General features: G+C 39.1%; 3 protein-coding genes and 2 pseudogenes across 4 annotated transcripts; 3 read left to right on the forward strand and 2 right to left on the reverse strand.

Annotated features, from left to right (window-relative positions):
• Positions 1–20,241: 20,241 nt before the first annotated feature.
• LOC148926279 (uncharacterized) lies at positions 20,242–20,974 on the forward strand (annotated as a pseudogene).
• Positions 20,975–24,654: 3,680 nt separating this feature from the next.
• On the forward strand, positions 24,655–28,011 carry LOC148926280 (uncharacterized; annotated as a pseudogene). Its single transcript, XR_016130760.1, has 8 exons — positions 24,655–24,933; positions 25,022–25,090; positions 25,193–25,296; positions 25,527–25,610; positions 25,714–25,801; positions 26,957–27,080; positions 27,286–27,461; positions 27,590–28,011. The product of XR_016130760.1 is annotated as an uncharacterized LOC148926280 (transcript).
• Positions 28,012–35,615: 7,604 nt separating this feature from the next.
• On the reverse strand, positions 35,616–36,345 carry LOC125187026 (kirola-like). The gene is made up of 2 exons (XM_048083533.2): positions 36,126–36,345; positions 35,616–36,050 (listed from the first exon to the last, which is right to left on the reverse strand). The coding sequence occupies exons 1-2, from the start codon at positions 36,310–36,312 to the stop codon at positions 35,797–35,799; spliced, it is 441 nt and encodes a 146-aa protein (XP_047939490.1). The 5' UTR covers positions 36,313–36,345; the 3' UTR covers positions 35,616–35,796.
• A 1,674-nt stretch (positions 36,346–38,019) lies between these two features.
• On the reverse strand, positions 38,020–38,751 carry LOC125187027 (kirola-like). The gene is made up of 2 exons (XM_048083535.2): positions 38,528–38,751; positions 38,020–38,464 (listed from the first exon to the last, which is right to left on the reverse strand). The coding sequence occupies exons 1-2, from the start codon at positions 38,712–38,714 to the stop codon at positions 38,211–38,213; spliced, it is 441 nt and encodes a 146-aa protein (XP_047939492.1). The 5' UTR covers positions 38,715–38,751; the 3' UTR covers positions 38,020–38,210.
• Positions 38,752–46,357: 7,606 nt separating this feature from the next.
• LOC148926281 (uncharacterized) lies at positions 46,358–48,471 on the forward strand. Its single transcript, XM_089059061.1, has 3 exons — positions 46,358–46,391; positions 47,138–48,013; positions 48,296–48,471. Exons 1-3 carry the CDS (start codon positions 46,358–46,360, stop codon positions 48,469–48,471), a joined length of 1,086 nt encoding a protein of 361 aa, XP_088915187.1.
• The last annotated feature ends 23,618 nt before the right edge of the window (positions 48,472–72,089 follow it).

Here is a 72,089-nt window from a genome sequence, read left to right on the forward strand (position 1 = left end):
TACAAAATGATGCATGTTTTGGGTCAGGGATATCACAATTCTTCCCCCCTCTAAGTAAAGATACTCAAAGAAATTGCTAACCCGTAAATAGATGTGGATAGTTCTTTCTCATCTTTCCTTCGCAATTGTTTCATTTGGCGGTCCACTATATTGACCGGTTCTTTTATATAACTCAAATTTTCATAAATCCGTATATCAAAATCTTGGTTAATACATGGAGGAAGTGGATTGGGCTTCAATGTGAACCAGGATTACAAAATAGATTGTGACGACGATTAGTGGAGTCAGAATTTCAAGGTTTGACCTTTCGTATGTTTTTTATTATTTATTATTATTTTTTTCTTTCTGAGTTTCATTCATATATGTGATTGAATGATTTGCTAAATATGTTTTTCCATTTTCAAGAATGTTAATTAACTTTGTAGTTTTCTTTTGTGGCTGTCCAGCGCAAACCAAACGCCAGCAGTATGCGATTCAGGTCATGGCCTTTTTTGGACGATTGAAGTTGGTTTTTGGGAGTGTCACTAAAGACACGCACGATGCTCATGATGGTTTTGCTAGGCAAACTCAATCTCAACTACATGATGAGGGACTCGAATTACCGTTTGGAGCTGAAGAGTTATCGTCTGCCAATCCATAACTTGAACAAGAGCCAGCAGCTACCCCGGATGAGAGCACCGTACAAAGTTTACAAGGATCAATGCAAATCAATGCAAGTAGGAAAAAAAGAAAGGCAGCCACGGACAACATATGTTTGATTCAAATACTTGGACAGATGCAAGATGACACCAATGAGAGGCTTGGCAAGTTGACCAAACGCATTGGCTTCGAGTTTGACGCCAGCAAAGCACGTAAGGAAGTTTTTGACGTATTATGTGCCATGCCAGAGCTTACTCTTGTGCATCGAATTGGCGTCACCGTGATCATCTTTAACAAGGTTGAGCGGGTTGAACCTTTCATGTATCTCCCAGAAGGGTCTCGCCTTACCTATGTGTCGCGTGCACCGGAAAAGTACGTACACATTTGATAGGCTACAAATATAATTGTTTTGAATTTTAACATGTTCTCTTCCTTGCTTACTCTCTCCCATATTTTTTGACTTTTTGAAACAGAGATTAACACTTTATTTGCGATTTTATTGCATTAGTATTTTGAGCTTTTGGTATTGTTATTTATGACCCTTTGTCTGATTTTGGTGGTGAAACATTTTTACGTGTTTTGTCAGCTATACCAATCTAAATTGAATTACAGTTCTTGTTATCAATTAGGAGGAACTTTTGATATTGATACTGTAAGTTCTTGTTATCAATTAGGATGAACTTTTGATATTGATACTTACAGATTTGTTAGTTTTGATTTCTTCATAATGTCATCTAAGGAGATCTGTTGCTCATTCACATGACATAACACACATTTCTTATTAATAACCATAAACAATAAGCCACAATCTACTAGATTATGCAAACTTGATACATATCATTCTCATCATGAACCACACACCACATATTTATATGAAAGCTCACCTTACACGTCGCACAACTAAGCAACAAGGGTTAGGTGGATGTCAATAACCCTCCGGATGGTGTCTTCGTACTTGGAGAGTTTTGATTTGGCTCTTTGATACGCTCGGATTTTGCAATATTTTAAGGCCATTATTTGGTCCGTTTTTTATGTCAAAATCACATTACATGTCCATTACTTGCATATTTTTATCTATTTTGGTATTTTGACGTGTATTGTGAGAAATGTGCATAATTGAGCCGATTAAGGGAGCCATAACGCAAAGTCTGGAAATTTGGAGTCAGACGGCGACCGATGACCGCCGCGAAGTTGTACGGTGACCGCCGGCGCCTGGCAGTCAGAACAGTGCAGCGGTCCGTCTCGGAAAATTACACTTGGAAGAGAGTCTCAACCGGCGACCGCCGGAAGTCGTGCGGCGGTCCGCCGCCGAAGGAACAGAGACTCTGGACTCCAACGCGGCGACCGCCGGCCAAGGTGCGGCGGCCCGCCGGAGAAAGGCGTCGAATCCGAATTGCCCTAGATCTGCCCCAAGATCTACCATACTTTGAAGATCTTTTCCCTCTACAATGAGGATTGGCTTTCCCCTATAAATAAGACCTCAAACTTCATCAAATTAGAGAGCTTCTACTTGCAAAATAATTCATAGAGATCAGAAGCTAGAGTACTTCAATTATTGGAGAAGGATTTAAAGAACATCAAGAACAACAAGGATTCAACCTACGGGTTTTATTTGCTTTAGTTTTATGTTCAAATTGGTTTCCCTTCAATCTATGTGTTTAGCTTATTCCATTATGTGTAACTAAACTCATAGGATTCTAGGGATGTGTTAGTAACGACTTTGGTTATACAATTCTTTTTTCTATTTAATATCCGTTTTGTTTTTACTTTGTTTCTTCCCTAAGTTAATCTTGATGCTTCATGATTGAGTGACACAATCGTGCATGATTTAATATAACTTGCTTCATAACTGTGAGAGAGTTCTAGCGAGTTAGGTCCACTTAGTAGACGCTACAATTAGCTTCCCTTAAAACGACATTGTTAATTGAGAGTGAGGACTTTTCAAGGGTCTTAGGAGCTTTTTGAAGTTACGTGTTAGGATTGACAACCCTAATCTTGTAATCAACGTTTGTATCGCATGAGCATAAGCTAGGCGACTCATCCTATCAAAGTAGTAATTGTACTAGGGTATTGTAGTTTGTAATTTGTATAACCATAACTGTGAACGCACATCCCTGATGTGGTTGCCGCTGTTATGGATTTCTTTGCGGGTTTCCCAATCCCAAGAGGTATTGCAACAACTTTGATTGTCCTGGTTCCAAAAAAGGAAAATCTGTCAAAGTGGTCTGAGTTTAGACCAATTATCTTGTGCAATGTGATGAACAAGATTATCTCCAAGCTGCTTACCGCAAGGCTGGCTCCCATCCTTCCCTTGATCGTTGCTCCTAAACAGAGTGGATTCATTCAAGGGCGGTTGTTAAGTGATAATGTACTTCTGGCCAAAGAATTGTTCCATGAAATCTGGAAAGGAGTAGTGTCCCCAAACATGGTTTTAAAGCTTGACATGGAGAAGGCGTATGATAGAGTTCAATGGCCATTTTTGCTTAAAATCGTAAAAATGATGGGCTTTTCGGACCGATGGGTAAGATTTATTGAAAACTGCATTTCTCCTTGCTGGTTTTCGGTTCTTATTAACGGGAGTGTGGCTGGATTTTTCAAATCCACACGAGGCCTTAGGCAAGGGGACCCCATTTCTCCTTCACTTTTTGTCTTGGCAGCTGATTATTTGTCGAGGCTGCTTGACCGCCTCATTTTGGGGCGTAAGGAGATATTGTATCGCACGACAAGGTATACTATGGGGATTTCTCACTTGGCATATGCAGATGATATTATTATTTTCTCGCAGGCACAAAGCTCAACTATTTTGGAGATAAAAGATTGTTTACTCCACTACATGGAGGTCTCGGGGCAGAAAGTAAATGTGGGAAAAAGCTGATTTTATCTTGATAAGAAACACCTTGCCTGGGCAAGTGAAGTAAAAGAGGTGAGTGGTTTTCAACAGGGGTGTCTCCCGTTTCTTTATCTTGGAGTCCCAATCTTTCGGGGACCGAAAAAGACAAGTTTGTTTATGTTTATTCGGGATAAAATTTCAGCTAGAATTCATAGTTGGAGCCATAGGCACTTGTCGTTTGAGGGTCGTCTCACTCTGATAAGGAGTGTCCTTGGGGCTCTCCCAATACATATTTTTCAGGTGCTGGACCCTACAAAGGGGGCGGTGAAGCAGATAGAGCAAGTGATGGCTCGCTTCTTGTGGGGGTCTTGCTATTCTATGAAGAAGACTTATTGGATTAAATGGCAGAGAGTGTGTCTTCCTACTGATGAGGGAGGATCGGGGATTAGAAGCTTGGCTGACTCGATAGAGGCTTTTAGCCTCAAGTTGTGGTGGCGGTTTAGAGAGCAGAATTCCTTGTGGGCTCAGTATTTGTTCCAGAAGTATTGCTCATTCTCTTTTCCCTTGGTGATATATAGATCAAACAGGTTCAGTCCTATGTGGAGAAGGCTATTCAAAGTTGGAGACATTTGTCGCGAACAGGTTCGGTGGGTTTTAGGGAATGGCAACATCAGTTTCTGGTACGATTCCTAGGTCCTAAATCTGCCCCTTGTAAGATTGTGCAGTTCAACCCCTTCCAGTCCCTCTTTGAAAGTAAATGAGTTATGGGTAGGAGATCAGTGGGATGAGATAAGGGTAAGGCTCCTATTTGAGGAAGAGGGTCTTACGGAGGAGATTGCTGATAGGATCCTGCAAACACCCTTTGATAGAGGATCTAGAGATAGGGGCCGATGGAAGCTCTCTAGTAATGGTGATTTCTTTACATCTTCGGCCTGGAATTTGGTACGGAAAAGAGCAGGAAAGCGGCTGATTTATGAGATGATTTGGGGTAAAAGCATGGGCCTTTCTATATCGATGTTCATGTGGCGCCTCTTGGCAAATCGCATCCCGGTGGATACAAAGATGCAGTGGAGAGGAATCTCACTAGCATCAATGTGCAGATGCTGTGTAAAGCCACAAGTGGAGTCAAGATTACATCTTTTCGTTAACGGAGACGTGGCTAGGAGAGTGTGGAAACATTTTGCTAGGTGGTTCCCTCAGATCCCGCCGTTTGAAGGCATGGGGGAGAACATTGAGGTAAGATTTAGGTTTATGCCTTGTTTGATTTTTTGGTTTATCTGGTTGGAGAGAAATGAAAATGTTTATAGGGAAAAAATCTTTGATGTTGAGAATGTAATTAGGAGAGTTAATTCCCAGTTGAGAAATCTGGTTTTGGCTAAGGTGTTAGGTCAGGATCAGTGGGAGGGTTGCTTCCCATAGCTGGATGTGATGATTGGAGAGGTTAGTAGGGGCTGTAGAAGGGCAGTGGTGAGGATCCTTTGGCGCCCTCCGGATGAGGAGTGGTTGAAGCTCAATGTGGATGGGGCTTTTTCGCACTCATTACATAGGGCTGGGGGTGGGAGTGTTCTGCGTGACTGGGAGGGAGTCATTCTTGCTGCTTTTTCTGCAGGTGTGGAAGGGAATTCGGGCTTGGAGGCTGAGGTTGCGGCGCTTCTGCTTGGTGTGTCTTTGGCTGCACAGCTAGGGAGGAAATTATGGATCGAGGCTGATGCGGAAAGGGTGGTGCATTGGCTGGCTTCTGACCAGCTCGGTCCAGCAGAAGTCTGTATTAACATGTTAAGGATTAGGAATAATTTGTGTGGTGTAGAGTGGAAAGTTTCTCATATATACAAGGAAGGCAACAAGGCAGCGGATTTTCTTGCTGGGGTCGGGATGCAGTCTGGAGAACAGGTCTTTTATTTGGGATCCTCGGTGCTAGCGCGGGTCAAGGCATTGTGTAGATTGGAGCAGCTGGGCATGCCGAACTTCCGATTTTGATTGAGGCTTTTTTTGCTTTTCCTATAAGTTTGATAGTTTTTGTTTTACGTTCCTGATTTAGTTATGGTTTTAGTTGATGCTTCTTTTCGACAATCCACTTTTCGGATAGTCTTAGTGTATGACTTTTCGGTTTGATGATATATAGGGGATGAGGGTCCTACTCAACCCTCCACCGTGAAAGTGTTTGAGTAAAAAAGAAAAAAAAAAAAAAAAACTGTGAACGCACATCCCTGGAATTCCCTTATCTCTATCGTTTATCTCCGTGTTTTAATTGCATCTAGTTGTTATTTTCTTTCTATTGTTTTTAGTTTTCAAAAAGTTTTCAAAATCTTTCGTTCTTCCAGATAGTAATTGAGTCTTAGTAGAAGATAGATACTTTGTGTTTGCCTTACCCATGTTCGATATCCGGTACTGACATTTGGCTATACTATTTCTATTCTGTATACTTGCAGGTATTAATAGTACTAAAAAATAGTGCATCAAGTTTTTGGCGCCGTTGCCGGGGAAGACAATTCACTTTGTAGTGATATCTTCAAACGGACAATTTTTCTACTTTGGATTTTACTGCTTCAATTTTTATTTTTATTTTTAGTTTTATTTTCGTTTTTATTTTTATTTTTAATTTTATTTTTAATTTTATTTTTATTTTTATTTTTATTTTTCTTTTTTTTTAGTTTCTGCAGGTTGTGCAAATTTGCGTATCTTGTGGAGAAAATAAGATGGCGGAGCCTACCAACCACGATCTTATCGTCGCTCTCCGAAAGGAGGTGGAAGAGATGCGAGAAGAGAGAGCTCGGGCAAAAGCTGAAAAAGAAAAATAAGCAAGGGAGGTAGTTCCTGTCGTGAATATGTTTAGTCATGGTAACATTGTGGACATTCCTGCAGGTCCGCAGATAGAGACGAACAACTTCAAGTTGGGAATACCCTTAATCAATAGGGTTGAACAAAATGCCTTCCCAGGAAGAGACACCGAGAACGCAAATCGACATCTCACTAAGTTCGTGGAAATAGCTAATACAATCAAAATCAATGGTGTTGATGATGATATTGTGAGGGTAAGACTTTTTCCCTTTTCCTTAACAGATGCTGCTAAGAATGGTATGATTGTCTGCCTGTAGATAAAACCACAAATTGGAAGGATCTAGTGGTCCTCTTCCTCGACAAGTACTACCCGCCTGGCACCATCCTAAAGCGTAAGTGTGAGATCATTTAATTCGTGAAAGGATCCGATGAGCCTCTATATGAAGCTTTCGCACGTTTCAAAGCTCTTCTCCGCAAATGCCCGAACCATGGTTTTGGAATAGACCATCAGGTAGGAATCCTTTATAATGGGTTTAATGAAAAATTCCCTAGTTTGTTGGATTCAGGGGCGAATGGGGGATTCTTGAGGAAATGAGGAGTTGCTGCTATGGAGGTGATAGAGGAATTAGCTACCAACAGTCGGGGTTTGTCACGCCCGCATTTTTTAAGGATAGAAAACACGGAGAATCACGACCAGGGGAGGGTTAAAGAAGCGGGGAAGAAAAGGGGAAACACCAAAACTCGGCCAAAGCTCGATATAATAGAAAAAACTCGAATAAAAATCAGAGTATCTCAATAATCAACAACTCAAAAGAATATTATATCCACAATACAAGAACTCAAAAGAAACAACATTCAGCGGAAGCATTCGAGAGTAGAATGATGTCATGTATGAAGACACAACATATTCCGCAAACATCTTCTTCACTTTTATGCTCAACACCCACTGCGCTCGTCATAGCTCAACCTGCACATTTTTTTAAAAAATAAATGCAGGGCGGAGTACTTGATGCACTCAGTGGACTCATGCCGAAAACATTTTTATAAAAATTATTTATCATGCCATTAACGAGTGACCTCGGGGTTTTAACTTTGAAAGGGCCCGAGTCACTAAAACATTTCACCAACATCATCATCACCATCAACCTCAACATCATCAACATCACCATATCATATTTGAACTACATGACAAGGAATGTGGCCACATTCCAAGTCACTAGACCGGCCAACTCAAAGAGATAGCGCACGATCTACTAGGTGTACACCAGCCTGAGTAGGAACTCACTACCTAGTCAGACCCGAATTCGATTAACCGTACATGGCAAAAGCCACTTCAGATAGGTCCCACAGCATCACAAAAAAAATATGGCATGACAAACATATCTCCCATCATTTAAAATATAACATGCTTAGGACATAGTCCTTATTTAAAAAGAAAGCCCACCTCGTTCGCTTAAATCCTCAAACGTCTTTCGATTCCGTTCTCAAATAGCATGCAAAATCATCCCCCTTATGAAAGAACATAATATGCTAAAAATTAGACTTTAAGATAAATAAATTTAATTTAAACAAAGCATGCATGTATAAATCTTACCCTTCAATCTCTCTTAGGAATTTATAAAATTTTCTGTGACTCTAACGCATCGTATTCATCCTTCTCTTTCATTTATTTTGAGGTCACCAGAGATGTCGCAGCGACGTTGGCCAGCCATTCGAGCTCCCAAAATTTTACTCCTCTGGCCTCTTTTGTTTTTCTCATCATTGTATCTTTTCCAAGAAATCAAGTAGTATAACCCAACTTTAAATGTTCTATTCCCATCTAATTTTTCTCATGAGGCCAACGTCCTTAACTTTCTCACTTAATAAGCCAACTGACAACTTCCAGCTACCTAAACAGAACCATAAGCCCACCATCGCATTGCTCTCGTTTTCTCCCTCTTCTCTCTCTATTCTAAATTTTCATTTCTCATCCTATCTGTCATCTATCTACTTCCTCAAAAATGAAAGATCCCCAAAACAGAGCACAATCTCATATCTCTGTCACTGGCTACTGTCTCCAATCCGAACTCCGTCGGCGAGCTCGACGGCTCACCTCCACCTCCGCTGATCTTCTTCCTTTATTATTCTCGACCAACAGGCTTGTTGCCATCGTCATCGCCGTGAAACTCCAGCACCGCCATTGCATGTTCCTCCACAACTCGCCGGTGTGCAAGCCGTCGCCGCACTATCATCTCCAGTCCGGTCTCACATCGCTCCACCAGATTTCGCCTACAAATCGAAAATCCTAATTTGTCTCTCACTGTTCCTCTGCATCAAAATCCACCGATGTTAATCGTTCTGCGCACCGTTGTTGCCGATGTATCGGTCGGTCAGCCGCTGCTGATCAAAACGCCACCACCGCAGACTGCCGAAATCTTCTTCTCTTTCGTAGATCTACTGTTCTCTGCCTTCCCCCTCGCGATTTATGTGTTGTCGATCGTGATGCCAGACTGAAGCCGCCGCCGTCGTCGCGGTCAGCCCCTGCTTCTCGTCAATGTCTCCCTTGCCGCCACTGCCGACGCGGCTGCTGGCAACTGTCATCGGTTATCTTCAAAATTTGGGATTGAAAAAGATGTTAAAATTTGTGGAAAAGTTGAGAAATTGAGGGTGGCTTGTGATTTTGAATGACAGCTGCCGAATGTGGGATCATGTATATGTAGGAAAATTCTCGGATTGTTGTTGAGAATACTTGGAACGATTTTCCTCTTTTTCAGTTGTGGAGAGCTGCAGTTCATCCCCATATTTAGTGCAACAGAAATTTGGGCTTGGTTAATAAATTCTCATGGAATAATTAGGCTTCAAAATAAAGAATAAAAATATGTTTTGGGCTCTTAATAAATGGCTTCAAATAATCTAGTAAAAGAATAATAGTTAAAGTCCAAATTTGTAAAATCCTTCTCTCGACAAAAGAAACAAAGGCTAAAAATTTCTAGGTACACAAATGTCGTCCTTTCAAGAACAACTAAAAAAGGTAGAAAAAGTTGGAGTGTTACAATCTACCTATCTAAACAAAAATTTCGTCCTTTCAAGAACAACTAAAAATTTGGGCTTGGTTAATAAATTCTCATGGAATAATTAGGCTTCAAAATAAAGAATAAAAATATGTTTTAGGTACTTCTCCTTCATCCTTTCCTGAAATTTTCATGTTGATTTCCAAGTCTGGTTCTAACAAGAAACTATTTCTCTCCTTTTCCATGTATAGGATCATGTTTTGTAACTAGACCAAGTAGTCTAACTCTCGGGAACAATTTTTTATAAAGATCAACTCCAAAACCTCAATTAAAATCCAAATAAGTAATGCCACAAGAAATGAGTCCAATTCTTTTTTTTTTTTTAAGTCAACAGCAGCAACTTCTTCTCTACTCCCCCATTCGTAATTCTCTCCTTCTTCAAAATTTGTTCTTACAACAACTTCTAACTCTCCATTCTCTTCTCCATCTCCCCTCCGTTCTCTACTCTCTCAAAAAAAAAGATCCCCAAAATTAATTTTCTTTCGTCTTCTTCTCAACTGGAACAAAAATCTGTCACAGCGTCGTCGCTCATCTCTCACTTTCGAGTTGTGGCCGGCCATGTCGTCGCTGGTGCCGACATCGGCCGACATTCGCGCTCCAGTCCTCCTCTTCAACTTCCTCTACCTAATTTTAATTTCATAGAAGTTCAACTCCCTCTCTTCTCTACCGCGCAGCCACCTGCCGCCGTCCATCCCAGTCTCTCCGTCGCCGCTGCCTCCAAGCTCGAGTCACGGCTTGACTGGATTTATCCACCGCCGTCCAAAACTGAATCGCGACGAGTGTCAGTTTCTGGCTGAGCCGGGACCAGTCCACCATCGACCTCTCGTTCGAGTCACCACCAGCCGCTGATGGAGTCACCCTACCATCACGATCAGCCGCCCCCCCCCCCCCCTGCTGCCCGTTGCTGCTGCTCTTTCTCTTTTCATTTGTATCATAGCCTCGGCTTTTATTCATAATTCCAAAATATGGGTGCGGGCTCCGTTGCTCTTGGTCGTAGAGCTCCTTTTCCATTTTTCTTGCGCTGGTTCTTATAAATATATTTATAATTTTTATGCTTCAGTCATGGGAGTGGTGGTGCATGCACGCCATCCTTTTCTCGATCGTCTCTCACACTTGTTACTTCTATTTCGCACTCGAGTAGTTCTCCCTCAGTTTAGTTTCTATTCCAAAATCAGAGAATCCCAACCGTGTCTCCCTTTCCTAGCTCTCTCTCATCCTCTCCCATTTCGACCTTTCTCGTAGCATAAAAATGTTGTTGGGTATATTTAAAATTCCTTCACATTTCTTCTTTTTTGAGACTCATTGATACGTGCATATTCCTAATATCCCCATATCTTTATTAATTAGTATAGTGATTTTCCATATCTTTCTTACTACCTCCGTCCCAGAGAAGTTGGCACACTTTCCTTTTTAGTTTGTCCCACAAAAGATGTCACATTTTCCTTTTTGGAAAAAGTTCTCTCTCATATGAATATAAAAATTATATTTTCTCTCTTCATTTAACACACAAAATAAAACCTCCTAAAATCCCGTGCCATTTTCAAAGTGTGCCAACTTCTCTGGGATGGAGGGAGTATATAATTAGAATATTTATTTCTTGATCATTAAGTTTAGGTTATTCCTAGTATAAATAGGAGCCTCTGTTATCTTTTGAATTATTCATTGAAGAAATATAATTTATCTTTTATCGTCTTTTACTTTCCTCTGTAATTTACATAATCAAAATCCTTAGTTGAACGATAGTTGGCTGCTCGACGGGAATCTTCCCGCGAACGAACCAATATCTTCTCTGCGATCTCTCGCAGTTATCCCTCGGTACGAGTCCCCTCGTATCAACTGGTGCTTTCATCCAGTCCTCAACCTCTCTGTCTCTATTTACCACCGTCAATCATCTTCATCCTTCATCCATGAATTCCTACAACTACGCCGACTATCACCATCGCCAATTTGACAGACAGTTCCCCTTGCCGCTTCCCATGCCGAGCCCCACATCGTGTTGGTACCCCCAGAGACAAGACGTGCAATTTGGGTACTCCTATCCAGATATGGCGGCTGTCTCAAATCTAGAGACTCGGCTTGACAACACAGATCGGTTCGTTGAAGTACTTCGACCTCCAGCACAGCCGCAACCGGATCCAGACCCCGCATATAATCACTCGCACTATTCTGGTGCAACGATGACAACTACTCCACACTACCCATGGACGCAGCCCTACCAGTACAACCTACCGACCATCGACTACTACCAACCATTGTCGTTATATCGGCAACCTCTCGATCCCCCAGTTTGGCAAGATCATTCAACGATCAATGATATCGGCCATACGGAGCCTCTCGGCATGCCACGTGATCCGGTGACGCAGGAGTTGGAACCGAACCTATCGTTGGCTGCCTTGGTTTCACAGCTTGAGCGCTTGAGCGCAGATGTCGAGCAATTGGTGTCACGGATGGATGCAAATGAACGTCTCTTAGGCGATCCATACGGACAGTCGCCGGGCGATCCACACGCTGCGAGGAGCCCGCACAGCCGCCCCGCTTCCCACTGCAGTTGCTGTCCTGCCCTTAAATCTGCCCCCACCAGCTCCTCCGTGCAGCTCCGACATCAATGGAGATGAGGGCGAATTGTTAGACGATGACCCGCCCCCACTAGCCGTGATCTCCCAGCCCGGTGACCCCAGTACCAGTCCAACATTGGTCCCTCATGTTGTACTTGTTGTTGTCCCCAGTTTAATAAACATGGAGATTTCAGAGAGTGTGAAATGCGACTGCTCTAGTTCTTCTTCCGGCAAGAGAATAGCTATGGAGGAATTTCACAATTCGGATGATATAAGTTTTAATGATGGAGTAAATCCAAATCATGGTGAGGATGCGTCTTTCAATTCATTTTGTTATTCAGCGCTCGACGCCGATGCTAGGTTAATCCCTCCTCGCACCAATCAGTTTGGTATGCCTGGAATGGAGGACATAGAGCGCGATCCAATAATACTTGCGCGCGAGGATGCGCAGTCGATGAACCTTACTGAAGCGAAAGTCAATCTGATAGCGACCATTGCTAAATTTGAGACACCTTTAGATGCCGCGGATCGCCACGTCGACAATCTCCAACCTGATCCTGATCCACCGTACGACCTTCATGAGTATGACTTGACGGAATTGGCCTTGTTTTCGAGGGAGGATCTATTAACTGATGATGTTAAAGACTTCAGCCTTGATATTTCGTTGGAAATCTCAGGAGTTACTGATGTTGAAGATTCCAAGATCAACAAGGAGGAGCATGGTGACCTTCGGGAGGATGCTGCTGATGACCTACCTGGGGTGGATATCCAAAATTGAATTGGGTAACTTCATTGGCTCAGACGAGCAGATAGACGTTGATGTTTTTGATACAGCAAGTGACTATGTCAAATTGAGGAAGTCTATTTTAGATTTCCAGACTTTCAGGAAGCTATTTTCATATTTGAAATTAACTTTCTGCTGTTATGCACTTCATGGTGTTGCTGGAGCTTATGCTAAACGTATATTTGTGGAAGAGCTGGGTGCAAAGGAAATCTCCTTGCTTAATTGTGCTCCCAAAGAAGATTTTGGCAAAAGACATCTGATATATGTAAGGGAACTAGTGGCTCGTGTGGGGTTGAGCAAGTCAGACAACAATCCGGACCTGCCAGAGTTTGGGGCGGCAGCAGATGGAGATGTTGACCACAATATGGATTTCGGAAAAGGGTTCTTTGTCTCCCCATCTGATTTTGTTGCTATTATAGTTGCATATGTTGTTCATGCTATATCCTATTTTCTCGGTGGACTTAAAGGAGTTGCACAGAGCATGCCCACATCAGCGGCTCTTGATGTCGTAGCTAAGAACACGAATCTGATATTTTTTGAGATGCCAACTGGATGGAAATTCTTTGGCATGACTACATACTGGGAGCCGGAACTTGCTCTTGCTCTTAGAATATCAATGGATGAGGAGATAGCTTTAGAGGCTTCAATTAAGCAAAACCATCAAGAGTCTGCTCTTAAGTTATTAGATCTGCTCTTATGTGATGATATGGTGTCCGAGGATGATGACTCTGATGAATCTAATGAGTGCAACAAAGGGACTCCTAAGAAGGCAAAGGGAAATGGTAATGAGGAGATTTTGTTGCATATATCAGGCAAAGAATCAATTATGAAGAATAAGAAAAAGAATCAGGATAAAGATGGGGTAGCTGGAAGGAAAGTTGCAGATGCACAAGAGAAGGTGATAGAAGGTAGTGGCATCGTGGTGAATGGGAGGACTAGAACCATTTCTTCTCTTATATACACATTTTTGAAGATGATGTGCAGGACTATGACAGTTTCTCCAACAAATGTGGCCATTTTGGGAGTGTTTAAGGGGTTGATGAGTTGCCTAAGTGAGAAATTCGAGCACACGAAATATGGATTTGGAGATGTAATTTTACTGGGTCATGGTCAGAGAATGAAGATTGATGAGTGTAAGGAGATTTATGATGTGTTTCTTGATAGCCGAATTTCGGAGCCGAGATGCCTCATTGCTCATTGGTTTCCACCTTGAGGACAAGGTGAATTTTAACCGTGGGGGAGTTTATACGAGCATATTCCTAATATCCCCATATCTTTATTAATTAGTATAGTGATTTTCCATATTTTTTTTATATAATTAGAATATCTATTTCTTGATCATTAAGTTTATTTCTTGATCATTAAGTTTAGGTTATTCCTAGTATAAATAGGAGCCTCTGTTATCTTTTGAATTATTCATTGAAGAAATATAATTTATCTTTTATCGTCTTTTACTTTTCTCTGCAATTTACATAATCAAAATCCTTAGTTGAACGATAGTTGGCTGCTCGACGGGAATCTTCCCGCGAACGAACCAATATCTTCTCTGCGATCTCTCGCAGTTATCCCTCGATACGAGTCCCCTCGTATCACTCATTATATATGTATATCGCATAATGTTCGATCCCTTAGCAGCTCGCTACAGACAGTACGTAGAAGCAAAAATAAATATTGTCTCGTCTATTGGTTATGTTGATGCTTCAGATTGGTGTGTAATTTCGGCGCGTGTCTGTTTAAAGAAACTTATTCCTCGTGTGTATCCTAAAAGCTCAACTTCATCCTTTCACTAGAATCTAGTACCAAGAACTCAAAAATTGATCAAACAGTCTTACTTGGATAGAAATTGATTTCAACTTGAAAAATCACTATTGAAAATGTCTTTAATCTGAAACACTCCAAAATTAATCAAGGAAAACAAGAACAACATTTCTAGCTCGACTCTTCTTAATCTCATCACCAACTTGCGAAAATTGGTTTGTAAACAAAGTGAGGACTAAATCCATTGAACTTGACACATCCATTCTGAGAATTAAATGGTTTAAAAGCTATCAAATAAAATTCATGGAACTTGAGAATTTACTTCCGATGAGAGCTCGAAAGGTCATGAGATATAGACCATGAAAACAGGATGAATCTTAAGTCTCAAATTCCATAGTAGGTTGCCAAATAAGATAGTTCAATTGTCAAATCAAATTTGCAAAATTCCGGCATGAATGAATGATGGCTCAAACATGTCATGACATGAGATGGTCAATCGTGGGAGGGTTTAGAAGCATAGACAAATGTCATGAAGTAGCACTGATCATGGTTTGACGAAATCATGCTATTGAATAATGAAATCACATCAATGGATTCACAGGTTTGCAACCAACGTAAGTGAACTTTTTTAGGAAAATCAGCTAGATCAAAGAGATGGTCAATCGTGGGAGGGTTTAGAAGCATAGACAAATGTCATGAAGTAGCACTGATCATGGTTCGACGAAATCATGCTATTGAATAATGAAATCACATCAATGGATTCACAGGTTTGCAACCAACGTGAAGTGAACTTTTTTAGGAAAATCAGCTAGATCAAAGACGTTAAGGAAAAAGAGAACATGATAGTCTTAACGTGGTGTTGTAGAAAGAAAAATCATTGAGCGTTAAACAATATATGTAGTGGAATTGGGTTAAAAAGAATTTCACTTCTGCAAGAGAGAACTTGCCACATGCATAGTTGCAATAAAAAGGTGTGCAAAAGTTCCAAGAAGAATATTTCCATCATTTGAAGAAACATATATGGGAGATCTGATCATACTGAAGGCCATAACTGCCAACAACTTTAGGAATGAAGTTCAATAACAGAAGCTCATACAGTCAAAATATTGTTCAACGAAGGATACGACCAATCAAAGTTTTCAAACTTATAAGGGCAAACTCCAATTTCCTAGAACTGAAAATGAGTCATGACTTGACATAGGAAAAAGAAATAATGGGTATTACTTACAAGGTGTGAGTCAAATAAGGTCTTAAATAGACAAGGGCTCACTGTTAATTGAAAAGCTTCAAAAAGAATTTCTTAGAATCCAAGTAAGTACTGTTGATTAAAATCATTCATTCATTCTAGCTACGAAGGTCACACTCCCTCGTTCATCTTTCTGAGGCCGAACATTGTAACATCGTTCTAAGAGACCGAGATTCCAATTTGATATTCACCACGTCATTATAACAAAATAATTGTAGTCAGTCGAAAGCCATATCTTCATAATATTCTTGGCATGTTGTAAACGTCTTTCTCGTAAAACATTTTAATAATCTTCGTGCTTCTTTGAATGCTATAAAGGTTGTCTCCATCGTGTCGCCACTTTTAGCAAAGTTACGCGAGATTAGACTATAGTAATTTAAATTGCGAGCACGATCTCTCGTCGTTGCATGGATACATCACTTAGCATCATCTCTTCTTGTCTCACACCCTCTTTCGCGTTTTAAAACTTCACTTCTTCGTCTTTGATATCTTTCTCTTCTTGAGATCTTCCTCGTATTCTTTTGTTCTTACCATTCAAGGAAAACGATAAGAAGTAGTAAAATGGTTCACATCAAACTTGCTCCAACGATTCGCGTCATTCCAAGAAATAGAAAAAGCTTCATGGTCCACCGACCTCCATGCTCACTCTCGATCTCCTTTCCTCATGCCTTCTCAAATTAGGGGTTCGCCAAAAACTTTCAGATTCTCATTCGTTTTTCTTCACTCGGGAAAGTGATAGATTATTTGAACTTAGAACTACGATTCGTGCGTATTCAATCTAGCCTACACCATAAGCACTCTATGTTCGCAACATAATTCATCATCTCATAGATCAACAACTATCACATTTAACGTCATTCATATCTCAAGATAAACAAGTATGACACACAACATTTTCACATCCCTAAGCAAAACACTTTCACACTTCACATTTACGTTCAAAACTTTTCAAACAAATTTTTTTTTTTTTTTCTTCAAACTCTCAAACTTTCCTCAAAATTTCCAATTCTCACTTTCAACTTTAAAGTAAAACTTTTGACTCACAACTCGAAACATACTTTAACATCAATTTCATCTTTCATATAAAAACAAACAATCCATCGTTCCTCTTCAAAACTTCCTCATCTTTCTTTCTCAAACACTTTCTCATCTTTCTTTTTCGAAACTTTCTAATAAAAATTTCTCATAAAAATATAAATTACCTCATTCTTGGTTGAGCGTGGCGAAGCGGGATGTTAGGCCTTCAACACACACTTTTTTATTCTAGCGAATTGAATCTAGACTAAGACTGAAAAAGACTCTCGGGTCCAGAGCGGAAAGAAAAATTGCTCTGATACCAATTTATCACGCCCGCATTTTCTAAGGATAGAAAACAAGGTGAATCGCGACCAGGGGAGGGTTAAAGAAGCGGGGAAGAAAAGGGGAAACAACAAAACTCGGCCAAAGCTCGATATAATAGAAAAAACTCGAATAAAAATCAGAGTATCTCAATAATCAATAACTCAAAAGAATATTGTATCCACAACACAAGAAGTCAAAAGAAACAACATTCAGCGGAAGCATTCGAGAGTAGAATGATGTCATGTATGAAGACACAACATATTCCGAATATTTGACAAACATCTTCTTCACTTTTATGCTCAACACCCTCCACGCTCGTCACAATTCAACCTGCACATTTTTAAAAAAAATAAATGCAGGGCTGAGTACTTGATGCACTCAGTGGACTCATGCCGAAAACATTTTTATAAAAATTATTTATCATGCCATTAACGAGTGACCTCGGGGTTTTAACTTTGAAAGGGCCCGAGTCACTAAAACATTTCACCAACATCATCATCACCATCAACCTCAACATCATCAACATCACCATACCATATCTGAACTACATAACAAGGAATGTGGCCACATTCCAAGTCACTAGACCGGCCAACTCAAGGAGATAGCGCACGATCTACTGGGTGTACACCAGCCTGAGTAGGAACTCACTCCCTAGTCAGACCCGAATTCGATTAACCGTACATGGCAAAAGCCACTTCAGATAGGTCCCACAGCATCACAAAAAAAATATGGCATGACAAACATATCTCCCATCATTTAAAAAATAACATGCTTAGGACATAGTCCTTATTTAAAAAGAAAGCCCACCTCATTCGGTTAAATCCACAACTCGTCTTTCGATTCCGTTCTCAAATAACATGCAAAATCATCCCCTTTTTGAAAGAACATAATATGCTAAAAATTAGACTTTAAGATAAATAAATTTAATTTAAACAAAGCATGCATGTATAAATCTTACCCTTCAATCTCTCTTAGGAAATTATAAAATTTTATGTGACTCTAACACATCGTATTCATCCTTCTCTTTCATTTATTTTGAGGTCACCAGAGATGTCGCAGCAACGTTGGCCAGCTATTTGAGCTCCCAAAATGTTACTCCTATGGTCTCTTTTGTTTTTCTCATCATTGTATCTTTTCCAAGAAATCAATTAGCATAACCCAACTTTAATTATTCTATTCCCATCTAATTTTTCTCATTAGGCCAATGTCCTTAACTTTCTCACTTAATAATCCAACTGACAACTTCCAGCTACCTAAACAAAACCATAAACCCACCATCGCATTGCTCTCGTTTTCTCCCTCTTCTCCCTCTATTCTAAATTTCCATTTCTCATCCTATATGTCATCTATCTACTTCCTCAAAAATGAAAGATCCCCAAAACAGAGCACAATCTCATCTCTCTGTCACCGGCTACTGTCTCCAATTCGAACTCCGTCGGCGAGCTGGACTTCTCACCTCCAGCTCCGTTGATCTTCTTCCTTTCTTATTCTCGACCAAGAGTCTTGTTGCCATCGTCATCGCCGTGAAACTCCAGCCCCGCCATTGCATGTTCCTCCACACCTCGTCGGTGTGCAAGCCGCCGCCGCACTATCATATCCAGTCCGTCTCACATCGCTCCACCAGATTTCGCCTACAAATCGAAAATCCTAATTTGTCTCTCACTGTTCCTCTGCATCAATAGCCACCGCCGTTAATCGCTCTGCGCACCGTTGTTGCCGATGTATCGGTCGGTCAGCCGCTGCTGATCAAAACGTCACCACCGCAGACTGCCGAAATCTTCTTCTCTTTCGTAGATCTACAGTTCTCCACATTCCCCCTGGCGATTTATGTGTTGTCGATCGTGATGCCAGACTGAAGTCGCCGTCGTCGTCGCGGTCAGCCCCTGCTTCTCGTCAATGTCTCCCTCGCCGCCACTGCCGACGCGGCTGCTGTCAACTGTCATCAGTTATCTTCAAAATTTGGGATTGAAAAAGGTGAGAAAATTTGTGGAAAAGTTGAGAAATTGAGGGTGGCTTGTGATTTTGAATGAAAGCTGCCGAACGTGGGATCATGTATATGTAGGAAAATTCTCGGATTGTTATTGAGATTACTTGGAACGATTTTCCTCTTTTTCAGTTGTGAAGAACTGCAGTTCATCCCCATATTTTGTGCAACAGAAATTTAGGCTTGGATAATAAATTCTCATGGAATAATTAGGCTTCAAAATAAAGAATAAAAATATGTCTTGGGCTCTTAATAAATGGCTTCAAATAAGTTAGTAAAAGAGTATTAGTTAAAGTACAAATTTGTAAAATCCTTCTCTCGACAAAAGAAACAAAGGCGAAAAATTTCTAGGTACACAAATGTCGTCCTTTCAAGAACAACTAAAAAAGGTAGAAAAAGTTGGGGTGTTACAGGGTTGGTCCAAAAAGAAGCACAAAGCTGAAGGGCTAGATGTAGTGAAGAGACCATGCGGGAATGAGACATCTCAAGAATTGGCATCCATCAGAGCAAGACTTTAAAAATTAGAAGCTCCGGGCAAAGAGGGGAATGCCATCAAAGATGTCAAAATGTCCAAAATCGGGGTGATCCCAACCGGCTTTATAATAATAATTATCGCCCTAATCAGGGAGGTGGTAATTTTAATTATTATAATGGAAATCACCCACATCCACATGTATCTCATGCTAATAATCATAATTTTGTCTAATCTCATACAGGGTTCAATCTAGGGAAAGAGAAAGGAGTGGAGCCACCTACCAAGGAAGACAAATATGAGGCTGGCATCCAAAAGATCTTGGAGCTAATGCTAGAGGATAGAAAGAACAACGAGACCAAGATGGGAGTTGTAGAGGAAAGACTGACCAAACTTGAATCTGGGTTAAACACTGTTATCTCCACTGTGTCCATCACTAAGTTACAAATGGATCAATTCCAAAAGAAGGCAATGGAGGATAAAGGCAAGGCTGTTTCCAAGGTTGTCGGTATCAACAAGGATGAAGCCAGCACCTCCGGAACGAGTTTTGGGGACTGCCCGACACCTAGCGGACTGCCGCACACTATGCAACGGGCCGCCACTGAAGAGGCAGAGGCGCCCGCCAAGAAGGAACTCGTGCGGCACAACGGGATTGTACTCCTCTTCCAGCCGAGGAAGCCGTTCAAGCTTGAAGAGCAATTCCGACAGTTCTTAAATATGTTTTGTAAATTTCATACTACCCTCCCTCTTGTTGATGCATTGCAAGAAATACCTAGATATGCCAAGCTCTTGAGAGAGGCGGTGATGAAAAAGCAAAAGCTCCAGAAATCTGATCTAAAGCTACCTCTTCATTGTATTGATATCATCCAAAAGCAAAGGACTGTCAAGCAGAGGGACCCTAGCCAATTCATCATTCGTTGTTCCATAGGGAATGGTAATGTAGACAAGGCTCTTTGTGATCTTGGAGCTAGCGTCAACATAATGCCATTGGAGTACTACGAGAAGCTCAACATCGGGCCGCTCAAATCCACAGATGTCTGCCTAAGGATGGCCGATAACACTGTGGTAAATGCGGTAGGGGTAATTGAGGATGTATTGGTGAAAGTTGATGATTTCATATTCCCTGCCGATTTCTTTGTTTTAGACATGAAAGTTGATAAACAAGTTCCTCTGATTTTTAGGCAGAAATTTTCTAGCCACATGCAAAACTCTTATTGATGTAGGTAGAGGAGAAACAACAATAAGTGACCATGGAGGAAAGTCGACCTACAACATCGAAAGCGCGATGCTTAAGTATGAAGAGGCGAAACAAGCTAAGATGGAGCATGATTGCAGGGAGGTCATGGTGATCGATTTGTCTAAGCCTTATTAACCATTTGGAGGGGAAGATCTTTCTAACCCTACTATTTTCATTGTTAACACTTTACCTCAAGCTCTTAAAAAGGGCGAGCCTAATCCTACTAAGCTTACCTTGCAGGAAAAGCCCAAGAGAAAGAAGAGGAAGAAGACTCCACCTCGAGATGACCCCGAAATCTAAGTGATCAAAACCTCGAATGGAAAATTCAAATGGTGGAAGAAAGTTCTCAACAAGTTGGTTGCATGACTAAAAACAAGATGTACACAAGATAACATTCCAGCGATAACATATTACTAGACCTGATGAACAATTTTTCCTAAAATGTCTAGACAGAGGGAAAGACAGATCGTGGGGACCATTTCCCAAATTAGCAAGGTACGAATGAAAAGCTGCAAAATAACGAACTAAAGGTTCAACAAACAACTAGCTTCATCTTCTCTAACGATCCTTGATCACAAAATGCAGAGAAAAATAGAGTAAACTACCAAACGAAACAGAGCAAGCTAAATTAAATCATTTAACTACGATTAACTACTGAAATTAAGCAAATCTACTATCGCTAGACGAGGTAACTGAGAGAACAGAAATTAAACATCAAAACCATTAAAAAATGAACAGATCCAAACAGTGGAGGCTTCATCCGCTCCGGATCCAAGCCATCCACAACAAACCAGAACAATTTATATCTCCGATCACACAGATTCAACCAGATTCAACCGATCAACCACGATCTCCACACAATTCAACTCAGCAACTCAGATCAACCGCTAAAAGCATCCAAAGTAAACAGGAAAACAGAAATAACATGAAACGAAACTATTGCAAGAACTTCTATAGCTAAACAAGTGCAAATTCAACAGAAATTTAACAAAATAATTCCGAGCTTCGAACAATGAAGTCTCGGGAAATTCAGATACGGGAACTTAAAACAGAAACTAAATTGTATCTTCGCCTCGCGTAGAGACGGTGTTACACAAACTGATTCTTCCACATGAACCCTAAACCCCCACCCCCCCAAGTGTGTGTGTAGAGTGTGAGAAAACTGAGCTAAGAGCTAAAAGGATGGTGATCATTTTTCATGTATGTCGCGTGCTCTTATTTATAAGGAGTTGAGCTTCTAGAACCTTCCTTGTATTTCCCATTCTGCCCTTTATCTAGGATGCTCCTCCGTCTGATAAACTCTCTTCTTTTCTGCTCACTTTCTCTGTCAGCCTCCTTCTCCAGGCAATTTTCTCCTTTCTTCCTGGATCTGGCATTTTCTCTACACACCTGGCTTACAAAACCTTGTTAGACCCGAGAAATTACAGAATTTAACCCCATAACCATTGCATGAAATTAGCCTTATCAAAAATCTATGTCTCACAACATGGGCTAGATAAATCAATATTCCAACCAATCTCTAACACTAGCTGATACCCAAATGTTCATCATCCTATGTTTCTCCACGCTTCCTATTTGTATCGATGATTCAATGTGAGTCTATGTGTGCTTCAACCAACCATTCTGGTTTCTTGAAGAGATCAATAATATATTTATGACTATTTACAAATCCCATTTTTCGACCTTGATCAATTATCAAATTCCGTGGCTATAGCTAGTAATGAAATCTCCCCCTAAACATGGACACTAATTCTATGTTACCAAAAGTAGCGCACGAGGTTCAGTCAGAATCACCCCGAGGTGGTTGGGGTGAGTGACATACAGGAGGCTGGTGAGGCGGTTGGGGAAAGTTTCTGCTCCTGCTGTTTGTAATTCAATAAAAAGGCTTATGGTATTTAATTTCATATGTTGTCATTGAAAACAATAAATTACACTTTGTATCTTTCGTGAATTCTAAGCAATGTGATAATCTCGTATGGCGGTTCGCCTGAAAACCACTCCAGGGATATGGCAGATATGTCAGTTAATAATTAAATAAATAAAATAATACTTATTTATATATAATTCAAAAATTAGAAAAAAAAAATATAACATCTAAAACTCATAAAACAATTAATTAATAAAGCATAAAATACAACACTAACCTCCATGTATTTTGCATAATGCCTCATTCCTAAATGCAGTACACATGCAATGTTGTCAAGTGGTGGATATGGCGGTGCTATGGCGTTTCAACCACCGAACACCATGCTATAGCGCCATGGCACCGCCATATCCGCTATTTGATAACATTGGTTTTCTAAGTAATGTTTGTGTTTGTAAATTACACCCAATTAATACATTTGCAATTATTTACACTAGGATGTGATCAAATGCAAATTCTAAATATTGTACAAACTCCAAACTATGATCCGGACCGTAAGAAAATGTCAACAGATGACTAAATAACAGCAACAGAAAATGTCAAAAGTGTCAATGGTTGATGCTGTGTTGATATTGCGTTGAAACTGTGTAGAAATTTTCTATTGCTATTTTGTTGACATTTTCTGACAGTCCAGATTATATTTTGGAGTTTGTACAATATTTAGAGTTTGCATGAGTTTGCATTTTATCACTATGCTATTTACACCTCTAATTAATCTAATTAGTGTGTCTTCTTAGAAGAAAGTATAATTAAGACTCTATACTATCCAATTCTAGAAAATTTTACACTTGTCATGTCCAATTGTAAATGACTAATTCTGAACACGCATTAGTGCACCCCCCAACGCCCCCATGCCTCGGATATTTACCGAATCACCTCGGAGCACCTAAATATTTGTCCAAAATGTGGACGTGCCACCATATAGACCTTCTTCACAAGATTATGTCCAAGTGTTATAGAGGCTAATCATAATTGGCAGTGGGATCCACTTTCCACTAACTCATTCCCATTTTATTGGTAGTGAGGTCCATTCTCCACTAACTCATTCTCATTTTATTATAAAATTAATATATAAAAGTAGGACCCACCTTCACTCACTTCTTTGACTCGCTTTCTATTACATTTCTTAAAATTCGTGCCTGAGCAAAGCATGACAAATTTTGTGGGATGGAGGGGGGAGTATTTGATTTTCCCAATGGAACTAAAGTTGCTCAACACTCAACAGTCAGCACCTATTAGTTTAAGAGTGAAATACAAAACTAGTACCCAGAAAATGGTGTTTGCGCATTTTTAGGACCCAACATTTACCAAATCGCATTTTCAAAAGGTTTCATAAATCCCAAATTCAGTCCCGATTTTTACTATTCTGCTCTTTAGCCTTTGAGGGGTATATTTGTCCATTTAGTTTGATTTGAGGACCAAACTTGTGATTTTTTATTGTTTATGTACTTCTTTTGTAATTTGTTAAGGACTAAAAATATCTGTGGTATTATTAAATTTTTGTAGTATTGTTTAAATTATTACATTTACAATGGGAAATTAACATGTATTTGTAGTATCAACCAACACGATGATCAATATGGACATAGACGGTGTAATATTCACAAAAGAAAGAATGAAGAGATAGGAGGGTTTGGATTGATGCAGAAATTGCAACTCCATACTCCGAGCAATGAATGATGGTTTGTAGACATTTAAATTGATTGTCCAATGGCAGGATATACTCGAGGCAAGTGCAACTTGGTCAATTTCAAGATGTTCCATTATCCTCTCAATCGCACGAATACGCTCGCTGGATTACATGTGCCAGCCCATACGTTTTGGTTCAATAGACACTGCACAATCAACGCATGACATGAGAGAGCTCTTCGCTCTTTTCGGATGGGTGATACCGTGGATATGAATCCGGCTCCGACGAATTCCCACGCTATCTTGGGACAATTCACGTTCATCGCCCTTTTTGGATGGGTGATGCCCAATTCAGGCTGTGCCACTAGATTTTTTTAAATTGATTTGGGTATAAAACACATAAAATACACAGGTTACCCAATGCTAATATCTTCTGATAGCCAAGGAATATGAAAAGCTAATCTCTACTAACCAAAGTGTATGCTGTACACGATTAGCTTGCACAATTCTTTTCTATTTGTTAGGGATTTTCTTCAGCATCTTTTGTTTGGTAGCAAAACTCATTTTTACTCATTTTCAGCTTACTAGGGATGTCTTAATCCAAAGGTTTCTTAGTTCAAACTTGAGTGCTCAAAAGTTGGATAGTCTGATGGTGCTCACATTTGAATACCTTAAATCTTTTCATGAGGGTGGTCGTCTGGTTCAGGTAAAGTCTTCGTTCTGGGTTTTTGGTTTGGTTTGGTTTGAGATGTTGCTGAGTTTGTTGATTTGTTTACATTCTAATGATGCTGTAGGTGTTTGAGACTCTCCTCCAATCATTTCAGAAAACAACTTTAACAGCTTACAAATCAAAATTTGCTCAGGTATTGTAACCATGACCATTTGTCTCTTCTTGCTGACACATTTTCCTTGTAATGGCTCTAGCCCATACTAATTGGAATGTAATGTCCCCATGTTTTCTGTAGTTCATCATGTTCTATGCTTGCTCACTGGATCCTGACAACTGTGGAAAGATGTTTGCTAATGCTCTTATAGATATGTATGTTAGTGGCCTCAATCCTGTATGGAGGTAAAGAAACATATAAGGATTCTGTAAAATTTTATTCTCTAGCTTTTCATGCACTGTTGACTAGTATTCTTTTATGGAATCTAATTTCTCAGCGATTGTACATTGGTTTTATTATGAGTTCTCTTGCCTCTATTTTTTTATTTTGTTTTCTTATTGTCTTTTTCATTCAGCGTCTCAGTCTAATTTACTTTATCAAAGATCTATAGCCTATGGACTTATCTGTATTGCAGAATGAGTGCTGGTGCATACCTTGCAAGTTATCTGGCTCGTGCCAAATTTATCCCCATCGCATTTGTTGACGCAATGCTGGAGAGGTCACTATGCATCTCATTTTCTTGATATCCGGTGCTCTCCTTGAGAGCTACAAACCGATAAGAATGTATTAACTTAATTCAGGTTTTGTTTGCATGATTTCAGAATGGTTAGCTGCTGTTTCCTTTATTGTGAAAATCAGGATGGTGACATTAATCCAAAAGCTCATAAACTATTTTATGCTGGTTGTCAGGTGCGTTATATATAGCTTTGCTCTCAAATATCTCTAGGTTTTTGCCTGAGCATATAAAACCACAAGAATATAATTCCTCACCTCAACCTTGTCTTGAGAATTGAGATACATTGAATCGTTGATGAATCTGGTGCGGAATAGGGGCCTCCGATGATAGGAACAGAGACCGGTATTGCACCGATACGTACTGAGCTACTAGAAGGAGAAGAGAGGGAAGAGGGAGAAACAACTTGCATCAATTCATTCACATAATATCTGAATTACAATCATGATCGGTATATATATAACCTCTCATGTCCACGTAAGCAACAATTAACCAACTATAACAACTTCTAACTGACTAACTAACTCGAATCCTTGCCACGTGTGCGTATGGTGATCTAGATCGTCTGGTTTACGTGCTGTATGCACTCCCGTGCACCTCCGCAACAGCTTATTCTTGTTCTCATCTCGCACTTATTTATCTTCTTTCTCTTTCGTGTATCAGAATCCTAGATTCCGAGTTAGACCTCTCTAATTAAAGCAGTTGTGAATTCTGTTTTGAGTCATCAAAATGTGCCTGTTTCTAAATTCTAATCTACAACTGCAAAATCACCTAAATATAGTATCAAAGAAAAATCTCTCTCTTATATCTTTAAATATTATACTAACTACTCAAGTCGGGGAAAAAATTTGTATATATGCACTAAAATTTTACACCCTTCTTCCAAAAAACTTAATCTAGTTAGGGTAAACGAAATAACAGAACTCTTAGCGCTGTCTGGTAATGTGACCCCACTGAAAAGAAAACTGTACTAACATTAAAAGAATAACAAGCCCCTTTGTATCTTCTCTGGCATGGACGTGACTAATACCATGAAAATTAGTTGGGCTTTTTTTTGGAAGAATATAAGAAATTGGTCTTGGGCTTCATTACATATAATAGGCAAGAAATTGGGGATCTTACTCTGATTGTGATTTCACTTATAAATTGTGAAGTTTGATAAGAAAAAGATGAAAAGGCATGTTTTTGATTGACTAAAAGATCATAAATAGTTCCAACACCACTCACTGGTAGTTTTTCTTACCATGAATTTGCAGTTGTAGATTCTTCTGTTTTGAGTTTTCAAAGTGTGTCAGTTAGACCTTTCTTGTTAATCACCTACTTTTCTGCAGGCTATAATGTATGTGCTTAATTTGTTTTCGCTTGAAACAATTGCTTGTTATTCCTCAGCTGAAGTCCCAACTGCTGCTCATGCGCATCGATGACATCCTTAAGCATCATTTGAGCCCATTGCAGGTGAAATATTTGTTTGAACCTTTTCAGTCATTCAGTAGAATATTCTGACAATAGGTATTTTATGCTACTCGATATCTTTAATGCAATTGGGTATTTGGCTGGTGCATTATGAGTAGAAGACTTTTTTGTGACCAACTCACTGTTATATCTATTAGTCGTCTTAGCAAACTGAGTCTGTTTTTTCTTACTTACATTTCCTGCTTAGGTATGCCTGCCATCTATAGTAGAAGAGTTTCTACGGCTGGTCAAAGAAAATCGCATATTTTCTCTGCCTGAAACACATGGTTTCCTGGAATCAGAGCGTTCCAAGATATTTGGGGGGATAGAAAGATTAGACATGTTCTTCCCGTTTCATCCCTGCCTATTGAGGAAATGTGACAGGTATCTTCTTGTTTCCCTTACATGTCTATATCATCTTCTACTTATTTGGTTATATATCTTGGAGAAGAAACTGTTTAAGACTCTGCCTAGGAGTTTACCGTTGTATTATCTCTGTTCTTTTTCTGCAGCTACATCCGGCCAAATTATATGTACTGGTCAATGGTGAGAAGCACTTATTATGAAGACGAGGAAGCAGAAGGCACAAGTGATGAAGATGTTGCTGAGTGTGGAAACGGGATGAATATTCCAGATGGCAGGAGTCACGGTGAGGGAGATTCTGATGGGGATGAGATAGACTCTTCTTTGGATAAAATGTCGATTACACCAAGGGACTCAAGTCACAAATTCGGGGCCAGAATGCAGAGATTTACGCAGATGCCTTCCAAGATCAGACCTTCAACAAGTCCGGAGTCATTTTGAGACACTTTTTGGGATAGAGATTAGATAGCTCTTCTAAACCCGTGTTTGTTTGCCATGGTAGAGTTTTATAGTGAGCAAACAACATTTTTGATTCATCATCACCACCAAACATATGATAAGGAGTATAAAATGCCGGAAATAACCTTACTGAATTTTGAATTTTACATGTAAGTCCTACTTGAAATAGCTGAATTAGAGTTGGGGAAACACAAAATGGTCCACGATTGTTTAGTAGAATTGGGGTGAGGGTTTGTTACCAGAAAATTACTTGGTCATTAAAAGTATCCCGAGTTTGAATAAACAATCAAACAGTTGGAAGAGTATGGATAGCCCCCTCTATCCATCTCTAACAAGACAACAAACCCACCCTAAATCTACACATTCCCTTCCTGCTTGCTTTCATTATCATTTTCTTATCTTTGAGACTTGACATTTCCCCATTAAAATTAGGAAAAATAGCCTTAAAACCATAAACTTTCCCCGAAATATGATATTTCTACACAAACTTTAAAAGTAGTGGGAAATACCATGAACGATGTGTCACTTTCCCATGAACTTAATTTTCCATCCAATTTTAATTGACGCGGCTTGCCCAACCTATACATGTAAACCCCATAGGGTGAACAAAATGCATCGCTTTCAAAATAAGAAAACGCCGTCACTTCGAACCCTAATCCTTTAAAAAAAGGAAGAAGATGCCTTAATAAACGACAATTTAAAAAACAACGGTAAATGTAAATCAGGGTTCAAAACGATGACATTTTCTTATTTAAAAAATGGTGCATTTTGTGTTACACGTAGGACATCCAGCCAGCAACGTAATTAAAATTGGCTGAAAAATTATCATGGAAAATCAACCTATCATCCAAAGTTCGTGGTATTTCTCATCACTTTTAAAGTTCATAGGAAATATTAGTTTCGGGAAAAGTTCATGGTTTTTAATATTAGTTTCCCTTAAAATTAAACTGAAAAGACACTTCACAATTGAAATTATCATCCCAAATATGAAAATAAGATACATGTGTTTTAGAATCAAATTAACCTCCAAACTTATTCACAATTTCTTAATGTTCGTAAATTCGATCTCGGAAATACACTCTCATTCTTAATACTACATCCGTTCACAAAAAATAGACTAATATTTACATTTCGAGTCGTCTACCAAAATTAGACCAATTCTAAATATGGAAAATTTTAAACAAATAATAACCCTACACATGATTCTAAATGTGAACCTCACAATCCCCTAACACTACTTCCACCACCTTTTCTCTCACTCTCTTATTTTATCAACTAGTATTATCACCCGTGCTATGCACGGGCCATATAATTTTCACTGGTTATTGTAATAAAAATAAGGAACAATATCATTACATTAACTTTAAAATTACAAAAAATTAATGCTGATTAGAACACTTTAAAACACTAATATAGTACTTCCTCCGTCTTATAATAGATGTCACAAATTCCTTTTTAGTTTGTCCCACAAAAAATGTCACATTTCCTTTTTTAGAAAAAATTCTATCTCACATTAATATAAATACTACTCCCTCCGTCCCGGCTAAGATGACACATTGCTTAGCCGGCACGGGATTTTAGGAGTTATTGGTTAAAGTGTTTAATTGGAGAGAGAGAATGTGGGTGTAAGTATTAAAGTAGAGAGATAAAGGAAGATGGATATTTTAATAGGAGTGAGAAAAAGTGGTTGAGTGTATTAATTGGAGAGAGAAAGTTATCAAAAAAGGAAATGTGTCATCTTAGTTGGGACAAACTAAAAAGGAAAACGTGTCATCTTAAGCGGGACGGAGGGAGTATTTTGTTTATCCACTTAACACACAAAACAACATCACTTATAATCCCGTGTCATTCCCTAAATGTACCATCTATTATGGGACGGAGGGATAACTATATAATTACAATTACGTACAATAATAACATTTCAACAACTAAATAATTCAAAATAAACCACTATCAATTTAACTGTTGTAAAAATGAGCAACAATTTGGTTATACAAATAAAAATATTAATAAATGTGAAAAATGTTAAATATATATAAAAAGATATTTGAATATAAATACCAATAAAATAAATACTATAAACTATTGTTATTTTAGTTTGTCCCTAAAAATTAGTATAAATTTTCTAATTTTAAAAACTTTTTCTCTAATGAGGTGAGATCCATTTTCTACTATCAATACTTCAATCACTTTTTCTTTATATATCTTCACTTAACATTTAAAATAATATCACTTAAAATATCATGTCATTCTCCAAATTTGTCATCTATTATAAGACGGATGGAGTACTATATAATTATATAGAACAATAACATTTCAACAACTAAATAATTCAAAAATAAACCACTGTCAATTTGAATGTTATAAAATGATCAATAATTTGATTCGACAAATAAAAATATTGATAAATGTTAAAAAAGTTAAATATATATAAAAAGAAATTTGAATATAAACCAACAAAATATATATAAACTATTTTTATTTTAGTTCATCCCTAAAAGTTATAAATTTTCTAATTTAGGAAGCTTTTTCTCTCTGATAAGGTGAGACCTATTCTCCGCTAACAACACTTCAATTTTTATTATTTCTCATATTTTACTAATTATGAATTAAAATCTATACTATTTAAATCTATCCAATTTTTATGGTACAAATGGAGTATAATTAAATCCAAATAATTGTTATTCATAATTAATTGCTAATAAAAGTCATTTTTTGATAATTAAATAGAATATGTCAATTATTATGTTAATATCTTTCATAAAAATTAATTTTTGGTTTTGAACAAAATATTAATATTATATTTTACATATCATTCTCACCAGACATATTTTAACTTGTCACCTGTAATTTAGTTGATATTTTAGAAACTATTTTCATTTTGGTACGTCTATTAAAAATAGAAACTTTTTATTTTTAGGAATTTTTTTTCTCTCTAATGAAATGAAACTTATTCTCACTTAACAATACGTTAATAACTTTTTTTAAAATCTCTCTTAATTTACCAATTGTAGTAAAACTCTTGTCATGTGAAAAGCTTCTATTTTTTAAAAACGGTGGTAATAGTATATCCTACTACCGGTTTGTGTTAAAATGACAACACCTTTTAAAGTGGCACTGTGACACCACGTATCCAACAATATTATAAACGCTACACATCAATAGTATAAACGGTAGACATCAATCTATAGATTGCTGTCTAGCGTATTGAATATTGTTGGGCGAGAATAATTGTTGTCTAGCGTATTGGATATTGCTAGCCAGGAAAATTTATCCTTGAGCATTTTTTATGATTGTCACATGTCAGCTGATTATTCATCCACATATGCAAATGATTGGCTAGGAATGGTGGTATGGTGTTACTTTAAGAGATGTTGTCATTTTAACGCACCCTTACTAATGGTTTTTCAAGGACCCAGAAGACTTTTTAAAGTTCATTTTTTCTTTTTTCAGCTGCCTTATTAGTTATCTTGAATTAGTATTCTGATTCTTCTTTCTTTATGCTATGTTGCTGAAAATACTACATTTGTTTCTCTTTGTTGTTTTGATTAGGTAAAGAGATAAATTAAGTGGCTCAATATACTTTGTGTTTGCATATCAAAATCTATAAAATAATCGATGCAATTTTTTGTTTCCAAGTGCCCTCTGTAACTTGAAGAATGAAATTTATTCCAATCAATCTTTCCATTGTAATAATTAAAAATACATATGAATGTTCCTTGGACCTACTGTGTTGGCTGCATCTAACATTTGGAATATCATTGTATGGGTTTTTCATCTTCATCTTTCTTCCCTCAGCCTTCGCATCTTCTCCCCAATTGTTTCATTTTTGTAATTCTGCGTTCTATTTGTCTATTTCGCAGCAGTGGAGCAACCACAGTTCAACAACTATGGTAATGATTCTTTATTCAAATAGGTGAATTTGGTTTGTTTCGGCTTCTACTTCAGTTCCTCGTTTATTATTGTACCACAGATAATACCGTGGACTAAAATGAATAGTAAGCTAAAGATTGGCAGGTACTCTGGATTGTAACAGAAAATTGGTTTTAATCTTATGAAATGCATCGAGAAGACAAAATCAAAATTTAATGACAGCTTTTTTGTGATGCTGAACAAACTGAACACTACTCAATAGTGTTGCTGATTCTACTTTGTTCACTTTATGATGATGCTATGTTCTACTTAGACCACCTCCAACCATACACCAAATCTCATTTTTGGTGTAAAAATGTGCTCCAACCATACTCCATACCCATAACCATTTTTGGGTTTTTTAATCAAACAACACCAAATTTGAAGTGAACACCAAAATTGAGTATCTACTGCAAAAAAGTTTTAAATATTGCATAATAGTCCTTTATATTATTTGGAGGTTCATGAATCAGCCGGCCATAATTTGTGTATTGGAGTACTTGATAGTTTGAATCAGCCGACACTCCTTGCAAATATTGAGTAGAGCTATGGATGTTGAGTTGAGATATGTTGGCGTGTGTTTTACTAGTGTCTAGAAAATCTGATCACACACACACTCTCTATTTGATTTTGCAAATATTTTTCCATAAGAAAATTAAGAAGGAATCAGAAAGCTGACCATATTATAATAAATTATGTTTTTTTTAGCAAATAATAACTAATAAATTTACAAATATATGAATGAATATTGCTAAAAAATCTTGTTATTATTGCTTACCGTATTAATAGTTTAAAAGTTTCAATTACGTGTCAATAGTTTAGAAGTTGTTTAGCTGAGATTCATTTTTACTAAAGAGCTATGGATGGATGTCGCACAACTATAAAGCAAGTCTTTATTAAGAAAGCAAGTTAAACACAATGCATTAAAATAAAATAAAACACGAACAACCAATTATTATAATAAAATGAAAAACGTCATCTAATAATTTGGTAAATCAGAACCGGATCCTCCAATATTGTCGAAGTACGAAGAATATGCTCTAGTTGCATAGTCATCTGGTTCATCTTGAATATATAAAGTACATTTGATATATAAATATATTAATAAGAAAATTTTCTATATTTATTTAATTTACATAATTAAAAATATTGCGGGACTAATATGTAATTTAAAATAAATATGTAGGTACAATTGAAAAGGTGTAAAAAGTATATAAATATGGAATATTCTTTTGGGTTTGAGTTTGGAGTAAATGATTGGAGTAAAAGTACTTTTTGGTATGACCCATACTCAAAAATGGGTTTGAGTTTGGTGTAAATGGTTGGAGATGGCCTTAGAACGGGTAATTCATTAAATAATCGAAATTAGAATTAATAATAATAATTATAACAGTAGTACTAATAATAATACTGTAGTATATGAAATTATACGATACGCCCTTCGTCCTATAAAAATAGGCCATATTTCCCTTTTTTGTTTGTCCCATACAAATAGTTTATATCCATTTATGGCAATCATTTTCTCCTTTTCTTTTACTTTATCATTTATAGATCCTACGATCCACTACACAATTTCAACTACTTTTTCTTCTTCTATCTTATTTTACCAATTACTCCTTCCGTCCCACATAATTTGTCTCATTTCACTTTTACCACTTTTATTCACATTTTATTATAAAACTAATACTTTAAAAGTAAGACCCACATCCCACCAACTTTTTCAACTCACTTTCCATTAGATTTTTTAAAATCCGTGCCGGGTCAAAGTGTCTCAAATTATGTGGGATGGAGAGAGTATACATTAAAGTCTATGTCAATCCAAATAGCCTATTTCTATGGTACGAAAGATGTAAATAATCATACGAACGGATTTGAAGTAGAACAGGGGTTATTGTCCAAACTTGTATTTACCCTCTTGTGCAATGCATCCGCAGCAAGAATGAATGTCTCAACAGAAATCCCACGAATTTCTCTCAACCCCAAACATTCAAATTCCCGATTTTCTAGACTGCCCAATTCATAAGAAATTTGTTCAGATATTCTCTAGAAACAATCAAGTGGAGTATTGTATTTCCTCATTATCTATAAATATATGCATAATGGAAATATTAAATCATGCAAAGCCATACAATGTTAGACTTTGCAATAAATTTGAGGTCCAATCGGTATTTGGGCCCACAGAAGCCCTAACTTAAGAGAGATAAAACAAAATTCGTCTCATCTGCTATAGCCTATAAGGAAGAGAAGAAGGTGAACTTTCTCCGGTGCGTGGAGATTTAAAACAGGCAATGAAGGGGCGTGGAAAGAATCGATGAAGAGAGAGTTCGGCGAAGGCGAAACGCTGTTGAGCGTCTTCGTCGAGGAAGGTGTAGAGTTCCCACATAGAGTCAACGACGGCGTGCTTGAACGTAGCGCGCCCATCGACCTCCTTTCGGCCTCTCCTGTTTTCGCTTCGCCAATCTCGGTTGTCCGACGCCGCTTTTCTTGTCCATCCCAATTTCTGCACAGTTACATATATACACGCATACAATAGAGAGAAGAGAGAAAACCGGACTGCCACTCTCCTTTTCCACAGCCACGCACTCCACTCCTCCATTAGAGTGAAGCTTGAAAGCTTGAATTTTTTTTTTTTACCTCCAAGTCTATTCCTGCAAAAATTAGTTTAAGAAACCAATTTATATCTTCATTATCTTCTTCACATGAGATTGGGTTTTAAATTTAAATTATTCTAATCCTAGGAGGATGATTGTAAGAACCGTAAGATTTGGTTGACAACTCTGTCATTCATACTTCTGTAGTGCAGTATTTCAAAACTTCTTTTGCAAGCTTCAACTAAAATAAATATTTATACCAAAAACTTTTCAGGTTATAGCTGTAGAGACCTAATATTTGCACGCTGCTCAAGATTTTGAGCTCTGACAATCTGCAAACGCAACATAAAAGTTATCTATATTTTTCCCACCCAAAGTGTGACACTTGGCGTGCAAAAAAACTGGGGCTTTACATATGTATAGATTGCACGTTAAAACTCGTGTCGTTCATAAGTTTGTCGACAGAGCTAACTTTTTATAATTATTGGAAAATACTCAATTACTATTTCAGCAAAGGTCTCAACAAAAAAACTCGACAGCGGACAATTATCATCTCAAAAACTCCTCAAGGAACCTTACCAAAAAAATCAACAACTAAAAACAATAGTAACACGCACATGGATGGTTAGCGTGAAGCGGGGATCCCATCCCTACCGGGTGAAGTTGGATGATCGAGGAACAACAATTCGGAACTGATGAGTTATTTCGAAAACCTACCATGTTTGGGATTGAGACTAGTTCCGAGTGTTTGTTTGTTGGTTGTGTAGGTGCATCGATATGGGATGAGGAGTGATGTGAACGAGATGAAAATAATCTAAACGTCCTACATGGAGAGTTGAACAACGAGATCCAGAGGCATCACCAGAGCCGGGCTATCTGTAGTGGACATAGCTTTTTTTTGTTTGAGATATATATGTTCACACACATCTCTCAGCTACGTTTTTCCTTGTATACACTTGCTATTTTGTTAGTGTATGTTTCAATTACCAAAGAGTGACATAGATGGTTGAATTAGTTGTATTTAACTCAATCTCGAGTAATTTGTCCAAGCTTATTTCATATCCTTTTGATGAAAGAGTGTTACATATATCCTCAATCAAATCCACAGTGAATCTATGAGTTTAAATCAAATTATATAAATTTGCAACAAAGCACAACATCTTTGTATGCCCTAATTATCTGGCTCGGTTATCTTGGCTAAGGCGAATCGTGATAATACAAAGATAGGAACATGATTTATTTATTCGTACGTACGATACGATAAACATACATGGCATGCGAGGCATATACATAAGAGTGGCAATTGGAAGAGCTGAAAGGAGATAGGGAAGTCGATCCGACATTCTTGCGTAGTATGCATTTCAGTAGGTAGTTAAGTAGTTGTGAGCGATGTATCAATTGGTGAGAAGGTAAAGATCCATGAGTTTAGTAACATGAGCTGCAACTTGAGCATAGGCGTCTGGTTTAGGTGTTGAGTCATTGGTTTTCTCGAACTGAATCGACCAATTCACACAGCCGTCGCTCACACTAATCTTGCAAAGCAATGTAGGGTATAACTTCAAGACCTCCCCTTCAATAACCCTCATTATCATGGATCTCTGTTCATCATTTATTTCTTCAGTCTTCACCTTTGCAGTCATTGTCTTACCTGTATGTGCTTCATGTTTTTAAATAATTTGGAAAAAAAAAAAAAAAAAAAAAACTCGTAGATGCAAACACTGACCAATTACATATTCGACGATCTTAACATTTCCGGCATGGCCTTCCTCTCCTTCAATTAACTTGAAACTTTTGTACACTTGTGGGAACAAATCCACAAACTTGTTTAGATTATATTTAAGGAAATCATAGACCTTAGCAGGAGGATTTGTAATCTCTGCCTTGGTCTCAAGCTTAGCCATTTGAGCCATACTTTAAGATAAGAAATTTGATATGATACTCCACAAATGATCATAAACATATACATATATATAAGGAAGATTTGGCATAAGAATAAAGTCATGCATCCTCAACTTGCATAAAGATTCAAAGCTAGGGCCTATTGCTTGCTTTGTAGATTCTATATTGTGATACACAAACAACTCTCCTCCACAAAACGGTTTTTATTACTCAATAAAATGAAAAAAAAAAAAGCAAATTAAGTTGCCCAAAGGAAAACAAAATACTGTAACACATAGTTACAAAAGCATACAAAAATTCTAAGAATAAGATTAAACTAGTGTAGTGAATATAGAAAAAAATTAATATGGATATTAAAAGTTTACTAAAATAGTCTCAAAAATATATACCTGCTGTTTCTTATTCAATATAAGTTTTGAAAATTAATGTGATACTCCAGAAATTTGAGTCATAACCGTTAAGATATTTGACAGGTTTTTGGCATTAGAATAAAGCCAACCACAACAAGCAGAAAATAACCCTTTCATTTCGTGGTCCTATTACTCATATTTTATGTTGTGATAGATAAATAACTCTCCTCCACAAAAGAGTTTTCATTACACAATAGAGTCAAGAGACAAAATGCCCCCCCCAAAAAAGGAAAGAACCAAATTAGAAGGTAAAATACCAATAAAGCATAGATAAAAAAACAAGCAAAAATTCAAAAAATACCCCCATGAATGGTAACAATAGGATTCAGTACGGTATATGTTATGTAGAGTGGCTGGACATAGCAATGCGAGTACAAGGAAGCTTAAGGTGGAGAACACAACATCAAAGCAAGAAGCAAGTTCAAAAGTTTGATGAGCTACTAGCTGTTAGGAGCTTAGTTAGTTACAACCGTTTCTTGAGTGAAGTTCTTGTTCACTTGATTTCTTCTTTGTTGTTTAAATATTGTTGTTAGTTCATAGTTGAGAGTAATCTTCAAGTTGTACACTCTTTACTGATTTCACTCAATAAGATTTCGATTGAAGCTCACACATTTCTTCTCCCTCTCAATTCTTTGTTCTTGATCGTTCAAACACATTCACATTACAACAATATACAACACCAAAATTGTCATACCGTATACCATACTGTAAATTCGGCATGAATAAAAACCACACATTTATCTTACAAAAGTTTTCAATGTACCAAAATTCAGTATGCTGAATTTTGGCTATGACCAATTTCATTATCGATACCATACCGTATTTTCAATATAATGGAAATTTACAGCATACCCGACTTTGGTACAATATCCACAATTTCGTTATATCGTTAAATAATACTCCTATTATATTATATGTATAAATATATATAAATATATTTGGTATTCACAGTATATACATTATATTGATGTCAATATAAACACGGTATGCCATAAGTGTATACCATAATTTATGATACATAGCGAAATTTCATGTCACAATATATTGTGGTATATGAATTTCATATTGTTATCTTACCAAAATCATTTAATAAAGCATCATACGGTACTGAAAAGCACGATATTTTACCAAAAATAGGCTCTTTTGTATACACTTGGTCTTTTGTTAGTGTTTCAATTACCAAAGAGTGACATAGTTGGTTGAATTAGTTGTATTTAACTCAATCTCGACTAATTTGTGCAAGCTTGTTTCATATCCTTATGGTGAAAGACTGTCACATATATCCTCAATCAACAGTGAATCTATGAGTTTTATTCAAAGATAGGCAAGATTTATTTATTCATTGCGATACGATAAACATACATGGCATGCGAGGCATATACATAAGAGTGGCAATTGGTAGAGCTGAAAGGAGACAGGGAAGTCAGATCCGACATTCTTGCGTAGTATGCATTTCAGTAGGTAGTTTTAAGTAGTTGTGAGCTTCCTTCATAGATGTATCAACTGGTGAGAAGGTAAAGATCCATGAGTTTAGTAACATGAGCTAGAACTTGAACATAGGCATCTGGTTTAGGTGTTGAATCACTGGTTTTCTCGAATTGAATCGACCAATTCATACAGCCATCGCTCACACTAATCTTGCAGAGGAATGTGGGGTATAACTGCAAAATCTCCCCTTCAACAACCCTCATTATCATGGATCTCTCTTCATCATTTAATTCTTCAGTCTTCACTTTTGCAGTCATTGCCTTACCTGTATGAGATTCATGTTTTAAAATATTTCGATAAAAAAAAACTCGTAAATGAAAAGACTGACCAATTACATATTCGACGATCTTAACATTTCCGGAATGGCCTTCCTCTCCTTCAATTAACTTGAAACTTTTGAACACTTGTGGGAACAAATTCACAAACTTGTTTATATTATATTTAAGGAAATCATAGACCTTAGCAGGAGGATTTGTAATCTCTGCCTTGGTCTCAAGCTTAGCAATTTGAGCCATACTTTAAGATAAGAAATTTGATATGATACTCCATAAATGATCATAAACATATACATATATATAGATATAAGGCTGATTTGGCATAAGAATAAAGCATGCATCCTCAACTTGCATAAAGATTCAAAGCGCCTATATAGCTTTTGTATATTCTATATTGTGATACACAAAAAACTCTACTCCACAAAAGAGTTTTTATTACTCAATAAAATGAAAATAAATAAATAAAGAATAACTCGATATGTTAGGAGTAAGATAGATTAAACTATTGTAGTGATATAGAGAAAAATTAATATGGATATTAACAGTTCACTGAAATAGTTTCAAAAATATATACGTGGTGTTTCTTATTCAATATAAGTGTTGAAAATTGATGTGATACTCCAGAAATTTGAGTCATAATTGTGAAGATGTATAGCAGATTTTTGGCATGAGAATAAAGCCAACCACAACATGCAGAAAGGAACCCTTTCATTCCGTGTCCTATTCCTCATATTCTATATTGTTATAGATAAACAACTCTCCTCCACAAAAGAGTTTTCATTATACAATAGAGTGAAGAGACAAAATGCCCCCCAAAAAAGGACAGAACCAAAGTGGCATAAACCATAGTTAAAAAAACACACAAAAACTGAAAGAATACCTCCATGAATGTTAACAATAGTAGTCGGTACAGTATACAATACCAAAACTGTCATATCGTATACCGTATCGCAAATTCGACATAAATAAAAACCATATTTACCTTACAAAAATTTTCGATGTACCAGAATTTAGAATGCTGAATTTTTGCTTTGACCAATTTCATTATCGATACCAATACCGAAGTTTCAATATATCGCAATTCTATTATTTCGTTAAATAATACTCCTATTATATTATAAACACATAATATATGTATAAATATATTTAAAATATACAAATATTACGTACTATTAGGGTATATACAATTATATTGATGTCAATATAAACACGGTGTGCTATCAATCACGTTGTATAATACCACATTTACTATATATACCAAAATTTCATTATGTCACAGTATATATTACTATGGTATATAAAATTTCATATTGTTATTGTATCAAAATCTTTTGATAAGGTATCATACTATATTGAAAAGCACGATATACCAAAAAGTCAGTAATTTGGGTATTTTATTGATATGATAAATCTAGTATTATGGTATTTTTCCTCAAATCATAAGAATAAAAGTTCCGATTCACTTTTACTGTGAATGATAGGTAGATCTCATATTTCACTAACTCATTCTCTCATGTTTTATTATACTACAACATAAAAATGAGTCTCACAATCACTATTTTTTTCCACCCACTTTTCTTTATATATTTTAAAACTCGTGTCGAACTCAAATGAGACTCCTAGTGACGGGAGTACAAAATACATAATTTGTATAACTAAAAGTCAATAATTAGTTACAGTTTCTATTCTTACAGAAATGTCCACGGAAAAATAGTTGTCAAAATTTTCTTTTTCTCTTGTGGATGTTTTTTTATCCGTCCTAACCTATTTCTCGTTCCTGCTCCATCTGCATGGGCAAGAGTCCCCAAAATATATACACATATTCAATTATTTTATAATAAACAAATTAATATTTTAATATTATAATTTAAAAACAAACCAATAGAGTGTATGGAAGTCACTGCAGGGGATTCAAACTAGAGATGACCAAAGTTTACGGTTTGGGCGGTTAACCGCGAAATTGTAACCGTGAGATTTAAATTGAATCAATACCGTCACTTTTGGAACCGTGGGCCGATCCAGGTTCCAAAATTCCAGACACTGCCGGTTCTGGGATTTCCAAACCGGAATTGCGGAAAAATGCCAAAAACTGCTAAAAACCAGCGGTTCAGAACCGTGAAAAACCATTAAAAAACACCGGTTTGGAATCGAAACTGAAATCGGCGATTTTTGAACCAGAACCGTAACCGCGAAACACCCTCACAATTCAGTTCCGGTTCGGTAATTTCTAAAATCGGAACCGGCGGTTCTGGAACCATGGGCATCTCTAATCCAAACTCCATCTGCATCCTCCTCTAAGACTGACATCACCAATCTACTTTCTCTAAAAAAAAAATTCATCGATGTCGCCCACAAAGTTGCTCCTCATTCCATTTCATTCTTGTCACCCATCTCTTAGGTAATATTCCCTTTGTCTCGTTCAAGATGCCCACATTTCCTTTTTATTTTGTCCCACACAAGATGATCACTTTCTATATTTGGAAATAAGTATCTCTCTCCTCTCTCTTCATTAAAATATTCAACTACTTTTTTCTACTTGCTCCACGTAACAAGTCATCCTAAAACTTTTTTCAACTCAAGAATATAGATATCTTAAGTGGGACAGAGAAAGTATATTAAAAAGTGATAAGGCTAATTTCATGAATTGGTTATGGGGTTAAGTTCAATAATTTCTTGGGTCTAACACAGCTTTTAAGCCAGGTGTGTAGAAGAAATTGCCAAATCCAGAAAGGAATGAAGAAAATTACCTGGTAAAGGAATCTGGCGGAAAAGTGAGCAGAAAAAGGAAAAAAATTACCAGACAAAGGAGATTTTTAGATGGAGGGCAAAAAGGAAAATTCAAGAGAAGATTCTAGAAGAACAACTCCACGCCTATAAATAAAGAGCACGCAACACACCTGATATCATCATCTCTCACATTTTTGCTCTTAGCTCGCTTTTCACACACTTCTACACACACACTTGGGGGTTATCGGAATTCATGGGGTTGGAGTTCGTGTTTTGAGTTGCTATTGTGCACCACCGTCTTCACGTGAGGCGAAGAAACAATTTACCGCTTTCATTTTTATTTCCGTTCTGAATTTCACCGAATTTTTATATTTACGTTGATTGTTGATTTACCTTGAATTCTTTTCGCACTTGATTTGTTTAGATGACTTCATAGTTAGTTATTTGCAGTTTTTCATTCGTACCTTTGCCATTTTTGGAAATGGTCCCCACAGTCTGTTATTAGTCGGTCTAGTCATTTTAAGAAAGTTGTTCACTAGGTCTGGTAAATATCATTGTTGAAGTGTTACTCTGTTTAGATCTCTATTTTCATCATGCATGTTTTTATCATGTTTTCCTTTTCCTAGGTCTAGTTGTTAGAATAGATAATTGCATTTCCCGAGTCTCTTAGTTAATGTTCTCAACCCAAGTTTGCGTGGGAGCAGCCAAGCTAGTTCAAAGTCCTCTTAACTCTCACCCGCGTCCTATCTATCTCTGTGTGTTCGACCCTTACTTCTCTGTGCTAGTTACACTGTAGTGGGTTGAGGTATTATTTTCTTTGACAGCAGGCTGAAGGTGAGTCCGACGACCGTAATCTTCCTTGTTATCGAATTCCCAGACCTTGTAGTCTAGTGGATTTCTTTGACCTGATGATTATGAATTAATTGATATGTACTGTGCCCTCAACCCGAACTCTCAAATGGCGCCGTTGCCGGGGATGGATGGCTGAGAAGTCGTATTCTAAGCCTTGGTTACTGATCAGTATGTCGTAAAATGCATGTATTATCTGCAAAATAGTTGCTTAAGTGTGCAGGATTAATGGATCCAAGTCAGTAGGAGACAATTCGAGTGACACAAGTGAAAAGAGTGCTAGGAAGGGTGCAATATTGGCCAGGATGCATGCCAGAAAAAAAAGGCTCGAGATGGAGAAGAAGGATAGCTGGGATGATCATTAACAAGGGCAGAAAGGTTAAATTCGTGAAGGAAGTCTACCCTAAAAGCAAGGGCAAGCCTCCCTATGAAAGAAGCCACTTGGAGAGAGGTTAAGAGTTCGCAAGTTCGGTTCTCATACACACTTAGTAGAATTCTCTCTAGAAGATCAATCCTTCAGCATTATCCAATCTCTCGTTCCTCGCCACAGCTATGGTCACTTGACTTCCAAGAGTCTGCCGGAGAAATCATCGCTCCACCGTTCCAGCCAGTTTGTCGGAGTAGTATAGCAGTATCACCACCCGGAGTGGCAAAACAATCGTTATTTGCTTTTTAGTTTAATCTTTGCTGCTTTCTTCGTTGGATTTGTTGCAAACATTTATCTTGGTTGCCTTTTGAAGTACTTAGTGAAGATCCAACGTTTAAGCTATGAAATTTCTATTCCGAATGTCTCTTTGGTTTGAGTTTGCTTCATTCAGCCTAGGAAAGTTAGATTAAGTTATCGCTTTTAACTTTTAAGTGCGTGCATGTACTTTCTTTCGAGTAAGCTAGATCTGTGGTTGTTGATCGAATTTTATAGTTATGTTTCGGTCTGAGTTTTCGTGCATGAGTCTTTTGATCCGCACTGTAATCACCACCTTGCATGTCAGTCAGTAGAGGTAAAACTGCAGTCCACCGTCCATCTTAAGTTTGAGTATTTTAAATCAATAGATCTTGAGTTTGAAGTCATGAATCTGAGTTTAGTCATGGTGTTTGTGTTCATATGATTTCTGTTAATGCTTGGTGAAGAAGAAAACGTCAAAATCAATTTTAGTTTGGACCACTTTACTTTTAAGTTACTTTTGCTTTTGTTCCTTACTTTTCAGTTGTGCCTTCCAGACCTGTCAGAGAGCCAACCAAGCACCAGATATACCTTGTTGTCTAAATTTCCTCTTTTAGTAACTGTCTACTTTTCATATACCTCTGAGACACCTTGTCCCCTATTTTCACGAACACAACCACATGCCTGTTATTTTCACGCCTATTAGTCAGTAGAGTACCACCTTTATTTCTTTCCTAGGTAAAATCTCAACCCAAGCGTGGTAGCTAACCAAAAACACCCAGGAATGTCACTGCAGTATCCGAACGTGTCCATCCTTGTGGGATTCGACCCTTACCTCCATTATACTAATCAGTAGAAGTGGGTTGAGGAATATTTGTTTGATACCATGTTCCGGTTATCGTGCCAACGACTCAGCTAGGTCGGGAATCTCATCCTGATCAGTTGGATACACTTTCAAAATATACGTTGACCGAGAGAAAACCTGCACTTTCAAAATGGCGCCGTTGCCGGGGATGGATGGCGTTCATACCTGTTATTGTGTGTGATCTTTTTGGTGTACATACTGTTTATAATTTTCCTTTTCTTTTTATTTTCAGTTTATGAGAAGTAGCTCGGCTCCTGGCCAGTGGAGACCAAGGATACTTCCCCAAGGAACGATACTCGTTACCACTCGTTCTGGCCTGTCAACAGCACTGTCAGACCTAGGCAGGAGCAGCGACGAGGAGAAAGAAGATCTAGAGTACCAACTCCCGGAGCTTCCACTCCAACTAGTAAGAACACTAGTGAGAATGGCTGACCAAGGTGAGGACGATCCCGAGCTCGCAACACTTACTGCACATGCTGACAGAGATCCCCCACAAGCCATAGTGGTCACCCCAGGCCAGAACGCCTGTGATGTGAAACCCCACGTTATTGCAATCCTACCGACGTACTGTGGGAAGAGTTACGAGGGACCCTACGAGTTCTTAAATGAGTTCTGCAAAATCTGTAAGGCGCAGAGGCGGCCAGCAGGAGCAAGCGAGGATGATTACAGACTGAAAGCCCTACCTTTTGTCCTAAAGGGAGAGGCCAACACCTGGTTCATGCGCCTGCCAGCCGACTCCATCAATACATGGGCCGATTTCAAGTCAGTTTTCCTAGCTGAGTTCTTCCCGTCTTCAAAGACAAGTGCATTGAAGAGGAAAATATCGTGTATAAGGCAAGAATACGATGAGACCCTGAGTGAGTACTGGGAGAAGTACATGAGTCTTCTGGAGTCATGCCCCAACCATCGCATGAAGGAGATAGAGGTGCACCACACCTTCAATGAGGGGATGAACAAGGAAACAAAGGATCTGGCGAATTCATCATCCGGAGGCGAGTTCACACAGTTGAGAGTCAGTGAAGCCAAGAAGGTGTACGACAGCGCAAGGGATGGGTACAACAGAGAAAGGGTAGCAAGTGCTTCTGCTACTGACCAGGAGGAAAGGATGGATTTGAAGATGGAGGAACTAAAGAAGGAATTACTGACTGCAATCAAGCAAAACACTCCACCACCTTCTCCGACTGGAGGAAAAGAGGCCCCAGAACTACCATATGATCAGCCGGACAACTCGCCAGATGTGGAGCAAGCAAATGCCGCAGGATACTACAATTCTAATGGCAATTGGATTCCGGGAAGGCAGAGGGATGCACCGTGGAGGGACCACCAAAACTTCCGATGGGGAGATGGAAATCAGAATCAGTACCAAAATCAGGCTCAAAATCAACCCAACCCCCACCCGAACCAAAATTCCAACTGTGGCCCAACGAACCCTGATTACCAGTCTAACTGGGTAGGAAGAAACCAGCATCCTCAGAACCAAAACCCTCAAAACCAGAACCCGAACCCTGCCTATGTGCCACCCCATCAGCGAAACAACCAGAACCAAAACCAGAACCAATTTAACCTAGGGCCTCAACATAACAACCACAACCAAAGCCAAAATCAGTACCAGCACAACCACGACCAGTACAACCCTCCTGCCCAGTATAACTAGTACCCACAAAACCAAAACCAGCAAAATTTCTCGGGCTATCAGTCAAACCCACCACCCCAGCATTACCAGCACCAGGGCTCGAACCAATTCCATCACCCAAACAGGTCGAGGAGGTCTATAGAGGACATGATGGGAGAGATGCTTGCTTCGCAGCAGAGCATTAAAAGCGACTTGCAGTCCAGTAATGAAACAATGCAAGGGATGCAAAGTGCCCAGAAGGAGCATAGGGCAAATATGGATATGATGAACAAGCAGTTGGCCCAGCTCGCTAACTCGGTGGGCGAAATGAAAGGGAACTCAGGGAAACTCCCGTCTACAGTCCATGTACCTGAAAAGGCAAATGTGAGTAAGATTACACTACGGTCCGAAACAGCCTATAATGGACCTCAACTCAAGAACCCTATTGGGGAATCTAGTAGAGCAAGGGTGCTGAGCGACACTGTCTCAGCGGAAAAGCTCAAGAGGCCTCTGCCTCAGATGGAGGATCCGTTTTTTCTGAACAAGAAGCCTACTGAGGAAGGAAAGGAGGGAGAAACACAACCTAGAAACGAGCAACCTGAAGGAGCAATACCCACATCGGGACCTCAAGCCCAGGAGGCACCAAAGGAAAGTCCACCAAGGCTAACTGAAGAGGCTAAAGGAAAAAAACCGTTTCCATATCGGTTTGTTACGAAGAGGAGGGAAGAAAACCCTGTGGATTTCATGTCGATCTTCGGAAAGCTGGATGTCACCATACCATTCCTCCAAGCCGTGAGACTGCCCCCTCTGGGGAAGTTTATAAAGGAGTTCATAGCCGGAAAGGCCCAGGAGGATGGAAAAATCATGGTGGAAGGGATAGCGTCAGCTATTGTATAGGAGAAACTACCACCAAGAGAGCCGACCCAGGTATGTTTACTTTACCCATAACAATTGGAGATGTAAAAATCAAGCATGCAATGTGTGATTTAGGAGCATCTATCAATGTTATGCGTTTATCCATTTATAATCGGTTGAATGGGGTAAAATTGTCAAATACTAGGGTGTTGATCCAACTGGCTGATAGGTCATGTATAAATCCGGAAGCTAGGGAGTCTAGCGGGATAATGTTAGGGAGACCATTTTTACGAACGGCTAAAACAATTGTAGATATGGCTAAAGGGACAATTTGCATTGACTTTAATGGTGAGAAATTTGTTTTTGACATCAATGAAGCCATGAAAAAACCAATAGATTCTGAAAATCTATGTTATGTTGATGTAATTGACCCCTTAGTCCAAGAATTTCTTGAGACCGAATTATTGCAGGAAAAACTCCAAGCCTTGGATGTGTATGCCCAGGCTGATGTGGAAGCAGCTGCATGGTGCGATTTGATCAGTAGCCGAGGGTTAACTGATGAGGAGATCGAAGGAGCAATTACGGAATTATGTCAGAAGTCGGAACTAGCGGGATCCGTTGGGGCTTTACTACCGGCCAGTATGGAGGAAAAATTAGATGGTGAATAAGAGCGAGAGGAGGATTCTAAAAAGAACCCTCTACCTACAGACACACTACCCCCACATGTGGAGTTGAAAAAGTTGCCAGCGAACCTTAAGTATGCCTACCTCGGGGAGGAAGACTCGTTCCCTGTAATCATCAAGAGCGGGCTGACTGAAGAGCTAGAGGCAAGACTACAAACTGTGCTGAGCAAAAACAAGAAGGCTATTGGACGGAGCCTTACGGACCTGGTGGGGATAAGCTGGATGTCTGCATGCACCACATTAGGCTGGAGGAGGGAGCCAAGGCACATAGAAATTCGCAAAGAAAGGTGAACCCAATCATGCGGGAAGAGATACTGAAGGAAATCTTGAAGTTGCTCTCGCTGGGCATTATATACTCGGTACCCGATAGTGAATGGGTCAGCACAATCCATATGGTCCCCAAGAAGTCAGGGATCCAGGTGGTTAAGGCGACAGGAAGTGATACTAGTGCCCGTGTGGTGACCGAGCCTACCACCCAGGAGGACGTTTCAACACAAGCCGACGAAGAAGCACAGGCAATGGAAATCGAAGACGACAAGTACATCCAGGAAAGAAAGAGAAAGGGGAAGGCCCCTGCCAAGAAGAAGCAAGCCGTAAAGAAACAGCGCACTGCCAATGCCAGCATAGTGATCAGAGAGCCAGAAGAAAGAAGGAGGTTAAGTGACAGCGACTACACTTCCAGCGAAGAGTCTGACTCAGAGAGTGATATCTCTCTAGCGAGGGAAGAGTACCATGAGCAGCAGCTCCCCGACAACCACCAAGAACTAGTCCACCCTCAGGTAGAGAGGATCGTGTACCGACGGTGGAGGGTAGAGCTCACCGATGAGCTTATAGAGGACATGGAGCACTACAACACCAAAAAGCTTCAAGACGCATTTGATGACAAGGAAGATAGCAGCAAGCAAGTCAAATGCGGAAAGGTACTCCACATACCCTCTTTGGATGAGTTATTTGTTCGTGATTCCTTCCTGGCCAGTATGGAAGCATTGGGTTTTGAGTGGTTGTTAGAGAATAGGGACCTGGAGATATCTGTGAGACTAGCGAAGGAGTTCTTCAACACGTTTAGGTTCCAAGTCACTACGGACCTAGACGAGGTGTCAATTTCCTTTAGGATATTCGGTGGAGGACTGTCCATGAGTCTGATCGAGTGGATTGTGCGACTGGGAATGTGTAGCCTAGAGGATGCTATAGGACCAGAATGGAGAAGCCGAGAGAGGGGGGTACCGAGGAGACACATAGACTTTGAGCCCCAGGAAGCCTGGGGGGAGCTAACCGACCCCGATGCTAGTCAGTTCGCCTCCACTACATCAAGATCCACCCACTTCAACAATTCCATGCTCAGATTGGTGCAGCTCTACTTAGGCTACAACTTACTGGGACAGAGTAATTCGGCTGCCAAAACGTCCATGACTGAATTGTACATGGTATGGTGCGCTAATCGCGGGAGGAGGCTGCATTTGGGATTTTGGACAGCCTACCAATGCCACCTGATAGCCACCCACCCAGCTAGGAACTTGTCCCTTTGCAACATACTAGGAGCCTTCGTGCGCAACAACATCATCATAACAGAGGCAGAAGACCTATCTCCGAAGTACATGGTCGATGCTCCTGGCCTGTTCGATATACCCTTCTTCGTCCGCACAAACGTGGTATACTACCGAAAAGGAGTACCCCAGTTCTACCCGATGGGGGAAGCCCCTGGTGGAAGGGCACAACAGGGCCAAGAGGGGCAGTCACTGAGCTAGCGGAGGAAAATGGACAATCACGGGCAGATATGGCAAAGCTGACAACCCTAATGGAGAGCATACTGAAGGAATTAGCGAGAGGAAAGGAAAGCACTGGAGCTGGAACAAGTGGACATGGAGGGCAGAACGATGAACCAACCGAACCTGAGGTAGAAGAAGGTGATGAAGAAGAGGAGGCAGATGCCAACCAACCGGAATCCACTAAAGAGAAACCAAAGGAACCACCTGCACAGACCCCTGCACCAAGGCGGAGCAGGATGAACGTCTGATCGACCCCCACCAAACTGACCAGTTAGTTTCTTTTTAATTTTTAGTTTTCTTTTATTTTCTTTTTCTTACTTTTGTTAAATAGGTAGAATTATGTGTATTTAAGGTGAGAAAACCCCATTCATATCATTTAGCCTATCTAATAGTCTAAGTGTGAGAAGTAAAGGGTTTGCTACTTCGATGAATGTGTCTTGTTTATGTTTTTTGTGTTTTGTCATAACCATGCTAACTGACACTCAGCCTACTGTGTAGTCTAAGTGTGAGAAGTTTTTAGATATAATATGTGCTGTTATAAATGTGTGTCTGTCATACTAACCATTCCTATTTTTCACTACACAACCCGTATCTGGGGCAGACACTTGTGTAGGGAGAGGGGCAAATGGCCAGTATGACACATGTGTAAATGTGTTATGTGAGTCAGTGCATGTTAGTGTTTTTAGGGTTTGTTTAGGTTTAGGAATTATGTGTTATGTGTTTTTTTTATGAATGGGCTTAAAACTCAACTACCTCGAACTGACGGTGAGGGGAATTGAGGGAGATAAGGCATGCCGGAAAACAGAAACCACCCCCTCCAGTAACCCCTAGTCAGTATAAATGATGCAAGTATGAAGGAAAAACCCATCCCTTAGGTCAGACACGAAAGCCCTCTTAAAAGGTGAGTTAGAAACCCAAAGTGGAATTGCTTTCCACTAAACACTGAAAAAAGAAGAGTGGCTACCACATGATGTCTAGGGCGAGGTGACGGCGTGTAGCAAACCCCGAAGGCAGTAGGAAACCCCCCCATAAAAAAAAATAATAAAAAAAAATCTATCCTTAGAACCCCATTTTCTAACCTAATCTATACCGCGAAATAACACATCAGCCACTGGAACTGTGTGTGTGCAAGGCATAAGGCAAGGAGGCAACTGTCCAGGAGGACATACAAAAGGGACCAGCTGAAGAAAGAAAAGCAAAGAAAGAAGGAGAAAATCGATCTGGAAAAAAATTCCAGATCAAAAGTAGAAGAAGGTATAAGGGTGGCAGAGCCACAGGAAAGAAAATCGAAGAAAATGGTCGCAGATATTTGACCACAAAAAGAGAAAGGAGGAAGAAGGAATAAGGGTGGCGAAGCCACAAGGAAGCTACTGACCAGTTGCAAGCCAATGTCAGAAATTGTCCAGCCGAAGAAAAAGCCCTAGCCAGAAGCCCGAATGTACACAGTTCTCCCTCATCAAATAAGTAGTTAGTTTTTGAACCTTAGAGCCTTAGAAACAACCACCCCAAACATTACAAACCAATAGCCCCGTTACAAGCCTTAAAGACCTTCAGGAGCTGCACGTGGGATCTGAGTCCGAAACATCTGTGGTTCAGCATTGAGAGAAAACAGTCCTAACATCCCCTGTGAGGAATGAGTGACTGAGTGAACCAGTGTTTGGCCTAGGACTGGGTGATCCTAACAAGCGGATATACTGACTGGGGAGAAAAGGGGGGCGGCGGAAGTTCAAGGCTGCCTAAAGCCGGATTGCACCTGATCTCGAGGGGAGGGGTGGTTGAAAATATAGCATGTTCTATGTGTTTAAGTTAATTATATGTGTTATGTGTTTGTGTCATTGTTTGTTTTCTTTTCCCTTTGCGTCAGAGTCTTGAGTCTAGTTAGGTAGATTCGGTCAGGGGGAGTAACCAGGCTCGAATGCGACTTATTTCTTTTTTGTTTGTCTTCACGCTTGAGGACAAGCATGTGGCAAGTGTGAGCAGTTTGATAAGTCTTATTCTAAGCCTTGGTTACTGATCAGTATGTCGTGAAATGCATGTATTATCTGCAAAACAGTTGCTTAAGTGTGCAGGATTAATGGATCCAAGTCAGTAGGAGACAATTCGGGTGACACAAGTGTACAGAGTGCTAGGAAGGGTGCAATATTGGCCAGGATGCATGCCAGAAAAAAAGGCTCGAGATGGAGAAGAAGGATAGCTGGGATGATCATTAACAAGGGCAGAAGGGTCAAATTCGTGAAGGAAGTCTACCCTAAAAGCAAGGGCAAGCCTCCCTATAAAAGAAGCCACTTGGAGAGAGGTTAAGAGTTCGCAAGTTCGGTTCTCATACACACTTAGTAGAATTCTCTCTAGAAGATCAGTCCTTCAGCATTATCCAATCTCTCGTTCCTCGGCACAACTAGGGTCACTTGATGTCCAAGAGTCTGCCGGAGAAATCATCGCTCCACCGTTCCAGCCAGTTTGTCGGAGTAGTATAGCAGTATCACCGCCCGGAGTGGCAAAACAATCGTTATTTGCTTTTTAGTTTAATCTTTGCCTGCTTTCTTCGTTGGATTTGTTGCAAACATTTATCTTGGTTGCCTTTTGAAGTACTTAGTGAAGATCCAACGTTTAAGCTATGAAATTTCTATTACGAATGTCTCTTTGGTTTGAGTTTGCTTCATTCCGCCTAGGAAAGTTAGATTAAGTTATCGCTTTTAACTTATAAGTACGTGCATGTACTTTCTTTCGAGTAAGCTAGATCTGTGGTTGTTGATCGAATTTTATAGTTATGTTTCAGTCTGAGTTTTCGTGCATGAGTCTTTCGATCCGCACTGTAATCACCACCTTGCATGTCAGTCAGTAGAGGTAAAACTGCAGTCCACCGTCAATCTTAAGTTTGAGTATTTTAAATCAATAGATCTTGAGTGTGAAGTCATGAATCTGAGTTTAGTCATGGTGTTTGTGTTCATATGATTTATGTTAATGCTTGGTGAAGAAGAAAACGTCAACATCAACTTTAGTTTGGACCACTTTACTTTTAAGTTACTTTTGCTTTTGTTCCCTACTTTTCAGTTGTGCCTTCCAGACCTGTCAGAGAGCCAACCAGCCACCAGATATACCTTGTTGTCTAAAAACACCCAGGAATGTCACCGCAGTATCCGATCGTGTCCATCCTTATGGGATTCGACCCTTACCTCCATTATACTAATCAGTAGAAGTGGGTTGAGGAATATTTGTTTGATACCAGGTTTCGGTTATCGTGCCAACGACTCAGCTAGGTCGGGAATCTCATCCTGATCAGTTGGATACACTTTCAAAATATACGTTGACCGAGAGAAAACCTGCACTTTCAATGGCGTAGCTTGTGTGAGTGTTTAGAGATTTTGGCAAATATAGTTTTGATTTTCTTTTTGTTTTTTTTTTCTTTTCAATTTATGAGCAGAGGCTCACGGTTTGGAAACTGGAGTAATTCATCTGGGGCAAGGAACGTTCAGTTCAGTTGGCAGGTTAAGGAGTCAACATCTACGGTCACCACCAGATCGGGGTTAACGACAGGAAATCCATTTCCGTTTGGTTCAGATAGTGACGAAGATTGGAATTCATCAGACAGAGAGGACCCTAAGTCGTCATCAGAAACAGAGTACTCAGAAACAGATGAGGAAACAGTCGGTGACATGGCAAACTTAGTTGATCCCGATCCTGAGATCGGTTCGCTCACTGCATATCTAGACGGCGAACCAGCTCATGCTATTGTTTCAAATCAGCGTCAAAGGTTCATCGACATAAAGACGAACGTGCTAGGCGTTTTACCCACTTTTGCAGGGCGAAGGAATGAGTGTCCATATGAATTCCTGAATGAGTTCAGCAAGCTATGCAGCATCCAGAAAAGGCCAAATGATGCGACGGAGGAGGACTATTGCCTACGCGCAATCCCGTTCGCTTTGAAAGGAGAAGCCAACACATGGCTATTAAGGTTGCCACCGGACTCAATTCATACCTGGAAGGATGTCAAGTTTGAATTCCTGGATAACTTTTTCCCTTCGAACAAAACCAATTCCCTTAAGAAGGAGATTCAAGAGTGCAAGCAAGACTACGATGAGTCTTTGAGTCAGTATTGGTCTCGATTTAAGGGATTACTTGATGCTTGCCCAAACCACAGGATGATGAAAGCTGAAAATTATTATCTGTTTTATGAGGGAGCCAACCCCGAGTCAAAAGATTTGATGAATTCCTCGACTGGGGAAAATTTCACCAAAAATAAAGCAAGTGAAGCAAGAGAGATCCTGAGGAGGTTAATCGATGCAATGAAGGCCTATGATAACCCGCGTACTCTTATGAGAAGAAGCTCAGCAAATGCAGTAAACGAGCAGGAAGGAGAAGGGGTAGGTGACAGAATAGATCGATTGGAAAGAGCACTTCTCATCGCAATTGAAAAGAAGAATTCCCATGTCTCACAGGAGAAAGAAAAGTCACCAGGTCAAGAAGAAAATCAGCTCCAACTTTATTATGGCCCATCGGGAGAAGTAGAATACCCAGCCTAGGTGAATTCGATGGGGAGTTGGAATCCGGATGGAAGTTGGAATTGAAGGAACTGGCAGCGGAAGCGCGTTCGAGTTTCATAATTTAATAATTAATCGAACAAATAAATCACATAATAATTAGATCTATTTAGCATATTATTTAGACAAAATCTATACGCGTAATTCTCACATGTATCATGCTCATAATTTGAATTAATCATGCTTTAAGTATATTGAAACCTAAAACATGCTTTTCTACGGAGCAGAAATAATACCTTATTAATTCTCCAAAGAATTGACGATGGCTAGCGACTTCTCCATGTGACGCTTTGAATACTAAACCACGGATCTTCTCTCTGGTTCCCGAACTATACTCCAATATCTGTGTGGGTTGATCTCACCGGAATACTAGGACTTAAATAAAGAAGACAGAAGAAATCCTTCTCCAATAAGGAGAAAATTTCGATCCCTACAGAGAGAGGGGGACGAAAATTTTAAGCAATAATAATTATGATTTATGTCTCCTTTATTCTCCTATTTATATTAAGTTCCTTTTGGGCCCAGACAGAGATCTATGGAAGGTTTTGGATATGGGCTCATCCAATTTACTTTTTACTAATAAAATTGAACCCACAATTTAATATAATCTTTAATTGAAATATTACGAGCAGCCACTATAGAAGTAATATTGAACTCTACCCATCCAAATCCGAAATTATAAGTAATCCGGGTTTCCGTTTTAACTTTCATTTCATGCGCTTAAGATAAAAATGCCCATTAATTAATTAATGTCTGCTATGGACTTAATTAATTAATTTCTTATTAATTCCAAGAGTGTACTTAGCATGAAACGCTTATTTATTATTTATAGAGTGATCAAACTCCAATTAGTTAGGTTCCGAATAATAAAACCTCGTTTTGCGCTACTCTTGAGGACATTATCAAACGAGACTCACCTCGCGCACGATTCAATATAATAGCAATCCTAGCACCGCTATATATTAACCACCACTATCCAACATATCAGGATTATTGGGTTACAAAAAACCCGCACGATTTGATAAGTCAAAGTAATGCATAATCAATACCGTATGCTCAATGCTATCCTACATTGATTAGAAACAAATATTCATCAAGACCTCGCCTTTCAGTAGATAGCACAAAGACAAGTCTTGCTGTTAGATCCGTTCAGTGTTTAATCACACCAATGTCATCTTATTTCAGTAAGGCTTAGAAATATGCGGACTGACATTGCAACCTTTCACGATGGATAGTCTAATTCCATGTAGGTCGTGAAATTCTTCTTTTTCTTTGTTTAGGACTGACCGTGTTACCTTAAAGTGGATGTCGTCCACAACCGGTCTACTAAAACAAAGACTTAGACTTTGTTAAGTTAACTTATACGTTTAAATATGCATTTAACATCCATTAAATGTAAAACATAACAACATTATGACAGAAATAATTTGTTTTATTCCTTGGAAAATAAAATAAGAGTGTTACAATATTCAATCACTCGAAACGTGATTTCTAGTATACAAACTCTAACAGGAATCAAGGGAGAGAATTAGAGGCCCCATGGAGAACTCACCCGAATTTTAGATGGTCGGATAATGATCCCAACCAGCCACCTCCACATCAGCAGCACATGTATTTACCCCCACCAAAGAGGCAACCAAACTGGTCAGGGAAGAATCAAAAGGGGCAGAATAACTGGGGCTACAGAACTCAAGGAGACCAATCCAATTGGGGTAATAGGAACCAGGACAACCAAAGGACCTCTTATGTGCCGCCACACCAGATAAACACCACCGGGAATTATCAGAACTTCCAACCCAACCACCAAGGAAATCAAGGGCCAGAGAATCAACACAACAATCAGGGAGGTCAAGGAAACTTCTGCCCGAATTAGGGGAGTGGATCGAACCGTGGTCAAGGATCGAGTTCTGGTCAACCTAACTTTAGGCCCCAGAAGAATCTCGTCTCAACAGCACATGCAGAACAACATGCAATCCAACAATGACGTGGTGCATAAACTTCAGGATGCCCAGCTGGAGCACAAAGCGGCTATGGACATGATGGAAAAACAATTGTCCCAAATCGCAACCTCCTTGAGCGAGATGTGAGGGAATTAAGGAAAAATACCAGCCTCGGTTAAACCACCTGACCAGGCGAATATCAGTCAGGTTACTCTGAGATCAAAGCGTGGCTACGACGGTCCAGTGATGAAGGATGATGAAGATATACCCCCCGGGGTAAGCAAGGAAGAGAAGAGAGTAGTTCCTGACCAAAGGAGCACGGAGGTAAAGAGCAACAGAATTGAGGAAGGTCTACAGGAAGGTGATCTGGAAAGACCGCTACCCCGAGTGGCTGATCCATTTTTCATAGACCCAGAGCCAGAGGTGGAGATTGAAGAAGTAAGAATGAATACTGGTGAGTCCTCAGCTGGAGGATCCACAAGTGCATCAAAAAAATGAAGTCATTTCCTTACCAAGGAGAAGCCAAGAAGAAGAAGAATGATACTGAGGACTTCAAGGAGATTTTCGGCAAACTGGAAATCAACCTGCCATTTCTGCAGGCTCTGAAGCGCCTACCTTTAGCAAGTTCATCAAGGAATTCATTGCTGGGATGACCAAGCCCAATGGGAAGATAGTGTTGGGGTTTTGGTGCCCCTTGCACAGCGAAAGACTTGTACAAAACAAATAAATCAAATACGGATCTATTAGACCGATTATGCGATTAATCAATTCACATGTTAAACAGATAATTGCATGCTAGAACGCAAATAATTTATGTTCAAAGAAAGTAAATCCTAAAACATGAATTCTACGGTTTAGAGTTACCGATCTGATTCTCCAAAGAATCGTCGATTGCTCGCGCCTTCTCCACGTGATGATCTTCAATACTAGACCCCGGATCTTCTGACTGGTTCCCGAACTGTATCTCGATAACAGGGTGGGCTGATCTTATCAAAATACTAGGACTCGAACAAAGAAGACAGAAAAATCTCACGGAGGAGAGCTGAGAGAATTTTCGAGCTCCTCTAAAAACAGAGGGCGACGAAAATTTCTACTTCTAATTAATTGATTCTGTCTCTCCTTTATTCTCCTATTTATACTAAGTTCATATTGCGCCCAATCAGGGATCTATGGAAGGTTTTGGATATGGCTCCTCCAATTAGCTTTTTACTAATTAAATTGAACCCACAATTTAATACAATCTTATATTTGAATATTACGAGCAGCCACTATAGAAGTAATATTGCACTCCCCATCCAAATCCGAAATTATAAATAATTCGGGTTTCCATTATTTATATTATTTATTTCCCGCGCTTAAGATATAAATGTCTATAAATTAATTAATGTCTGCTATGGACTTAATTAATTAACATCTTATTAATTCCAAGAGTGGACTTAGCAAGAAACACTTATTTATTATTCATAGAGTGATAAAACTCCAACTGGCCAGTTTGCTGAATAATAAAACCTTGTTCGAGCTCCTCTAGAGGACATTATCAAACGAGACTCACCTCGCGCACGATTCAACATAATAGCAATACTGTATGCTCAATATTAATCACCACTACCCAATATATCACGATTATTGGGTTGCGATAAACCCGCACCGTTTGATAAGTCAAAGTAGTGCATAATCAATACCGTATGCTCAATGCTAACGTATGTAGATTAAGAAATAGTTATTTATCAAGACTTAGTCTTTCAGTAGATAGCATAAAGACACGTCTTGCTGTTAGATCCATTCAGTGCTGTACCACACCAACGTCATCTTATTTCAGTAAGGCTTAGAAATAATCGGACTGACATTGCAACCTTTCACGATAGGTAGTCTAAGCCTATCTGGGTTGTGAAATTCTTCTTTTTCTTTTGCACAACATTGCATAGAACCGACTGTGTTACCTTAAAGTGGACGACACCCACAACAAGTCTACTAAGCAAAAAGACTTAGACTTTGTTTGCTTCTTATACATTTAAATGTTTATAAAACATCTTATAAATGCACAATCAAACACAATGTAATAATATACTAATTCTATTCGTGCGAAACTGCTCGAATAATACCGAATCGGGTTACAAGTGGATTATAGAGTTTTACGTATGCAAGCAAGATTCTATTCGAGCGAAACTTGCTCGAAACATGCTTTTCAGTATACCAAACCTAAAAATCTCCCCTTATACTCAAAACATGCTTTCGAGTATACCTACTGCCAAAAACTCTCCCACTTATACACAAAGCCGGTATTGGTACTAGATATATCGAACCACCATTCATTTCACATCATGTTTGAACATGCTGCCACCAAGGCATTTTATGTGAAAAATCTACTTGGTTGTTCTCTGATCATATCTTTTCCACCATAATGTCTTTGCTGTTTACTTGATCTTTAATTAATTTCATCTCTCTATGTGATTGCTTAGCTTTATTAGCTCGTGTGTCCCTTGAGTTAGCCTTCACTAGTGTCATACTCCAAATGTAATACTCATCGGCATACTCAAACTTACGATTACAGCTATTAGGAAGATACTCCTAAGGTAAACACATATTCAGAGGATGACTTACTCGATCACTAATTAGTCATAAAACTAAGTCAGTGTAACCCCAAGGACATTACATGAATGACTGGTAAACTAGAATATAGTTACTAGCCTTTCTCAAGCACTAGGATATATTCTTTACCTTAATCAAAGTCCTTTGCCATGGTTAATATGATATATGCTTGTCATGCATAAGCACAACTAATATCAAACTTAGTACACATTATAACATACATGAGACAACTATCTTCGAAACTAGCCTCATAATTCTTGATCTTACTAAGCGTCAAACGACACTTGACTAGAGACAAGACAATACCATCTTGAAAGGTGTAAACCTTTTCATGGAATTTCTAATGCTAAAATGTTCTAAGGAATGTACAGATATAGGATTCCTAAGAGAATCTCAACATTCTTTCTAGCAATCTTAAAAGGACTTAGATGCTCAGAATGTAATTAGTTTCTCTTTAATCCTTTATCTTAAACTGGGCAGACAACCAGTTTCCTACACCAGATGCCAATCTTAGTTGTTTGCAACTTTTGTAGATTTCATCATCGTAGAGTACCAATAATACCATATGTAATGCACTTTCAACTTCCTTGTGCTTACAGCACTGTTAAGGACACAAGTCAAATTCCAAATATTTGACAATTTTGATAAAACACATATACTCTGATTTAGATGCTTGCCTAAGACCACGAAGGTCTATATTAGCTTCCAATCATGCGTTTCTTTCCCTTAATTACATATCCATTAGAATGTTCTAGTAGATGATTTCCTCAAGACTTCTATTTGTAGAAGGCTGTCTTGACAATCATAATACATACATTCTAATTTATGTAAGTTCTAATAGATAATATGATCGAATAAATCTTGGCACAACGATAGCGAGAAGATAATTCTCTTTGGGCATAACCCATTGTCATTTTCTAGCCATTTGAGATCCACATTTACACTTGCAAAGATACTTGCTCCCACTGAGCGACACAGTCTGTAGGTAGTATTGCAAGTCTTATAAAACATGTTGTCTATCTTAGATTGTAATATGGAACCTATCACCTTTTCAAAGATGATTATCCAAATTAACCAATACTACATTGTAGTCTTACAACACTCTTAGACCCATGAACTTGTTGTGTTCCACATGAACGCTCCCACTACGATATGGTTCTTACAATTTTAGATACTGAAGTTGATTTTATTAGTGCAAAAGTTTCTAATGGTATGAGTTCTTGGTAATGTGGAAAATTCGATATCTCTCTCTTTAGTTTGAGAGTTATCACGCTGTTAGGCTTGTAGTTCATCTCTTGATCTTCATACAAGAATTATATCTTTGAAGATTACAGAACATATAACCTGGCATCATTTGGGACGACCTTAAAACATGCCTCTGTACTCAACTCCAATTTCTTGGACACTTTTCCAACACGTGTTGGAACAACATTACACCTTGAGATGTGCTAGACTAGAGACGCTCTAGTCCACAACTCGTGTTTTGTAGAAGGTACTGATGTTGGTAGTTTCTTTAATGTTTATCCCATCAATGATAAGATTTTAATGAGTACAACTCATCACTTAATCAAACTTGTCTTAAAAAGACTTCGATTCCTTCTTACATAACTATCCCATTCATTAGATGAATGCTTGGATTCGTTAATGGAGATTAGACTCCCATTACTGATCATAACCCTTTGCTCGTCTCCTTATGGTGTAAACCATTGAGACTTTCTAGTCTTTCTATGTTGCACTTCTATAAGTATTTTGAATCTTTTGAAAAATCAAATGATTCTAACCCACAGTGCATCAAACAGACTTTATCAACTCTCAAGCTATTTAACGAAATGTTAAAATCTTGATAGTCTAGATCAGTTCGAACAATTGCTAAGTATTTTCTTGGTTTTAAGACTAAGAGCCATAAATACTTTATCATTCAATGATTAAGAAGTTAATGTGTTGTTGAATACTCAACCTTGTCGCAATTATATTATTTTAATACTATGATGCCTTAAGCATCAACCATAAAACAATAGTTGAGCATTAATAGTTCCCATTGCAACAAAAACCTAACTGGATCAAGATCTCTTACTTAGAAGTTGCATTGTCATGTAAGTTATTGTCCTTCAATAAAATAGTTCAATCCAACTCACAAAGCATCTTTTCTCGCTTTAAACAAACTTTGATGTAAATTCAGGCTCTTCCATTTCCATATCTAGTCTTTTGTTCAAATGAACTAGGACTTAAGAAAAATGCATTCTTTATGAATTCGTCATTTATCATGTTACTTTCCTCTAACAGTAATATAACGACTATTATTCTGGAGATTTTCTACTTTTCAGTTAAACCTTCTTGTAGTCATTTCTTATTACTTTAGGCGATGACTTGTGTCAGAAACTATTTGAGTGATCAAAAGATCCTCAAAACATTCTGTCACTCTAAGATATTCCAATCGAATCATCTTGACAAATTCTATTGATATCCATGTTTCATCGTCATTAACCAAGACTTGTCGAGCTACTTAAAGGAAAATAGTTTGACCTTATTCCTCAAAGAGCTTGTCAAGTACATGCATAATGCATTCTCGAACATTCTTCGTGGAATTATGTCGAGGAAATGGAGGACATGAATCATTGAGTATAAACTCCAAGCTTTCAGCGATGAGAATCTTATCCATTTTCATTTCCGGTCTATATAATTTAGGCATTCGAGTTTACTTTCTTTAAGGATCGCAGATAAATATTAAATGACATAATGAAGATTTGGCAAATAAACTTATTATCACATACTCATGCTCAATACATAATCGCAAATAACCACAAAACAATTATGTATCTTGCAACTGTAAAATTAAAATTTTGTACCCTCAAGCAGAGGTCAATACGCATTAAAATTTTAGCAATATTACTGATCACAACACCGACGAATAGTCCAGAGACCGCAGCACGGCATGGCCGCCAAATGTTGCCTAAGTTGACCATCAGATTTAGCATTACAGAATCTTGTTTCTACAACACACTCCCACAACAATGCTCATGTGCTGATAACAAAACCAAGCTATCTCATAAATTCTGTTTGAACTTCTGAAACTTGTTATTTCTTCGGATTATTGTCCCCACACCATGGGTGGCGATAATATTAGAAACTGCTTTCTAGTTCATACTATTTATATTTGACAAGTCTTCCCTTATGAACTTGCTATTTTTTAGGATTATTGTCCCCACAGCATGAGTGGCGATAATATTAGAAACTAGCTTCATAAATTTGCAAACCAACCGATGGAGACCGTATACAACGCACTTGTTGTAATAATCACTTAGATATTTTTATATGGTTTTTGCATAATTATCACATAAGCAGATAATCCACTTAAAATAGATAAACACCAAATAAACAGATAAATCCATTTAATGCATGACATTTAAACACACAAGATAATTATCGAAAATTATTTAATCTAGTCAAAGGGAGAATCAATTAGATAATTAAGTTTTATCTTGGATAATAATTATCCAAATTCATTTAGGATTTATCAAGATAGAGTTAACTATCTAAATCCACTTAGGATTATTCTAGATTTTATTTCGATAAAATCAAATCCTACAAATTCAAGATAACGTTGATCTAGGATTATCATTATTTAAATTGTACTAGGATATTACTAGACAGAAACACTTCCATCATAATCCATAAGATAAAAATAAAATCCAATCAATCAAGATTTATACAAATTTGAATTCTATTTAGAATAGACATCCAGAATATATCAAACATTACTTAGAATTTCTTAGATAAATAAATTTATCAAAATCCAATTGAATAAGGATTTTCTTATATATCATTAACATCCTAATCTATCTAGGACATAAATCCAAAAGATAAGGATAACTTGGGTTAATATTTATTTATAATCCATCTAGGATTTGTCTTAATAGAATTAAATCTATTCAAATCCATAGGATAAAAATAAATTAATATTAATATTATTCCTAATCCATCTAGGATTTAATCTTGGAGTAAATTCATAGAATTATATAATACTCCCTCCGTCCCATTGAAGATGACCCACTTTCCTTTTTGGTTTGTCCCAATCAAGATGACTCATTACTTAAAATGGAAACACTTTATCTCTACTTTATTCCTTCTCTCTTACTTTACTCTCTCCTCTTACCACACAAAATATAACTGCATAAAATCCCGTGCCGCCCAAGAAAGGGGTCATCTTCCTTGGGACGGAGGGAGTATTATATTATCACTCATTCACATCCATCTAGAACTAATATATGAATAAATTCATATAAATTCATAGGATAAGAATAAAATTCTATATTATTACTCTCCAAATCCATCTAGAATTTATCTATGAATAAATTCATATAAATTCATAGGATAGGAATAAAATAATATTTTCATTATCTAAATCCAACTAAGATTCAGGAATAAATCCACATAAATCTATAGGATATAGATAAAAACTTAGATTATTATTTTCCAAATATAACTAGGATTCATCTAGGAATAAAATCCATATAAATCCATTTAAATAACGAAAGAATCTAATTAATCCGTGATTTAATTCATAAATTAAATCTTATATAATATATAAAATCCACAAAAGATATATTCAAATCATATTTCCAAATTAATCTTGAATTACTTCCAAAATTGAATCCAAGGATTTGGAAATCCTAATCATTTTTGGAAAGCGAAGTCACGGGACGAGGCATAGGAAAACCCCTAATCTAGCTCTCCGTCGGACTCCGACTGCTCCGCTGCAGCGCTGCCGTCGCCTCACGAGTCTGGGAATCTGCCGACAGGCTCCCACTCGAGCTGACGGCACTGCTGCATTGCTGCATCATCACCGTTGCTGCCAGCGTCCCGTCAAGACAGACAAGCCCGAGAGTTTGGGCAGCCTGAACTCCGGTCGCCGCTACCGCCGCAACGGACTGACGCTGCTGCTGCGGCATCTATAAAATCTAGGAGCTGAAGCTCCTGTATCCGAGCAGCGCAACGAACGATTGTGATATTTGAATCCAAAATCACGTACATGGAGAAATAGAATTCCATTCATACATGGACAACATAAATCATATCATACGCCTTTTGTAGTGATTACCGACATAGATTATTTGTCAACCAAAACACAATTAATATACACGTAATGATGAAACGTCCAGGTATTGGAATCCAATATTGGAGCTCGATTCTCCTTACTTTGCATTCAAGCAATTCACATAACATGAAATTAATTCATATAATCAGAGCCAAAAATTGGCTCTGATACCAATTGCTGGGGTTTTGGTGCCCCTTGCACAGCGGAAGACTTATACAAAACAAATAAATCACATACGGATCTATTTGACCGATTATGCGATTAATCAATTCACATGTTAAACAGATAAATGCATGCTAGAACGCAAATAATTCATGCTCAAATAAAGTAAATCCTAAAACATGAATTCTACGGTTTAGAGTTACCGATTTGATTCTCCAAAGAATCGTCGATTGCTCGCGCCATCTCCACGTGATGATCTTCAATACTAGACCACGGATCTTCTGACTGGTTCCCGAACTGTATCTCGATAACAGGGTGGACTGATCTTATCAAAATACTAGGACTCGAACAAAGAAGACAGAAAAATCTCACAGAGGAGAACTGAGAGAATTTTCGAGCTTCTCTAAAAATAGAGGGGGACGAAAATTTCTACTTCTAATTAAGTTCATATTGGGCCCAGTTAGGGATCTGTGGAAGGTTTTGGATATGGGCTCCTCCAATTAGCTTTTTACTAATTAAATTGAACCCACAATTTAATACAAACTTATATTGGAATATTACGAGCAACCACTATAGAAGTAATATTGCACTCCCCATCCAAATCCGAAATTATAAGTAATTCGGGTTTCTATTATTTATATTATTTATTTTCCGCGCTTAAGATATAAATGTCCATTAATTAATTAATGTCTGCTATGGACTTAATTAATTAACATCTTATTAATTCCAAGAGTGGACTTAGCAAGAAACACTTATTTATTATTCATAGAGTGATAAAACTCCAACTGGTCAGTTTTCTGAATAATAAAACCTTGTTCGAGCTCCTCTTGAGGACTTTATCAAACGAGATTCACCTCACGCACGATTCAACATAATAGCAATCCTAGCACCGCTAGATATTAATCACCACTAACCAATATATCAGGATTATTGGGTTGCGAAAAACCCGCACCATTTGATAAATCAAAGTAGTGCATAATCAATACCGTATGCTCAATGCTAACGTATGTAGATTAAGAAATAGTTATTTATCAAGACTTAGTCTTTCAGTACATAACATAAAGACACGTCTTGCTGTTAGATCCATTCAGTGCTATACCACACCAACGTCATCTTATTCCAGTAAGCCTTAGAAATAATCGGACTGACAATGCAACCTTTCACGATAGGTAGTCTAAGTCTATCTGGGTTGTGAAATTCTCTTTTTCTTTTGCAAAGCATTGCATAGAACCGACTGTGTTACCTTAAAGTGGACGACGCCCACAACCAGTCTACTAAGCAAAATACTTAGACTTTGTTTGCTTCTTATACATTTAAATGTTTATAAAACATCTTATAAATGCACAAGCAAACACAATGTAATAATATACTGATTCTATTCGTGCGAAACTGCTCGAATAATATTGAATCGGGTTACAAGTGGAGTATAGAGTTTTACGTATACAAGCAAGATTCTATTTAAGCGAAACTTGCTCGAAACATGCTTTTCAGTATACCAAACCTAACAGATAGTGATTGGAGAGAACGTGTCAGCTACGATACAGAAAAGGAGAATGCCTTCAAAATGCACTGACCCAGGTATGTTCACCTTACCCATTTCTCTGGGAGACATAAAGATTGAGCATGCTATGTGTGCTGGGTTTGGTGCCCCTTGCACAACGAAAGACTTGTACAAAACAAATAAATTAGACAAGGATCTATTTGACCGATTATGTGTGCTCGTGTTTGGTGCCCCTTGCACAACGAAACACAATGTAATTGCATGCTAGAACGCAAATAATTCATGCTTAGAAAATATAAATCCTAAACATGATTTCTACGGTTTAGAGTTACCGATTTTGATTCTCCAAAGAATCGTCGATTGCTCGTGCCTTCTCCACGTGATGATCTTCAATACTAGACCACGGATCTTCTCTCTAGTTCCCGAACTATATCTCAATATCAGGGTGGGGTGGGCTGATCTTATCAAAATACTAGGACTTGAATAAAGAAGACAGAAAATTCCTCACGGAAGAAGAGCTGAAATTCTCACGGAGGAGAAAATAAAAAATCGTTTCCTTATGTAGAGAGAAAGGAACAAAAATTTCATAATGAAATAATTAATTATTCTATTTCCTTTATTCTCCTATTTATATTAAGTTTCTTTTGGGCCCAGACAGAGATCTATGGAAGGTTTTGGATACGGGCTCACCCCAATTAGCTTTTTACTAATTAAATTGAACCCACAATTTAATACAAGCATATATTGGAATATTACGCGCAGCCACATCAGAAGTAATATTGACCTCCCTATTCAAATCCGAAATTACAAGTAATTTGGATTTCCACTTTGTTTATTATTTATTTCTCGCGCTTAAAATACAAATATCCCTTAATTAATTAATGTATGCTATGGACTTAATTAATTAACATCTTATTAATTACAAGAGTGGACTTAGCAAGAAACACTTATTTATTATTCATACAGTAATAAAACTCCAACTGGCCAGTTTTCTGAATAATAAAACCTTGTTCGAGCTCCTCTTGAGAACATTATCAAACGAGACTCACCTCGCGCGCGATTCAACATAATAGCAATCCTAGCACCGCTAGATATTAATCACCACTACCCAATATATCAGGATTATTGGGTTGAGAAAAACCCGCACCATTTGATAAGTCAAAGTAGTGCATAATCAATACCATATGCTCAATACTAACATATGTAGATTAAGAAATAGTATTTTATCATGACCTAGTCTTTCAGTAGATAGCATAAAGATACGTCTTGCTATTAGATCCGTTCAGTGCTATACCACACCAATGTCATCTTATTTCATAGATCTGACCGTGTTACCTTAAATTGGACGACGCCCACAACTGGTCTACTAAGCAAAAGACTTAGACTTTGTTTGCTTCTTATACATTTAAATATTTATAAAAAAATTTATAAATGCACAAGCAAACACAATGTAATAATATACTGATTCTATTCGTACGAAACTACTCGAATAATACTGAATCGGGTTAAAAGTGGATTGTAGAGTTTTTGCATACAAAAGCAAGATTCTATTCGCGCGAAACTTACTCAAAACATGCTTTTTAGTATACCAAACCTAACAATGTGTGACCTAGGGGCGTCAATAAATGTTTTACCGCTTTCCCTATACAAGAAATTGGTAGGAGTTAGATTGGTTGACACGAATGTGGTAATTCAATTGGCTGATAGAACATGTATTTCCCCGAAGGTGTGCTGGAAAACGTAATAGTTAAAGTGCATGATTTCTTGTATCTGGCTGATTTTCATGTTATAAAAATGAGTGAGAATGAATCTGCTGAGTCTAGCGGCATGCTTTTAGGTAGTCTCGGAGTGCTTTTAGGTAGTATTAAGGTAGCCAACCTAGACCTCATACTAAGGAGATGTCAGGAAAAGAATTTGGTTCTAAATTTTGAGAAGTGCCACTTCATGATGCCAGAGGGAATCGTCCTAGGCCATGTAGTCTCGGAGAGGGGCATACAAGTGGACAAAGCAAAGGTGGATGTGATTTCGAAGTTTCCTTACCCTAGGAATCAGAAAGAAGTCAGGGGATTCCTAGGGCATGCAGGTTTTTATAGAAGATTCATAAGGGACTTCGCGAAGATTGCTCAGCCACTTACCCATCTCCTGCACAATTATGTCGAGTTCATCTTCGACGAAGATTGTAAAAAGGCATTCCAATTGCTGAAGGACAAGCTTATCTCTGCTCCAATAATTAGAGCACCCGACTGGAATCATTCGTTCGAAGTCATGTGCGATGCGAGCGATTTCGCAGTAGGACTAGTGCTGGGTCAAAGAATTGATGGAAAAAGTTACGTAATTTTCTATGCATCAAAGACTCTTAATCAAGCCCATAAAAACTACGATACCACAGAGAAGAAAATGTTAGCTATTGTGTATTCCTTTAGAATTTCTGACCATACTTGCTTGGGTAGAGGGTGATTGTTTTCACAGATCACGCAGCTATAAAGTACTTACTGGCGAAGAAGGAGTCTAAGCCAAGGTTAATCCGATGGGTGTTACTTCTGCATGAGTTTGATTGGGAGGTAAGAGATAAGAAGGGTGCAGAGAAGAAGGTAGCGATCATCTCTGATGCCTTCCCCGAAGAACATCTTTACTACCTAGGGGAATCTGCTAGACCAATCAGCTGGGAAGCAGTACATGCAGTAACCGGCCCAGGAGAATCTGATAAAGGGAAATATCCGTTGAATACAGAACCATGGTTCGCCGACCTGGCTAACTACTTGGTCACAGGAGAGGTACCGAGTTCACAAGAAACTTCCCGGGCCCAAAAGATGAAGTTGAAGAGCGAGGCCAAGTACTACTTTTGGGACGATCCTTACCTTTGGAAGATGTGCTCTGATCAAGAAGGTGTATTCTGAAATGGGAGCAGAAGGACGTGCTTAACCACTGCCATCATGCCCTGGCGTGTGGATGTCACTTTGGACCTAGAAAGACTGCTAGGAAGGTTTTGGATAGTGGATTCTACTGGCCAACGCTGAACAAGGATTCTTTCGAATTCTGTCAATGCTACGAGAGATGCCAGCAAACAGGAGGAATTCCAAGGAGGGATAAAATGCCCCAAGTTCCAGTAATCGTCTGCGAGATCTTCGACGTATGGGGGATGGACTTTATGGGACCGTTCCCATCCTCCTATGGTAACATTTATATACTGGTCGCGGTGGACTATGTGTCCAAATGGATATAGGCTAAGGCTACACCTACCTGTGAATCGAAAGAAGTAGCAAAGTTTCTGAAGGCGAATATTTTTAACAGGTATGGAGTGCCTCGAGCTATAGTCTCAGACCAGGGAACACACTTCTGCACTCGCACCATTGAAGCATTGATGAGGAAATACAGTGTCCACCATAGGTTATCTACTCCTTACCACCCTCAGTCCAATGGCCAGGCAGAAATTTCTAATAGGGAGATCAAGGAAATATTGGAAAAGACCGTTAACTCGTCAAGGAGGGATTGGAGCAAGATGCTCGGCGATGCGTTGTGGGCCTACAGGACTGCATTTAAAACACCTATTGGGATGTCACCTTACAGGTTGGTGTTCGGCAAGATGTGCCATCTCCCCGTGGGAGTGGAGCATAGAGTATATTGGGCGATCAAAGAGATAAATATGAAGTCCCAGGCCTATGAAGGAGAACAAAATTGCAGCTGCAAGAACTGGAAGAGCTACGGCTTGAGTCATATGAGTCTGCAATGTGGTATAAGGAGATAACCAAACTCTGGCATGACAAGAATCTCCGAGTCAAAGAACTGCAGGTGGGACAAAAGGTACTACTTTTTCAGTCCCGGCTCAAGCTGATGCCAGGGAAGCTGAAGTCCAAGTGGACCGGACCATACACCGTTGTTGGCCTTCGAGCAAATGGAGCTGTGGAAATCCAGGGAAGCACCCCTAACTCTATTCTTTTCCTTGTTAATGATCATCGAGCGAAAATCTTTAGGGACAATTCGGAGTTGTGTGTAGTGGCGGAAGTGCCACTACGCGAATTCCTGGGTCAAGTAATTGGTAATGCATTTCTGATCTATACACTGAGCCAGGGAATCTCGAGAATACTCAGCTGCAAATGTAAATAGTTTAAATGCTTTTTCAAAATAAAAAATCCAAACAAAGAAAAAATTAATCTTCCAAAATAATTTTCGAAACACTGAGCTCCTCAGGGAAATTGTTTTGTCTCATCTATAAATCCTCGACCTGGGAACTTGGCGTTTCACCTTTGATTTCTTTTCTGTGTGGAATTGTGAGTTGCAGGGTGAAGGAGATATTATCGGATCCAAATTTTTGGAGTGAAATCGGATAATTTTTGAAATTCAAAATTCGCTTTTTGAGTAGGCATACGGTTGCTTACATCACCCCTGCAACCGTTCCTCTTCCTCATCTAAAAGAAAAGAAATAAACAATTTTCTTTTTCCAAAGAGGCAGCGTTCTTAAAGGAATTGACACAAAAATTCGGCAGTGAAGAAGGGAAATCTGTCGTAGCCACAACCGCAGCACCACCGCCACCCACAGTTCCAGAGGAGACGACGGCCCAATCCTCGATCGCACATACCAAAGAGCCTCAGGTCTCGATCGGAGCCCTTGCTCGCGATCAATCACATGCAAAGACCTGGTCGAGCCCAAGCATTGCGGAGGAGACAGGTGAACAGGAGGCGGGTGGTAATCTGGCGGAGGAGAGGGAGCACATGCTGGTGGATGAACGGAATGATGAGGAAGCGATTGACGGGGAAACCCTTGTTGAGAGAAGCTTGGAGGGGGAAACCCCTGTGTTTGAGTCCGCTGAGGGGGAAACCCCAAGAAATCCTGAGGGTGAAACCCCTGTTATATCTGCTGAGGGGGAGATCCCTGTTAAAGTTGTTTCTAAGGGGGAAACCCCATTTGTGTATGTTGAAGGGGGAACCCCGTTTACGTCTGTTGTGGGGGAAACCCCGAGTCTGGTTGTTGAGGGTGAAACCCCGAAAATTTATGAGGGGGAAACCCTGGGAAAGTCTATGGGGGAGGAAATCCCCGTGAATACTGATGTTCAGAAGCCCGAGGAGGAAGGGCTGAAGGAAGTTGTGGATCTGGTGGATGTACCAGACAAAGAGGACTCGCCGATAGATCTGAGGAAATCTAGGCGAAGGACCAGACGGAGCTTGCTGGACAAGGTAGATAACATCGATCAGCCCATAAGACTGGAATTCCTTGCCCCGGGGGCAGGAGATGAGCAGGAGGAAGAAGCTCCTGGGCCTGAAGAGGAGGTAGTTGACAAGGAAGAACGCTGCTTGGTCGTGGAACGAAAGCGCAAAGGGAAGCATGCGGCCACTCCCCAGCCCAGGAAGTCGAAAAGAACTGCTTCCGTCAAGCCACTCCCCGTACCAACCAAGGTTCCTTACACTAAGGAACCGGTCGGTCCTGGCCTGGGTAATCCAGCCGCTGAGAGTGAAACGGAAGAGGAGTCAGAGCAGGAGGAGGTACCCAACTTTGAACGGGCTGAGATATGGATCACCAAAAAGCTCCTGGAGTCCATGGAGAAGTTTGATGACTCGAAGAGAGCACAAACTTATAAAGAAAGGAGCGCAGCTGGGAAATTGGCTAAGTCGGGCAAGCGCTATGATTCAGAGTCCCTGAAACACATTGAATTGGAGGAAGAGTTCCTTTCCTGTATTCAGGACATCGGCTTCGAATGGTTGCTGGATCATAGTGGTTGCAGCGAGGGAGTTTTTCTCTACCTTTCGATTCAAGGCTACTACGGAGCCAGACGCTGATTCAATCTCCTTCCACCTGTTCAACATTGAGCATCTGATGAGTATAAGATAGTGGTCCATCTGAATGGGGTTGTTTACGAACGAAGAGGACGAAGAAGGAATATGGAATGAGAGGATGTTCGGCCCACCGAAGAACACTCCAGGGTTTGCACCGCAGTCGGCGTGGGAGGGAATAACACACAGAAGGAGTGGAAACTTTAAGACCAGTGTTTCTAAAGGCTTCCACATCACAAACCACCTTCTTAGATTTGCTCAAGAGTTCATCGGCTACAATCTCATGGGTACCGCCAGTTCAGCCCTCACCACTACCGAGCTTTACTTCACCTGGTGCATGGCCAAGAGGATCAAAGTCCAACAGGGCTACTGGCTGGCACAAGCTTGCCATTCCATGACTTCGAACCCTTCCCGCCATCTGTATACCTGCCATCTCCTGCGCGCCTACACACAACGCAACTTCATTATGAAGATTGCCAAGGCCTGCCCTACTGTGCTTATGTGCGAAACTCCAGAGCTATTCAGCGTGGAGTACTTCTTCAATAGGAACCTCTTATATATGGATGGAGAGGAAACTTGTTTTTATGAGATTGGGCGACCAGATGGTGTGGTGAAGAGAGAACCCGAAGGAGTGGAAGCACCAGCGGCCGTGGATAGTGAGGAGTTGAGGAAGGAAGTGATGGAAGTAAGGAGAGAAATCGGGGAAGTGCGACTGGAGATACAAGCTCTGAAGAGGAGCATTGATGTCCTGGCCGAGCGTTAATCAGCTCAAAATGAAAGGATGGCTGACGCGGTCAGGTTGATGAAGACAATGGCAGAGTGGCTAGGGAGAAATTCTCCCAGACCCAGCAAAGGTTGCCTCCTGGATCCGGTAGTGCGGCCAGGCAGTCCGGTCAAGGCAGCTCATCTCTCCAGCGACCCCCGCCCGCGTCCAAGCCTGTGGTAGCCCAATCCGTGTCAAGGTCCCTAGCGCCCGTGTCAGTTAAGAAGCCCATGTCGAAACAACCCCTGATTGAGGAAGAGGAACCGGAGTCGCCGGTTAGGAAGAAAGTGAAGACGAACTGCCCCAGTGCACCACCCAAGTCTGGCTCCCGAGGGGGCCAGACTCAGAATTGATACCCCTCCCTCCAGATGACTTACATTTCAGTTTTTACTTTTTTTTGTTTTCTTTTCTTATTTATGCTTGTATGTCTGTTTTCTTTTTTATGTTGAGCTTGTTTATAATTGTTTATGTGTGCGATCTCCCACTTAGCCCAATCCTTGGTCTAAGTGTGAGAAGTTTTTGTTTGTTTAGCATGTTTGTTTTCTGTTTAGTATTTGTGTCTTCTCCCACTTAGCCCGGTGTCCGGTCTAAGTGTGAGAAGTTTCTTTTGTATGTTTTTATATTTGTTTAAGTTTTCGTGAATTTGTTTTATTTTTCTTTGTTTTGCTTTGTTGTATGCACCAACTTCCCTGTTTCCCCCATTCACTAGGATAGCTTGGAGACAAGCTGGAGTGAAGTGGGAGGGGGGAGGGAGTTAGTGCAATCTGTGCTTAGCATGCGTAAGAGTCATTAGGTCTAGGAGTTAGCTTTTATTAAGTTTTATGTGTTTTTAGCATGAGCTGGTGAAAATAATAAAGCAAGATCCCCTTAGTGAGAGTAATTGAAGATAGGATGCACTACAACTTTGAGGCATCTTTCCTTAATGAGCTGAAATCGGTTTGGAGGAAGTAAGAATGATATAGAATGCCTTAGCTGACCTAGTTGTGAAGCTCCACTATATAAGTGAGTTATAAGCCTAAATATTGTGTGCTAACATGTAAAAAAAGGGGCTACCATCTGATGCTTAGGGTGAGAATATAGAAAGGAGGAAATAGTGGAGAAAAAGAAAAAATTCTGGAGGTATAAGCTGGACGAAGTCCAAGGGAGGAATAAAAAAAATAAAAATAAAACTTAGTGGTATAAGCTGGACGAAGTCTAGGAAAATTAAAAATTAAGGAAAGTAGGAGGCTTAGAAAGGAGAAAT

This window comes from Salvia hispanica, chromosome 5 (assembly GCF_029641045.1).
Source record: "Salvia hispanica isolate PSC_SH4W2 chromosome 5, Shi_PSC_v1, whole genome shotgun sequence".
Classification (NCBI taxonomy): domain Eukaryota; kingdom Viridiplantae; phylum Streptophyta; class Magnoliopsida; order Lamiales; family Lamiaceae; genus Salvia; species Salvia hispanica.

What these genes read in the sequence shown, in the direction of transcription:
- LOC125187026 (XM_048083533.2), bottom strand. Translation starts at nt 36,312, where the DNA reads ATGGCTCAAATGGCTAAGCTTGAGACCAAGGCAGAGATTACAAATCCT. An exon ending in GATCGTCGAATATGTAATTG is followed by an intron (nt 36,051 to 36,125) that starts GTCAGTGTTTGC and finishes AAGCACATACAG; the next exon opens with GTAAGACAATGACTGCAAAG.
- LOC125187027 (XM_048083535.2), bottom strand. Translation starts at nt 38,714, where the DNA reads ATGGCTCAAATTGCTAAGCTTGAGACCAAGGCAGAGATTACAAATCCT. An exon ending in GATCGTCGAATATGTAATTG is followed by an intron (nt 38,465 to 38,527) that starts GTCAGTCTTTTC and finishes AATCTCATACAG; the next exon opens with GTAAGGCAATGACTGCAAAA.
- LOC148926281 (XM_089059061.1), top strand. Translation starts at nt 46,358, where the DNA reads ATGGCTAAAGGGACAATTTGCATTGACTTTAATG. An exon ending in AATTTGCATTGACTTTAATG is followed by an intron (nt 46,392 to 47,137) that starts GTGAGAAATTTG and finishes CCAAGAAGTCAG; the next exon opens with GGATCCAGGTGGTTAAGGCG. An exon ending in GCTAACCGACCCCGATGCTA is followed by an intron (nt 48,014 to 48,295) that starts GTCAGTTCGCCT and finishes TCATCATAACAG; the next exon opens with AGGCAGAAGACCTATCTCCG.